This window comes from Musca vetustissima, unplaced genomic scaffold (genome assembly GCF_032173495.1).
Source record: "Musca vetustissima isolate MV318-11 ecotype Yass unplaced genomic scaffold, APGP_CSIRO_Mvet_v1 utg11468, whole genome shotgun sequence".
NCBI lineage: Eukaryota > Metazoa > Arthropoda > Insecta > Diptera > Muscidae > Musca > Musca vetustissima.
The window spans coordinates 50,253-122,341 of record NW_026878103.1 but is presented as its reverse complement, the minus strand read 5'-3'; the positions used below and the strand labels follow the sequence as shown (position 1 = coordinate 122,341).

At 36.4% G+C, this 72,089-nt stretch overlaps 3 protein-coding genes across 3 annotated transcripts; all 3 read left to right on the top strand.

Annotated features, from left to right (window-relative positions):
• The first annotated feature begins 34,100 nt into the window (after positions 1 to 34,100).
• LOC133322897 (high mobility group protein Z) lies at positions 34,101 to 36,640 on the top strand. Its single transcript, XM_061531851.1, has 2 exons — positions 34,101 to 34,290; positions 36,453 to 36,640. The coding sequence occupies exons 1-2, from the start codon at positions 34,138 to 34,140 to the stop codon at positions 36,636 to 36,638; spliced, it is 339 nt and encodes a 112-aa protein (XP_061387835.1). The 5' UTR covers positions 34,101 to 34,137; the 3' UTR covers positions 36,639 to 36,640.
• A 4,466-nt stretch (positions 36,641 to 41,106) lies between these two features.
• On the top strand, positions 41,107 to 55,695 carry LOC133322895 (endoribonuclease Dcr-2). Its single transcript, XM_061531849.1, has 10 exons — positions 41,107 to 41,142; positions 41,254 to 41,390; positions 45,439 to 45,616; positions 45,689 to 45,993; positions 47,110 to 48,355; positions 50,435 to 50,609; positions 50,698 to 51,755; positions 52,904 to 54,152; positions 54,917 to 55,211; positions 55,305 to 55,695. The coding sequence occupies exons 1-10, from the start codon at positions 41,107 to 41,109 to the stop codon at positions 55,693 to 55,695; spliced, it is 5,070 nt and encodes a 1,689-aa protein (XP_061387833.1).
• Positions 55,696 to 67,314: 11,619 nt separating this feature from the next.
• LOC133322899 (high mobility group protein D-like) lies at positions 67,315 to 67,731 on the top strand. Its single transcript, XM_061531852.1, has 2 exons — positions 67,315 to 67,467; positions 67,540 to 67,731. Exons 1-2 carry the CDS (start codon positions 67,318 to 67,320, stop codon positions 67,729 to 67,731), a joined length of 342 nt encoding a protein of 113 aa, XP_061387836.1. The 5' UTR covers positions 67,315 to 67,317.
• Positions 67,732 to 72,089: the final 4,358 nt, after the last annotated feature.

Here is a 72,089-nt window from a genome sequence, read left to right as displayed (position 1 = left end):
GCGCAAGCAGATGAGGCAGCTCTTGGAGTGTTTGAGAGAAAAATTCTCCGAAAGATCTACGGGCCGATCTGCGTCGACGGTGAATATCGGCGTCGAATGAACCACGAGCTTTACAATTTATACGCGGACATCGACATAATCAGTCGTATTGAGCTGCAGCCACTACGGTGGCTAGGCCATGTTGTGCGGATGAATAAGAATGCCCCAGCTCAAAAGGCATATAAAAACGAGCCTACTGATGGTTCCCGTAGAAGGGGAAGACCACGAATTAGAAGGAAAGACCAAGTAGAAAACAACATCTTGGAACGTGATCTTCCAAATTGGTGGACTTGCGCACAAGACCGACGCGCTTGGAAATCTTTTTTAAGCTCGGCTTATGGAACAACCGTTCTAAGTAAGTAACTTTGTGAAAATATTACCAAATATGTAAAAGAGATCTTCTATATACAACAGATCATCTAAAAGAAATTATAAGGCAGATAAACTGGAGACCAGAAGGACTTGTATACCTTTATTTAGACGATATTGTACCTTGCAGATATTCGAAAAAAATAGGCTCAGATTCAAAAGTAAATGTCTCAGGATCATATGCTTAGAAACCTATGACCGGCCGTGCGATAGAACAGTGTTGGTAGCGCTTGACCTATCAAAAGCCTTTGATACTGTCAACCATGCCACGCTGTTTGAGGACATAGAGAACACTTCCCTCCGGCCGAGTTTGAAACGTTGGATAATCAACTATATGTGTGGACGCCAGTCGTACGTGGAGTTCCGGAACAAGAAGTCCAAACCCCGTAGAGTTAAACAGGGAGTTCCCCAGGGTGGAGTGATTTCTCCGGAACTGTTTAACCTCTACCTTTCCGGTATTCCACGCCCTCCGGACGGCATTGAAATCGTTACGTATGCAGATGATTGTACGATTATGGCGTCGGGTCCCATTGTTGAAGACATATGTGTGAGGTTGAACGCCTATCTCATCGATTTGGCAGCCCTCTTCAAAGCGAGGAATATGAAAATATCCGCCTCGAAGTCGTCAGCCACACTATTCACCACATGGACTGCGGAGATGAGAATGCCGTTGAATGTGCAGGTCGAGGGGCATACAATTCCGACCACCAACTACCCCAAAATACTCGGGGTCACATTCGACAGCATGTTCAAATCGTCCGCGCAAACCACAGCTATCTGCGATAAGCTGAAAAGTAGGAACAAGGTCCTCAAGTCGCTTGCCGGCAGCACTTGGGGCGCAGAAAAGGAAACCTTGTTGACCTTCTTACAAAGCGATAGGTCGGTTTGTGGCTAGCTATGCGGTTCCAGTGTGGTCTGCGAATTCTAGTGATACGCAATGGAGAAATATCCAGACCTGTCAGAATGCCGCCCTGAGGACAGCGACAGGGTGCCTCCTCATGACACCAGTGGACCATCTTCATGAGAAGACGAAGATCCTTCCCGTACGTCAGCATAGCAATATGCTTTCGTTGCAGTACCTGCTCGGGTGTTTCAGGGACGATCATCCCAACCATCATATGGTGGATAGGACTCCCCACCCAGGCGTGTCAGGAAGGATCTGCATGATCTAGAGAGAGAGGTCCAACGATACAAAAGGGAGCCTCTAGATCAAGTTGCCTATCGAGCAGGTCTGAATGGCATTCATACAGATGCAGTAGCCGCAGCGCTGAACGGTTACAAAGTGAATGCCGTCCTCGGAGCTCACCCCCCACCCATAGCAGCTGAAGAACGTCAGCTGCCTAGACAAACCAGAGTAGTTTTGGCTCAGTTACGTTCTGGATGGTGCAATCGGCTCAATTCGTATTGGGCACGGATTGATGACCAGGTGCAGGATGTCTGCCCAGCATGTGGTACAGGCCCTCATACCACACTGCACTTGTTCAATTGCCCAGCCAAACCTACTCACCTCACTCCGGAAGATCTGTGGTTACAGCCAGTGGAGGTAGCTGCATTTCTGAATCTGGAGACAGAACTGGAGGAAACATAACAGAAAACATGCAATTCATATAAACTGCTACAGCAACAACATGAGTCTATTACCAGACGTTATATACTCTAAGTTCTCAGTTTCAATACTCATCGCCTATATACTTAAAATTTATATTTCCTTCAGCCAATAACTTCAACAGGACTTCTTTGCCTCGAAAACCTGCTATTTAACGTCTTACATTCTATACGAACGTAAAATCATTCACCTTTTGTTCTTCCTACCAAAGATCCGGATTTTTGCTAAGCGATAGCAACATGTTCATTCATATGTGAGTGTGTGTATGTGTGCGCCCATTCATAAAACCGCTTCGTATGATTCATTCTGGGGTATGGTGTCTGGCAAAATTCTTCAGTACGGAATAGCTTTCAATGAAAATGCCCATTTACACTACCGCAAGGCGATGCGAGAATGTTAACTGTAATTTTCGGCGTTGTTTAACTTCAGGTAGGATAGTGTCAAGTATGCTCGAAGTAGAAGAATGAGATTTTTAAAGAAGGATATAGTCTTATTCAAAGGTTTGGGAGGTTAAGCTATTAACTTTTAAAGAAAAATCTAAAATGAAAGATCCCATCTTTGGTTCCGGTATTTAAGAACGATGTATACCTAAAAACTTTTGCGGTATTTGGGATGCTGAGAAAGGTTCAGTTTGTTTAGATTGATTTCTACTGAAAACCTGTAAATCGGCACATATACATGCATCTGTAGATAATTTCTAGATCACTCGCTAATTTTGGACAATTATGGATTCATATATTTTACAGCTATTCAAAAGGAAATGTCTCAGGATCATATGGCGAATGTTATGAGCCAAAATCGTAATCAGAAAAAAACTCTCGAAGATGGAGAATATCGGTTCACTCCTTCTGGTACCTCTCCCACAAATGTCCAAAATTTCGCAGAAAATTTATTTTAAAATATGTGATCGGACTATCCGATTCGAATCAAACTTTGTACAACCTATTATCATTATCAAGCCTAGATCAAGTCCAAAGATAGGACCCATTGGTCCACTCCTTCTGGTACCTCCTCCACAAGGAGTCAATTGTTTCAATGTATATAAGTTCAATATTAGGCGAATTGAATGGCCGATTTGAAATAAACTTTGCACAACATATTATCTTTACCAAGCCTAGATCAAGTTCGAAGATGGGACCACTCCTTCTGGTACCTCCTCACAAATGGTCAAAATTTTCAATAATTATAAATCCAATATTAGGCGAAGGGAATGTCCGATTTAAACCATACTTTGCAGAACCTCTTATCATTGCCTAGCATAGATCAATTCCGAAGATAGAATCTATTTGTCCAGTCCGTCTGGTACCTTCCCCACAAATTGTAAAAATTTCCAATATTTATAATCCAATATTAGTCGAATGGAATGTCCGACTTGAACCTAACATTGCCCAACCTATGACCTTTAACAAACCTGGATCAAGTCCGAAGGTGGGACCCTTCGACCCTCTTATTCTCGTATCACCCCCACAAAGATTCAATATTACATAGGTCAATAATCTCAAGTCCAACATTGTGCAGCAGTCTCTACAGGTATTTTAAATTTGACTTCATGTTCGATTTTTTGTAACAGGGAAGACAGATATCATCCGCATATTCTAGGAATTCGATTTATCATTTTTTGGGTAACATAACAACGATGCCTTTCTTCCACATTGGATGCAGTCTCTCTTCTCTAGAGTTGGGCAATCTAGTTCACTTAGCGGATCGATCTTTGTCGTTCCTTTTTTAAAAAGGAACTAGTTCCTTAATGTAGTTCCTTTGCTCCATATAGTTCCTTTGCTCCATACAGTTCCTTTGCTGCAAATAGTTCTTTTGTTCCATATAGTTCCGACTCCTGTGTAGTCCCTTTGAATCTCTCTCTTTCATCGTTCTTCTTTTCGTTTTTTGTTTTTTCTATATATAGTTCCTTTGCTCCATATAGTTCCTTTACTCCATATAGTTCCTTTGCTCTTTATAGTTCCTTTGTTCCATATAGCTCCTTTGCTCTTTGTAGTTCCTTTGCTCCATATAGTACCTTTACTCCATACAGTTCCTTTGCTCTTTGTAGTTCCTTTGCTCCATATAGTTCCTTTACTTCATACAGTTCCTTTGTTCTTTATAGTTCCTTTGCTCCATATAGTTCCTTTACTCCATACAGTTCCTTTGCTCTTTATAGTTCCTTTGCTTCATATAGTTCCTTTTATCCATATAGTTCCTTTGCTCCATATAGTTCCTTTACTCCATATAGTTCCTTTGCTCTGGAGCTGGAACTAGTTCCGATCGTTCCTTTCTCAGAATAGTTCCAATGAACTAGTTCGTTCCGGAACTACCCAACTCTACTCTTCTCCCAAACTGATATGATGTGAGGCAGAAGTAATCCAGCTGCGATTCTGTTAAAATGGACCACCAACTCTCTAACTTTCTGTAGCTCTATAACCTCCTCTCGATTTTCATCACTCTAGGAGGGTTACACGATATATATTCTGCGTATTTTCCATTGGACTGCTATTGTAGTATTACTGGTTTCTTCGAAATGTTCTTACATCATTGAACTTGTTTATCATTAGCTGTTAGTACCCTACCATTACAATTATTATTGCTTGGCTCCAGGTACACCTTCTATTTGTGAGACTAACAATTGTCCGATTGTAGCTTTCTCGTGTCTTTTGGCGTAGCTGCTGCTGGTTTTGTCAGATTTTCTAGGATCTTTATTTTGTCTTTTCTTGCAGCTTTCTTCACATGGTTTGCCAGTCCTTGATACGGCCCTCTTGCTATATGTTGCTTGTTATTCCGCTCCATCTTAACTGTCCCTCTTTGAGATATTGGGTTCTAAGTGTCATCTGGTATCCATTTTTTTTCTATTTGTGAGACTATCAATTGTCCGATGATGTAGCTTTCTCATGTATTTCGGGATAGCTACTTCTTCGGGTGGTTTTGTCAGATTTTATAGGAACTTCTTCTTGTCTTTTCTTGTAGATTTCCAAACTTGTTTTGCGAGTCCTTGGTACTGCCCTCTTGTTATATGTTGCTTGCGGTTCCGCTCCATCTTAACTGTCCCTCTTTGAGATATTGGGTTCTAAGTGTCATCTGGTATCCATTTTTTTTTCGATTTGTGAGACTATCAATTGTCCGATGTTGTTGCTTTCTCATGTATTTCGGGATAGCTACTTCTTCGGGTGTTTTTGTCAGATTATATAGGAACTTCCTTTTTGTCTTTTCTTGCAGATTTCCAAACTTGTTTTGCGAGTCCTTGATACTGTTCCTCTTGTGATATGCTGCTTGTTGTTCCGCTCCATCTTAACTGTCCCTCTTTGAGATATTGGGTTCCAAGTGTCATCTGGTATCCATTTTTTTTCTATTTGTGAGACTATCAATTGTCCGATGTTGTTGCTTTCTCATGTATTTCGGGATAGCTACTTCTTCGGGTGGTTTTGTCAGATTTTATAGGAACTTCTTCTTGTCTTTTCTTGCAGATTTCCAAACTTGTTTTGCGAGTCCTTGATACTGCCCTCTTGTTATATGTTGCTTGTGGTTCCGCTCCATCTTAACTGTCCCTCTTTGAGAAATTCGGTTCCAAGTGTCATCGGATGTCCAAATTTTTTTCTATTTGTGGGACTATCAATTGTCCGATGTTGTTGCTTTCTCATGTATTTCGGGATAGCTGCTTCTTCGGGTGGTTTTGTCAGATTTTATAGGAACTTCCTTTTGTCATTTCTTGCAGCTTTCTTCACATGGTTTGCCAGTCCTTGATACGGCCCTCTTGCTATATGTTGCTTGTTGTTCCGCTCCATCTTAACTGTCCCTCTTTGAGAAATTCGGTTCCAAGTGTCATCGGATGTCCAAATTTTTTTCTATTTGTGGGACTATCAATTGTCCGATGTTGTTGCTTTCTCATGTATTTCGGGATAGCTACTTCTTCGGGTGGTTTTGTCAGATTTTATAGGAACTTCCTTTCGTCTTTTATGCAGATTTCCAAACTTGTTTTGCGAGTCCTTGATACTGCCCTCTTGTTATATGTTGCTTGTGGTTCCGCTCCATCTTAAGTGGCCCTCTTTGAGAAATTGGGTTCCGCTCCATCTTAACTGTCCCTCTTTGAGAAATTGGGTTCCAAGTGTCATCTGATATCCAAATTTTTTCTCTATATTTGGACTATGTCCAATGATTCTTTGTAAAATGTCTTCCCAAAATTTGTAATAACTATGTTTATTATTTTTTATACCCTCCACCATAGTATGGAGGGTATATTAATTTTGTCATTCCGTTTGTAACTCCTCGAAATATTCATTTCCGACCCTATAAAGTATATATATTCATGATCAGGGTAAAATTCTAAGACGATCTAGCCATGTCCGTCCGTCCGTCTGTTGTAATCACGCTATCTTCTGAAGGAATTAAGATAGGGTGCTGAAATTTTGCATAGGGTTGTCTTTTGTCTGCAGGCAGGTCAAGTTCGAAGATGGGATATATCGGTCCACGTTTAGGCATAGCTCCCATATAAGGGTACCCGGCAAATTTCGGTATTTTAGGGTTCTTGAGCGCGGTTTTCAACCAAATTCGCTGAAATTTGGTACTTTGAGCTCTTGTTGGGAAGCAAATCTCCCTACTAAAAATTATAAATATAGGTCAATTTTTTCTGGTACCCCCCATATAACGGAACCTCCTAATTTTCAGTATTTTGGGGGTTTTGGTCGTATTTTTCCGCCGAATTGGCTGTAATTTAGTGTTTTGAGTTCTTAATAGGTACCAAACCTCTCTAAAAAAATTATGTATATAGGTCAATTTTTTCGGGTAGCCCCCATAAAAGGGTACCCCCCAATTTTCGGTATTTTGGGGTTCTTGAGCGCGTTTTTCAACCGAATACGCTGAAATTTAATACATTGGGTTCTTAATAGGTACAAAATCTCTCCACAAAAAATTATAAATATAGGTCAATTTTTTCGGATAGCCCCCATATAAGGGTACCCCCAATTTTCGGTATTTTGGGGTTCTTGAGCGCGTTTTTCAACCGAATTTGCTGCAATTTGGTATTTTGTAGTCGTATATGGTAACAAATCGTTCTACCAAAAATTATTAATATTTGGGGTAGTCCCCATATAACCCCTTTTTTATATTAAAATATTTATCTGATTTGTTGCGCGTTTTGGGTTTGGTTCTAAGACCCTTTTGTAATCATTTCAACTGCGGAGGATAGAGAGATAAAAAATTAGAACGTTAGGTTCGGTAGTGAACTATAGCCGCATTTAGACCTAGCCCCTGATTGGAGGTTCCAAAGGAGTGGACCGATATTCCCCATCTTCGAATTTGAACTAAGTTTGGAAGAAATAATAAGATGGGCAAAGTTCGGATGAAATCTAAATTTTCTGAAACGGATTTGGTCCAAAGAAACATGGGGTCTGCAATATTTCGATGAGGCACATTTTCACCGTGTGAAAGTGTATACACACTAATTAGCCATAAGGCTGAGGGTATAATTATCCTTTAAAATTTTCTAAAATTTTTATTATGTTTTACATAATCGGTTTTTAGAAATGTCGGTATAGGTCCACTTTTTGGTATGTTTCCTTTATTTTCATTTCTAGTACCTGTCAGTATATCTATGGTTTTTCACTTGTTTATATTAATATAGTTATCTGATATGTTCCGCGTTTTGAGTTTGGTTCTAAGACTCTAGTGTAATCATTTCACCTGCAGAGGATAGCGAGGTAAAAAATTAGAACGTAAGGTTCGATAATGAACTATAGTCGCATTTAGACCTAGCCCCTGTGTGGGGGTTCCAGAAGGAGTGGATCGATATTCCCCATCTTCGAATTTGAATTATCAATTAAAAATTTCTGAAATTTGTATTATGGTTTACATAATCCGATTTTAGGTCCACTTTTTGGTATGTTTCCTTTATTTTCATTTCTAGTACCTGTCAGTATATCTATGGTGGAGGGTATACAAAGTTCGGCCCGGCCGAACTTAACGCTTTTTCACTTGTTTAACTTTAATTTTTCCATTTTTTGTTTTTATTTTTTTTTTGCTTTTCAATTTTTTTTTTTTGAAAAAATAAAATTGTGTTTAACCCTCCTATGTCAACTAATATGTGTAAATTAATTGTAAATTATACTCCCATTTATAGCTCTTTAAATTTCCTATCGATTGCCATCAAAAAAAATCCCGAAAGTCCTTCAAATAACCTTGAAAATGTCATTTAACCATTTTGCAGTGTCCCTATTCCTATGACCACGACTGTACTGCGTCATATTCTCATAGAAAATTCAACATTTGTTCAACAAGCCCAGCCATTGCTTGCATGCGCCACACCAAGCAATTAACAATTGCGGTCAACAACATAAGGACGCTTTTAAAAATTAAAATTTTGCCTCTTTTTCAAGAAATTCTTTTACTTTTCGATGTTCTATTAATTTCATTTTCCATTCGGAATTGTTTTTCCTCATTTCCCTCAAAGAAAATTATGGATTTTCCCGATTTTTCCCACCAGCGTACTTGCTGCAGAAAATTCGACTGTACTCTCTAGTACATTTGCTGAGAACTGAGTACTTGGCTTGCCATTGATTTTCAGTACATAACCGTTACAGTGGCGGCTGCCAATCGGGACAGCGGAATTTTATTGTTCCCAAAGACTTTTGGAGAATTTTTCAATAGATTCCCTTAAAGAGAGACCTTATTAAAGGTTTCCCATTTGAATTTAGAAAAAATTCCATCAATTTCTTAACGATTTTCGTATTTTTCCAAAATTCTCAACTGTCATTTTGTTGGGAAACGACTGTCTCACAAAAAAAATTTCATATGACTGTGCTGTACTACTCTACTGCTGCCTCTATACATTGCTTTGGCTTTGGTTCGTTCGTTCTTTCGGTTATTTCGTTTGCACAACAACGACGACATCAGCCAGCCAGCCAGCCAAGCAACGAGTGGGGTAGTCGTGCCTGTGTTTGTGTGTGTCCTCTTATACAGTCGTTTTGGGTTCATACACAGTTTGCATTTTATAGGCACTGTTCGATGGCTGGCTGGCTGGTTGAGTGGTCGAAGGCTCGGTATGTGAGGAGAGTTGGTTGTTTGATTTCGTTCTCGTTAAACCAGCAGCACAACAATGTACGAACGAACGTACGATGCAAGCACACCACACACCAACCAGTCAGCCAGCCATCCACATTCACCATCAGATAGATAGCAGGGAGTTACACACAGTTGGACAAACAAACAAACGGCGAGGCGAGGAGATACACCAAAATGCTGCTGCTGCCGTTGACTGCCTTTTACTGCGTGCAAACGGATGGACGGATGGACGGACGTTCGTACGTACCTAAAGTAGATACGCTTTCAGAATGCGATGGCTGGCTCTTATGGTTGTTGGTGTTGTTGTTGTTTGTGCGAAATTGTATGTTGTGTGTATTTTATCCGCCTATACGACTGACTACTGCTGAGGCAAACACACACACACACACCGTCTCTACGTTGCTCGACCAACCGACCCCCTCTTTACTGCACTGCTTTAATGCCATAATCGTCTGTCGTCCCTTGGTCGCATTAACACACACACACACACACACTGCACAGCATATCCTCGTTCGTTGATTTCGTTCGTTCATTCGTTCATTGTGAGTACATTGTTGACTTGCTTTGCGCCAGTGTTTTGCTGTGAACAGAACATTTTTTACTTTAGTACAGCCATCAACAAGCCGTTACGGTTAAAATACACTGAACGAAATAATTATAGGAATGTGAAATATGAGGGAATTTTTAAAGAAAGGATTATGGGTTTTTTATAGGGAAAGAGGGGATTTTTTACAATGGGAGAATATGAAGAACATAATTAAATGGTCATAGAAGATATATTCCCCGACAATCTTATGACCTAAAGACATAGAATTCGGTTAATACACTGAAAAAAAAAATAAAGAATATTAAGGGAACCCCACCCATTCTCGATTTTTATTTTTCAAAATTTTCAATGGGCTGGTAAATCAATACCAATGCTTGTTAAGGTTTGTAACTTTGCACATATATATTTGAAGATTTAAAAGAGAAGAACAATAATTTACAAAAAAAAAAAATTTATTGTTTTGTTGTTTTTTTTTTTTTTTTTTTTTTTGTAATTAAAGAAAAGTCCTTATTTTTGATGGCGGGCATGATAACTCCTCACTACAACATCGGAATCCGAAAATTCCAACGGTGTTAGAAAGAGTACATGTCTGGCTCTCGTATGAACTAGGATTATTGACTTCGCTCTAAAATTAACAAAATGGCGGACCTTTGAAAAAATATTTTTGGAAAATCGCCGATTTTTGACCACAAACTAAGTTAAACAAGTGAAAAAGCGTTAAGTTCGGCCGGGCCGAACTTTGGATACCCTCCACCATAGATATACTGACAGGTACTAGAAATGAAAATATAGGGAACATACCAAAAAGTGGACCTATACCGACATGTCTAAAAACGGATTATGTAAACCATAAAGTAAACCATAATAAAAATTTCAAAAATTTTTATTGATAATTCAAATTCGAAGATGGGAATAGGTCTAACTGTGGCTATAGTTCATTATCGACCCTTACGTTCTAATTTTTTATCTCGCTATCCTCCGCTGGTGAAATGATTACCATAGAGTCTTAGAACCAAACTCAAAACGCGGAACATATCAGATAACTATATTAATATAAAAAAGGGGGTTATATGGGGACTAACCCAAATATTAATAATTTTTGGTAGAACGATTTGTTACCATATACGACTACAAAATACCAAATTGCAGCAAATTCGGTTGAAACCGTGCTCAAGAACCCCAAAATACCGAAAATTTAGGGTACCCTTATATGGATGCTATTCGAAAAAATGGACCTATATTCATAATTTTTTGTGGAGAGATTAACAACTCAAAATACTAAATTACAGCTAATTCGCCGGAAAAATACGATCAAAACCTCCAAAATACTGAAAATTGGAAGGTACCATTATATGGGGGCTACCAGAAAAAGTGGACCTATATTTATAATTTTTAGTGGGTAAATTTGGTACCCACTAAGAACCCTATATACCAAATTTCAGCGAATTCGGTTGAAAACCGTGCTCAAGATTCCGAAAATTGGGGGTACCGTTATATGGGGGGTACCAGAAAAAATTGACCTATATTTATAATTTTTAGTAGGGAGATTTGCTTCCCAACAAGAGCTCAAAGTACCAAATTTCAGCGAATTTGGTTGAAAACCGCGCTCAAGAACCTTAAAATACCGAAAATTGGGGGTACCGTTATATGGGGGGTACCAGAAAAAATTGACCTATATTTATAATTTTTAGTAGGGAGATTTGCTTCCCAATAAGAGCTCAAAGTACCAAATTTCAGCGAATTCGGTTGAAAAACACGCTCAGGAACCTCAAAATACCGAAATTTGGGGGGTACCCTTATATGGGAGCTATGCCTAAACGTGGACCGATATATCCCATCTTCGAACTTGACCTGCCTGCAGACAAAAGACAACTTTGTGCAAAATTTCAGCACCCTATCTCAATTCCTTCAGAAGATAGCGTGATTACAACAGACGGACGGACAGACATGGCTAGATCGTCTTAGAATTTTACCCTGATCAAGAATATATATACTTTATAGGGTCGGAAATGAATATTTCGATGTGTTACAAACGGAATGACAAAATTAATATACCCTCCATACTATGGTGGAGGGTATAAAAATAAGGAAGATCTTCACCGATTGGCTTTATCCTAGTTCATACGATAGCTATACACTCACAGAGAAACCTGTACAAATTTGGAATCCGAAAATTCCAACGGTGTTAGAAAGAGTACATGTCTGCCTCTCTAAAATTAACAAAATGGCGGACCTTTGAAAAAATATTTTTGGAAAATCGCCGATTTTTGACCAAAAACCAAGTTAAAAAATAAGGAAGATCTTCACCGATTGGCTTTATCCTAGTTCATACGATAGCTATACACTCACAGAGAAACGTGTAAAGATTTGGAATCGATTGGATTATTAGTTTTTGTGTTATCGTGCCCGCCATTCGCAAAAGAGAAAAACGCGTTTAAAGTTTGAGAAGCCCTTTAGCCATCACTTGATGCTGACACAATAAATCGGCAATATTTTCAAGAGTTCTTGAGATTTTCACTTGAAATTTTGTAGGGACATTCTTGAATTAGTGTAGAATCGAATTAAATCAAAAAAATTTTTGACCCCGAGAATGGGCCGGTCCCCTTAAATCAACTCAACTTTTGCACATTTGCACACATTTGCAGAAAACTAATATTTTTATTACTTATATCGTAGTTTTATATTTTTATTGCGTAATTTGGCATACGCGTCCGTCTAAATTATTAGGGGCTGATTGGTACTGTCCCACCTCTCTCTTTACGATTGGTTTCAAATTATCCTTCGGATTGATGTCGAAACTTCGTGCTGACCACTGTGTTAATTTAAAATTTTGCTCACGAAGATATTCAATCAAGATTTTGGACGAGGGTCTTTGATCACCATCTTGTTCATAATTATTTATCCTACAGGATAGGCTTTCCTCTCTACCAAGACCGGTTGATATGGTACAATGCTCTCAATGGACTTCTTTCAATATTATATTGTCGATTTTTTTTACATCGATCCAGGACCCATACCATGGCAATTCCTCAACCGTGCTTCACATTTGATTGAAAACGGTTGAATTTGAATTCATCGGACCCGATCACACGTTTTCAGTCGACCACAGTTTAACTTTTGGACTAGTTGAAAAGTCTTTACCCTGATTTTTTCAGTTTTTTTTCCTATAATACAGGTTTTTGGTTTTTTTACAGCTGTATAGCCTATTAATCGTCGTTCACCGAATAGGTTTGTCGAGTACTAACGAAGCATATTTTGGTATTAAAACTTATTAATTCACTTTTTCCGTGGGCCCACACAACTTAGAAGCGGTGTACAAACTCTAATTTGAGGTTTGGGAACAACGGAACATTGTGTTCGTACCCATATAACCACTAATTGGGACAGTTTAAGTTTCTTTGCCATTTCCAGGATAGAACAGTTTTTTCACTCAGGACCCGCATGGCTTCATCAGTGGTAGCCATGGGTCTATCTCGATTATTTTTGCATGTTACAAACATATGCACAAAAACATAATACCCTGTACCAGAAAAAAGAATTTGGTTCAAGAACCTCAAAACCTGGGGGCTACCAGAAAAAATTGACCAATATTTATAATTTATAGTGGAGAGATGTGCTACCTAATAAGAACTCGACGTACTAAATTACAGTCAATTTGGTCGAAAAATCCGATCAGAACCCCCAAAATACCAAACATTTTGGGGTACCGTTACATGGGTACTACCAGAAAAACTGGACCTATATTTATAATTTTTAGTGGAGTAATTTGGTACCCAATAAGAACCCAATGTACAAAATTTCAGCGAATTCAGTTACAAAACGAGCCCAAAAACCCGAAAATACCGAAAATTGGGGGTGCCCTTATATGGGGGCTTTCCGAAAAAAATGGACCTTTATTTATAATGTTTGGTAGGGAGATTTGCTACCCAATAAGAACACAAAGTACCAAATTTCAGTGAATTCGGTCGAAAAATGCGATCAAAACCCCCAAAATACCGAAAATTGGGGGTAATCTTATATGGGGGCTATCCGAAAAAATGGACCTTTATTTATAATTTTTGGTAGGGAGATTTGCTACCCAATAAGAACTCAATGTACAAAATTTCAGCGAATTCAGTTAAAAAACGAGTTCAAGAACCTCATAATACCGAAAATTTGGGGGTACCCTTATATGGGGGCTATGCGAAAAAATGGACCGTTATTTATAATTTTTGGTAGGGAGATTTGCTACCCAATAAGAACACAAAGTACCAAATTTCAGCGAATTCGGTCGGAAAATGCGATCAAAACCCCCAAAATACCGAAAATTGGGGGTAATCTTATATGGGGGCTATCCGAAAAAATGGACCTTTATTTATAATTTTTGGTAGAGCGATTTGCTACCCAATAAGAACTCAAAGTACCAAATTTCAGCGAATTCAGTTAAAAAACGCGCTCAAGAACCTCAAAATACCGAAAATTTTGGGGTACCCTTATATGGGAGCTATGCCTAAACGTGGACCGATTTTCTCCAATTTCAATAGGGTTCGTCCTTGGGCCAATTAAGTGACCTGTGCCAAATTTCATCCAAATCGGATCATAAATGCGACCTGTACTTTGTTAACAAAAATACATGGACGGACGGACATGCATAAATCGACTCAGAAAGTGATTCTATGCATATTCTCAAAAGGAACCATGGGTCTATCTCGATTATTTTTGCCTGTTACAAACATATGCACAAAGACATAATACCCTGTACCACAGTGTGGTACATGTTTTTTCCATTGCGTTATTTGACATATTTGTGTAGTGTGAAAATAAATCCTCCTCATATTTTGAATCTTATGGAGTATTTTTTACACAGGGAAAGCATGCTTCGGAAAAGATGACGCACAAAACACTTGGACCTCTAATCGGCCAGGATTGTGTAAATATTGCGAAATATTACCCAGGCTCGGAATATAGATTCGAAGAGCTCTGTGGTAGTTGTGTAGGGCATTATATGGTCGGACCCGTCTGATTATCTTACAGCCTTGCCCAACTCCAGATTGAACTAGAAACGATTACCATGAGCTTCCGTTTATGACCTGTACTATAATTTGGTGCTATATTTTGAGGTGGATTGTTTCAATTCGCTCGTTCATAACTCAAGACCTGAATCTCTGACGATCTTTCCAAAGTCCTGGTTGATCTTGCTTCATTTCTCGTTCTACACTGTACAAAACTAAAAACATCTACACTGCAAACCAGTAAGGAAAGTAGTAAAGTCGGACGGGGCCGACTATATGATACCCTTCACCACTATGGATATATTAAACAGGACTATTAACATGAAATTGGATGAAATAAAATATGTGATATTTATCTAAATGTGAATCTACCTATATATCCATAAGTTATATAAATCGACTTCAATCAAATATAAATAGGTTATCTGTTGGGCTATGTCTGTACTTCTAGAAAACGCAACTACGTAATTCTATGCTCAATTTTGTACGTTGTGCAAAATTTGATGTCAACCTGACTAGCATGAAGAGTTTGATGTCCAATTTACTTAAAATCGGGCGAAAATATATATGGAAGCTCTATCCAAATATATCGAAGGATATATAGGGACTTTGGTGCACCATTTACATGAAATCGGACGAAACTATATCTGAATCTGGGCCGATTTTCTCGAAACTGGGCAGACATCATTCTAGGCTCAATTCAGTACGTTATGCCAAATTTCCTGCAAATCGAAAGATATATAAGGACTTTGGTACACCATTTACCTTAAATCGGAGGAAGATATATACGGGAGCTATATCTAAATCTGAACCGATTTTCACGAAACTTTGCACACATCATTCTAGCCTCAATTCAGTACGTTATGCCAAATTTCCTGCAAATCGAAAGATATATAAGGACTTTGGTACACCATTTACCTTAAATCGGAGGAAGATATAAACGGGAGCTATATCTAAATCTGAACCGATTTTCACGAAACTTTGCACACATCATTCTAGACTTAATTCAGTGCGCTATGCCAAATTTCGTGCAAATCGAAAGATATATAGGGACTTTGGTACGCCATTTACCAAAAATCGGCCGAAACTATATATGGGAGCTATATCTAAATCTGAACCAATTTTCACGAAACTTGGCACACATCTTTCGTGGCTCAATTCAGTACGCTATGCCAAATTTCGTGCAAATCGAAAGATATATAGGGACTTTGGTACGCCATTTACCAAAAATCGGCCGAAACTATATATGGGAGCTATATCTAAATCTGAACCGATTTTCACGAAACTTGGCACACATCTTCAGAAAGTGATTCTATGCATATTCTCAAAAGGAACCATGGGTCTATCTCGATTATTTTTGCCTGTTACAAACATATGCACAAAGACATAATACCCTGTACCACAGTGTGGTGAAGGGTATAAAAAGTAATCATGGCCTGTTCAGTTGGCTTTGTATGAAATGTCAATTTATAAAGGAAAATCAAAGTCAAGCTTGATTTCCGACGCCGTTCTCCTTTATTCTTTTACAATATAGGAAGCCAACTTAATACGCCAACCCTCTGAAATCCTCTTATGTGTTTTTCCTTTAGAGCCTAAAAAGTAATCAATTTTTGACACCACACACAATTTCTTTCAGTGCATATTTTATGTAGAGACGACACAACCATATTACAATGAATGCAAAAAACACCGACAACAACAACAACAAGAAAAGCATAAACATTTGGCTATGCTATGCCAAATCTCTTCTTCTGGTTGCTCGGAATATGAGATTTCGTTTTACATACGAACATGTAGCAAACACACTCGGCGGCTTACAACGTGCGGTGCGAGCGTGTGTGTGTGTGCAACGATGACGGTGATGATGATGATTTTGGTGTTGCTGTCGTCTCTGCAATAAAACGCACACACACACACTCACGTACACTGAGTGTCACCCACAGTACGTTGTTTGACTGTGGAGAATGGGATAGAAAAAATCATTGCGAGTTGAGTGGCTGTCCGTCCGTCCGTACGCCCGTCCAATATGTTGAGTGTTGCTGGGAATTTGTTGTTGTTGTTGTTTTTGCATTTTGTTACTTTATTGATGACGATGATGATACATGCTTTGTTTGGTTTTTCACTGTTCGGTTTGTTGTGTTTGTTTGGTTCTTTTATGTTTCGTTTCAATGAGAGATATGGAGAGGTGAGAGTTTTACACTTTGTTATGTTGAGTTTACACTGCATTGTGTTGTGTTGGGTGGGTGGTTATGGGTGGGTGGGTTGTTGGCGATGTTACAAACGTAGAATTTTACAACCCACCAAACAATTTTTGGTTGAGCAGCAGCATAACCCTCAAAAAGCCAAATCCCAGCAATAACAACAACAACGAGAGCATATTACAATCGTCATTGTTGTTGACGACAACAACAACAACAAGAACAACACAAACAACAACAATATTATAACCATCATCATCATCGTCAACAGTTCAATGTAGAAGAAGAGCCACCAAAGTTAGGCATTAAAAGATACGACCATATGAACCCCTCTGTATGCCCCTGAAGGCTCTTTTCCCCTCCCTCTCCCCTATCACCTTCATGCCTTTTCAAGCAATATTGTATGACTGAACAAGAAGAAGCGTGCTCTGCTGCTTGTTATGATGGCTCGCATACAAAGCTACTACTACTAGCAGTAGTAGCTATGTATCGCATTGATGGGCCACAGAGGAAGGCTGGCAGGCAGGCAGGCAGGCAGTCGGGCAGCCGTGTACAGGGCAATACAAATTTTGCCTCACACAAAAATATTCGTTTGGTTTCGTTCTTTCTTTCCCCTCATATAAAGACCATTTTTGTTCGTATGAACGACGGCGACTACTACAACGACGATGATGTTGTTGATGGCTGGCTGGCTGGCTGCTTGCTTTGCTTTGAATACTCTTGCTTGCTGGCTGGCTGGCTGCTTTGGCTTGTCTGCCTGCCTGCCTGCCTGCCTGCCTGCTTGCTTGCATTGGTTTTTCGCCCCGTACACTTCGCCTTGTCCCTCCCTTGTATCTACATCGTCATACATTTCATTCGTTGATTCGTTCATACACGTACGTACGTGTACGAGCTGGCACACACACCCGTACATGTTCGGCGTGGCGTAGAGGCGAACCAACTGAGCACTTTGTAGAGGTATCATTCGTAGTATCACCAACCATAGCTGTGCCGTGCTGTGTCGTTGAGTTGTTCTGTGTTCTGTTCAGTTCACTTCAGTTCAGTTGATTTCGATTCTGTTCTGTTCGTTCATAGCCAACCAGCCAGCCAGCCACAGTTCAGTATACAGTTGAAATTTCTTCTTGTTAACCAGCAGCAGTACCAGTAGTACTACTATCGCTTCTATACTAGCAGTTTGGCCTGGCCTGGTCTGTTCTGTTGTTCTTCTTCTTGAACGGTGTGTGTGTTATAATATTCAGAGACATTGTCATCATCATAGGAGGATAGAGTGTTGTGCTGTATTTTCTTTCAATACGTTTGTCTGGTTGCCTGCCTGTTCGGTTCGTCGTTCTTGGTGCTTGTATCACAAAATTTTGTAGATTTCAGTGCAGTTTTGTGTAAAATAAAGACAAATATTTTTCTGTTCCACATATAATATTGTGTGTGACCCAACGACGACGAAGTGTTAATAAACGACGACGATTTTTATAATTCTTCGGGGAGCCCCATTAAAAAATTTTGCCAGAGAAGGCCCGAAGTCCAAACATATTGTTGGAAAAAACAATCCAAAAAAATGTAAGTAAAAAAAAAAATTTATTTTTATAAAAAAATAAGCAAACAAAAAATTTAGAAATTCAAAATTAATTTTGAAAATTAAAAAGAAAAAAAAAAAAAAAATTTAAAAATAAAAAAAAAATAAATATAAATTCAAAATTAATTTTGAAAATTAAAAAAAAAATATTTAAAAAATTTAAAAATAAAAAAAAAATAAATATAAATTAAAAATTTGGAAATTCCACATTTAAAATGAAAATATTTTTAAAAAATATGAAATTAATTTAAAAAACTCAAAATTATTTAAAAAAAATCAAAATTGGAAAATAAAGAAATTTCATATTTTAAATAAAAAAATTCGCATATATAGAGAATAAAGAAATTAATAAATAAATACAAATAAAAAATAGTTAAAAATTCAAATATTAAAAAATAGAAATAAACAAAAATAAAATTAAAAAAATTGTAATTTTTTTTTTTAATACTACAAGTTTGAAAAATAAAAAATTCATAAAAATTAAAGAATATAAAAAATATTTTTTAATTAAATATATTAAAAAAAATTCTTAAAATAAATATGAAAAATAAGTACGGAAAAAAATCAGAAATTAAAAAAAAAGTATTTTTTTTATAATTTAATAAAAATAAGAAACTATAAAAATATACATAAATATTTCTATATTCCCCCCATAAGAGGGGGTATATATCTAACCTATATATTTTCTAAATTAAATAATTTTAATTTATTTTTTTTTATCATTGAAAAATATATTGAAAACAATAAAACAATTTGTTATTGACTTTTCAAAATTTTCAAATTATGGCGCTAAACAACGAACGTCGTTTGCCCATTATTGTTTGTTATCGAATGTGTTATAGAGACACACCGAAGCACACACGACGAACACTTGACGAACCGAGGCAATTTAACTTCGTGCCATTAATGGCTTAGCAAACAACAATCAGTTCGGAACTTATCGAATATAACGAAAAACAATTAGCTAACATTATTAGGGGGAATTTTCAATAATTAAATAATATTTTTTCTAATAATAAATTTCATTTTGTAAAAAATAATAATTAATTTCATTAAATAAAAACAACAAAAAATTAACTCTGTACTCCTCGGTTATCAAACAAATGGAGACATATTTAAATTCTAAGAGTAAAAGTGTATCTGTGTATGTGTGAAAGAGCAAGAGTACCAATTTGATATAGAGCAATTAGTCAAAAAGAGTCAACGAAAGATTGATAAATTTAACGGTAATTTTTCAGCTATTTAAGGTTCGTTTTTAAGTTCGAAGAATGTCAGTGATGTCAATGTGTAAAAATTATTTAGCGTTTTTTGCATTATATTTGAAAGAAAAGAAAAAACATGTGTATACCATGGAAGCAATTGTAGGTGTATGGATTAATTATCCATCGCTACAACAAAAATCTGCTTGGAAAAAGACTGTTTCTAGAATGAAGACAAATGTCGAACCTTAACAAATTTGAATTTAATTCGCATATGCAAGTTTCGCATCAGGGCGAAATAAATATAAGTTATCACCATACGACCATTGTAAAGCCACATAGCCCAATATGCCGTATAATGGTGGCTACGTAGGTTCTTCTCCTGGCTTTCCTTTTCATTGCAAAACTCGACTCGAAACAGTATCAATAACTCACTTAAGGGGAACACCCCCCCCCCCCCCCCTCGGGGTCAACAAATTTTTTGATTTAATTCAAATCTACACTAATTCAAGAATGTCCCTACAAAATTCCAATTGAAAATCTCAAGAACTCTTGAAGATATAACCGATTTATTCTGTCAGCATCAAGTGACGGCTAAAGGGCTTCTCACACTGTAAACGCGTTTTTCTCTTTTGCGAATGGCGGGTACGATAACTCAAAAACTAATAACCCAATCGATTCCAAATTTGTACACGTTTCTCTGTGAGTGTATAACTATCGTAGGAACTAGGATAAAGCCAATCGGTGATGATCTTCCTTATTTTTAACTTAGTTTGGGGTCAAAAATCGGCGATTTTCCAAAAATATTTTTTTTTCAAAGGTCCGCCATTTTCTTAAAGAAAATGAAAATAATTTCGGTATTTGTATAACAATATCATCAGAAGAGACACTGGAGATAATACAATATGTGTTATTGAACCCAAGTGTATACAAAAACTTTGAATTTCCATGTTAAAAACAATTCTTTTTATACCCTCCACCATAGTATGGAGGGTATATTAATTTTGTCATTCCGTTTGTAACACATCGAAATATTCATTTCCGACCCTATAAAGTATATATATTCTTGATCAGGGTAAAATTCTAAGACGATCTAGCCATGTCCGTCCGTCTGTCCGTCCGTCCGTCTGTTGTAATCACGCTATCTTCTGAAGGAATTGAGATAGGGTGCTGAAATTTTGCACAAAGTTGTCTTTTGTCTGCAGGCAGGTCAAGTTCGAAGATGGGATATATCGGTCCACGTTTAGGCATAGCTCCCATATTAGGGTACCCCCCAATTTTCGGTATTTTGAGGTTCCTGAGCGTGTTTTTCAACCGAATTCGCTGAAATTTGGTACTTTGAGCTCTTATTGGGAAGCAAATCTCCCTACTAAAAATTATAAATATAGGTCAATTTTTTCTGGTACCTCCCATATAACGGTACCCCCAATTTTCGGAATTTTAAGGTTCTTGAGCGCGGTTTTCAACCGAATTCGCTGAAATTTGGCACATTGGGTTCTTAATAGGTTCCAAATCTCTCCACCAAAAATTATGAATATAGGTCAATTTTTTCGGATTGCCTTCATATAAGAATACCCCAATTTTCGGTATTTGGGGGTTCTTGAGCGCATTTTTCAACCGAATTTGCTGCAATTTGGTAATTTGTAGTCGTATATGGTAACAAATCTCTCTACCAAAAATGTTTAATATTCGCTATATAACCCCCGATATAACCCCCTTTTTTATATTAAAATAGTTATCTGATATGTTCCGCGTTTTGAGTTTGGTTGTAAGACTCTTTTGTAATCATTTCACCTGCGAAGGATAGAGAGATAAACAATTAGAACGTAAGGTTCGATAATGAACTATAGCCGCATTTAGATCTAACCCCTATGTGGAGGTTTCAGAAGAAGTGGACCGATATTCTCCATCTTCGATTTTGAATTATCAATTAAAATTTTCTGAAATTTGTATTATGGTTTACATTATGGTATACATAATCCGTTTTTAGACATGTCGGTATAGGTCCACTTTTTGGTATGCTCCCTTTATTTTCATTTCTAGTACCTGTCAGTATATCCATGGTGGAGGGTATCCAAAGTTCGGCCCGGCCGAACTTAACGCTTTTTCACTTGTTATTCAAAATGCGTTTTGTATGTTTAAAAATTTTTAAAAGCAACAGACCAATTGCTGTTTTTTAAAAGAATTAAATATTTGATAATTATCGTAGTATTTAATATTGCAATATGATTATTATCTCGGTATATGCTACTTTATAATCTTTATTAGATTTTTGTGACATATACAATTTGTAATTCATATAAAAACATTTTTAATAATGATTTTAATTTTTTTTCCGACCACCAAAATGTACACACAATTTTTTTCGGTACTGTTCTGTTTTCTCTCACACATACTAACGCATTTTAATTTTGGACACCTATGATCTTAAAAGATCCAGGAACTTAGTTAACAATTTATTCCGAATTCGGAATGAAACTCTTCACAAAATGGGAGTTAACACCCTGCTGAAATATTTTTTTTCTTTTGTTTCTAAACGAACGACACACAATTAAATTTCCCTTCAAAGTATTTTCAGATTATTCGTAAAGTAATCGGAACAAAAAATACACTGATGGAAACACACCAAGGAAAAAAAAAAAATAAAAAACAGACTGTATGATGAATTAGGTGCCAAAATAAAAGAGTAGGACATCCCCATCTTTTATTTTCTACACACGAGCCACGGCTACCTATTTCTTTTTGAAATATTCAATGTACCACTAGCACTACTTCATAATTTATTTTATTATTTTCAATGTGCTAGATTTAAATCAATAAATAAATAAAAAAAATCCGTCATTATTGTCCAAAGAATGGAATTCCAAAATATGGATCCCGAATCATGGTATTCTTCATTTCTATGAACATTGTGAGGACTATAATGTTCCCATTTCGACACCACGAATTTATCAAAAAAAAAAATCTTACATTTCTTAATAAAGTATAACATAATAGGCACAAATTCCTATAAACATAGGTTAGGTTTGGGGATGTGCAGTCACATGTGTGACTGCAACACTCTGAGACCGGTTAGGTCCGTTGTGATCATCCACAAGAAAAGATACAGTGAAGAGAAGAGACCAAGAAGACAGATCTGTAGGGAAGAGAAGAGTAGTAAATTAAAGGGGGTGGAGAAAGATTGAAGGTCGATGGTCCTATGAGTCAGACAGAAAAAAGCATTACGTGCCAAGGTTATGTGCTCCTAACCATTTTATATTTCTAATTATGCTGTAGATTAGAGCAGGTTCGGTTGATGAGAAGAAACTGAGAGACGGAAGAGTATGAGCATCCATTAGTCTGTGTCGCCTGTAAGCCAACGCTGGGCAGTGACACAGGAGATGCTCAATTGTCTCCGTCTCCTCCTCGTCAACACAGAGTCTGCAGTAATCAGTTGCATCAAGATCCCATTTACTAGTAAGGGCCCTGATGTTGCAGTGACCAGTGATAATTCCCGTCATCACTCTAATTTCAGCTTTGTTCAGGTTCAATAGTGAGTGCGTTCTTTTAGTAGACAGAGTCGGCCAGATTGATCTTGACACGTTGCACCTAGGTTCGTTGTGCCAAAGTTCGCGGGCTGTTTCGTCAAAGAATGCCTCAAAGTTTCTATAGAAAAGACATATGGGTGGTTTAAGTGAGTCATCAGTTTCTAGATCGGTGGATTGAGATCCTCGTCTAGCCAGTTCGTCCGCTCTTTCATTACCCAAGATGTCACAATGTCGTGGTACCCAACACAACCGATAGCTATGGTTAAGTTCTTCCAGAGCTGTTCTACACTTGAGGACGGCTTCGGATTTGATGTAGCAAGATTTGATGGCTTTAAGAGCCGTTTGACTATCCACAAAGATAGTCACCGGTTCAACGACCTCAGCATCCAGGTTTTTTATCAATTCCGCTGCCTTCCAGATCGCGAAGATTTCAGCTTGGAAAACACTACAATTACTATCCAGCTTGTAGGTCAACTCAAGGCCTAGCCTTTCACAGTAGACGCCTGCCCCAGTCCTATACGCCTGTCCTATAAACATAACTCTAGCAGAAATCTCCAGGTCATTTATTTCATAATCTCCACATAGGATTCATAGTTCGTTTTTTTTTATTAATTTCTCACATTTTTGTGGACCTTTCTTTAGGGGACAAAAATGTCTATAGAATCTTGAGAATATATTTTATATTTTCTTAAAGAATAAACAGCTGTTCCGTAATATACGCCAAAATCATAAAAATCCAACGTTTAGTGATTCCATAAAATATCTACAGTTGACATCACTGAAATATAACCTTAAAACATTGCTGTTGTTACTATTGTTATCTGCTGTCTGTCACATGAAATCATATGGTAAAAGCAACACTGCAAATTCATTTCCTATATACACATACATACTCAAATCACCGACAACAACAACAACACGAACCAAATTATTTACCACTCTGACGCCGAGATCAAGAGGCAATCTTAGTCAAATTTGAACAACAAACTAAACAAAGTGGCTGGCAAATTCTGATGCCAAAATATTCATTCAGTGGTGGAGGTAACGATATATAGATGTTGATGCGTACGTACGTATGCAACAATTAGAATCCGACTGATGATGATGGTGATGATGCACCACACATTCCTTGGGATCGAAGAACACAGGCACGCACAGGTACACATTTATAGAACATTGTGTTTATATGGCGGGATATACATCGTAGTGTAGCCAAGTGGTTAGTCTACGAAAATGTATTTTCTTCGTGTATTGTGGCCTGTGTGATGGATGACCGTTAGAGTGGCAACGTTTAATACAATGTATCAATGCATTGTTGAGGCATTAATACCTTGTTGCATCATTTTGATAAGAAAATTGGTAGAGGTTAATTGACCGTTTTAACCAAAGATATTATTTTTTCAACAAAAGAAGGGACAGTTTAGCAATAAAAGTGTTTTTATGGTAGCTCTGATGCCACCTTTTAAAAAAGATGCAAATATTACATATAAGTGAAATTGAAAACTACACATATGTATATGAACGTCTACGGATCTTCGCAATACATACACGAATCTCGAGAGAACCCCTCATTGCCACTGCGGACCTCTAAATAAATACCCGGTATTTATACGCACGTTTCAAAAGCTTCAAATTGCCTCTATGGGCCTCTTTTAAACTCCTCTCGATCTATAGGAATATCTATAATGCTCCTCTAGACCTAAAGGAACATATATGAAACACCTCATTGCCTCTACGGACCTCTATATTGCTACTCGAGACCAATAGAAACCTCTATAGACATATAGGCACCTCTATAAAACCTCTATGACATATAGGAGATCAATAGAGATTCCCAACAACTTTACGGACCTCTATAAAGCTCCTCACCACTTATCCGGACCTCTACAGAGCTCCACACCGCCAATGCGGAGGACTATAGAGCTAATCATCACCTTTATGGACCTCTGCAAAGCTCTACATCACCTATATCGACATCAATATAGATCCTTGCCACGTTTACGAACGTTTATAGATCCACTAATGTCATTTGCGAGCCTTTACAGAACACCTCGCCACCTATAGGGACCTCTATATAGCCTCTATAGAGCTCATCACCACCTATACGGACTTCTATAGAGCTTACATCCACCTATACAAACCTCTTTTGAGTTCCTTACAACTATACCAGCCTCATTACAGCTTCCATCCACCTATGCGGACCTTTATAGAGTTTCTCACCACCTTTGCGAACCTCTATAGAGCTCCTGGCCTCCTATACGGACCTCTATAGAGCTTCCATCCACCTATATGAGTTCCTTACAACTATACGAGCCTCATTAGAGCTTCCATCCACCTATGCGGACCTTTATAGAGTTTCTCACCACCTTCGCGAACCTCTATAGAGCTCTTGGCCACCTATACGGACCTCTATATAGCTCCTCACTTTTATAGAGCTCATCACCACCCATAAGACCTCTATATAGCTTCCATCCAACTATACGAACCTCTTTTGAGTTCCTCACTACCTATGCAAACAAGTCATTGCCTCTACGGACCTCTATAGAGCTGATTATTACTTATAGAACGTTTAAACGGCTCATATCCAACCTTCGGCAACTAACGGACATTTATAGAGTTCTTCATCTCCTTTTTGGGCCTCTATGAAACTCCTTACTGCTTCTTCGGACCTCTATAGAGTTCATCACCACCTATTTGGACTTCTATGGGATTCCTCATTGCCTCTTGGGACCTCCATGGAGCTTCTACAACCTATACGGACCTCTGTAGAGCTAACTAACCACCTATACGAACCTCTATAGGGCTCCTCAACGCCTATATGAACCTCTATAAAGCCCCTCACAAGGTATACGGATCTGTATAGAGCTCCTCACCACCTATACGGACCTCTATAGGACTCTTCATTACCTATACAGACTTCTAATGAACTCCTCACCACTTTTACGGACCTCTATAGAGCTCTACACCAGCCATATGGCCCTTTATGAAGCTCCTCACCACCTATACAAACCTCCATGGAGCTTCTACAACCTATACGGACCTCTGTAGAGCTCCTAACCACCTATACGAACCACTATATGGCTCCTCAACACCTATATGAACCTCTATAAAGCCCCTCACTAGGTATACGGATCTGTTTAGAGCTCCTCACCACCTATACGGACCGCTATAGGAATTCTCATTACCTATACAGACTTCTAATGAACTCCTCACCACTTTTACGGACCTCTATATAGCTCTCCACCAGCCATATGGCCCTTTATGAAGCTCCTCACCACCTATACGGACCTCTATAGAGCTCCTCATCACCTATGCGGACCTCTATAGAGTTCATCATTACCTATACGGACCTCTATAGAGCTCAATATTACCTATACGGACCTCTATAAAGCTCCTCGCCACATACACAAACCTCTATAGAGCTCCTTACCACCTATAGAGAAGTCTATTAAGCTCCACACTACCTATACGGACCTTTATAGGGCTCTTCACCACCTTACAGACCTCTGTAGAGCTCCTCACCACCTGTACGGACTTCTACATGTGCTCGTAGTATTCTTGCCGCCCAACTTATCTCCGCTATTTTTTGATCCAATCCCTTCGAATGTTAAATGTAAATAAAAACAAAATGCAATTTATTTTCCAAAAAAACCTATTGCAAATAATGACGGCAATAAATAAAATGGGGATTCTCTTTCACTCTCTCCCACATCCATGGAGAGATCAATAAGACAATGCAAATATGGCTATCATTGTTTCTCTCTTAATGTACCTCTCTCTCTCTTAGTGAATGGCTCCCACTCAACATCATATACCGGTATTTGTTATTGCTGCTGTTGTTGTCGTTTGGCGTAACATTAGCAACTAAATAATAGAATAGCGTGAACAACAAAACTCGATACTATTTGCGCCATAATTAAATTGAACACAACAACCGGTGCTTATTAATGTCGACACTTCGGCACACACTCACACCAAGTCATTGAAAGTGAGCGCCAAAAAAACGGTCAGTGCTATCTGTCATCGTCGTTGTTGTTCACAAATACACCGCTGACGACCGCATTCAATCGGTAGTTGTTGTTGTTGTTATTTAGTCACTATTTAGTGAGGCTTTTGATATCACACCGCTAGAATCTCAAAACAGTTCACACTTCACTTCATGAAATTTAGAAACAAAAATTTTTTTTTTGTTTATTTGCTTTTCAAAGAAAAAGATAATCACCAAAACAATAAATAAAAACCAATACAAAATAAAAATCCGATTCTTAAAGAGAGTACCTCTCCCGCTCTCTTAGACCTTCCATATCAATTGAATAGAATTGTTGTCCAAGTTTAAGTGGCATGATTAAATCATATTGTTGTTTTGTATGTGAATAACAATTATCGATTATTCGGTCGCTCGTGCTCTCAATCGCGCTCTTATCTCTCTTTTTTGAATTCTAAATGCCTGAGTAATACAACTCGTGCTAATAAATTAAATAGTCAGTCGATTGTATTTCTTATTTTTATCTCTCTAACCTATTTACGTTTGTGTATATGTTGCTAATCACAAAATAGGTTTGTTTTATCATATTTGGGTTAATTTAATTAATAATAAAAAAAACAAATATTAGGGTGTGTCGAAAATAATGAGAAACAAATTTTAATTGTCGGCGAGTGCATGATAATTCAACTCGTCTACAACTCGCTTCTAGGGAACGCTTCATAGCCTCTACGATCCTCTATGGAACTGATTATTGCTTCTACGGACCTCTTTCAACCTATACGGGCCTCTATAATGATTCTCTTGACCTCTATATAGTTCCTCATCACCTATACAGTCTTCTATAGAGTTTCCAACAACATATAGGGACCTCTTTATAGCCTTTTTCGGACCTCGAAAAGCCTCACCCCCTATACGGACCATTATAACTGATTATTGCTTCTTTCATTGCCTCCTCTATGGAACTGATTATTGCTTCTACGGAACACTTTGGACCTATACGGGCCTCATTAATGATTCTCCTGACCTCTAAGGACCTCTATATAGTTTCTCATCACCTATGCAGACTTCTATACAGTTTCCAACAACATATAGGGACCTCTATAGAGCTCCTCACCACCTCTGCGGACCTCTAAAAAGCTCCTCACCCCCTATACGGACCATTATAAAGTTCCTACCCATTAATACGGTGCCTCTAGGGAACGTTTCATTGCCTCTACGATCCTCTATGGAACTGATTATTGCTTCTACGGAACACTTTGGACCTATACGGGCCTCATTAATGATTCTCCTGACCTCTAAGGACCTCTATATAGTTCCTCATCACCTATACAGTCTTCTACAGAGTTTCCAACAACATATAGGGACCTCTTTAGAGCTCCTCACCACATTTTCGGACCTCTAAAAAGCTCCTCACCCCCTATACGGACCATTATAAAGTTCCTACCCATTAATACGGTGCCTCTAGGGAACGTTTCATTGCCTCTACGATCCTCTATGGAACTGATTATTGCTTCTACGGACCTCTTTCGACCTATACGGGCCTCATTAATGATTCTCCTGACCTCTAAGGACCTCTATATAGTTTCTCATCACCTAGAGGCCTTTTCGGACCTCTAAAAAGCTCCTCACACCCTATACGGACCATTATAAAGTTCCTATCAATACGGAGCCTCTAGGGAACGTTTCATTGCCTCTACGATCCTCTATGGAACTGATTATTGCTTCTACGGACCTCTTTCGACCTATACGGGCCTCATTAATGATTCTCTTGACCTCTAAGGACCTCTATATAGTTTCTCATCACCTATGCCGACTTCTATACAGTTTCCATAAACATATAGGGACCTCTATAGAGCTCCTCACCACCTTTTCGGACCTCTAAAAAGCTCCTCACACCCTATACGGACCATTATAGAGCTCCTCACCACCTCTGCGGACCTCTAAAGAGCTCCTCACCACCTATACGTACCTTTATAGAGTTTCTATCCATCAATACGGACCTCTATAAATGTCCTTACTACCTGTAGGGACCTCCATAGAGTTTCTCACTACCAAAACCGGCCTTTATCAAGGTTCTCTCCACCTATAAGAATCACCAAAAGGGTCCCCGTCAACTACGTTGACTTCTATGGAGCTCCCGACCACCTATACCGACCTCTAAAGAGCTCCTAACTACGTATACGAGCTCCTACACATCTGTACGGACCTATATAAAACACCTTACTATACAGACCATTATGGAGCTCCTCTCCACATATACGAACCTTCATAGGGCTCCTCTTCAACTATATGGAATTCTATGAAGCTTCTATTCATCTATATTGACCTCATGTTTACGGATCTGTATGAATCTGTTTGGAGCTCGTTACCTCATATACAAACCTCCACAGAACTTCATTCCTATGCGGAGCTGTATAGATATCCTCTCCAACTATATATATGACCTCTTCAGTTCAACGAACCTATATAGAATTCATCTCGACTTATACGGACTTCTAAAGATTTACCCACCACCTATAAGAACATCTATAGAGCTTCTCGACACCTATTCGGACCTGTGTAGAGCCACTCACACATATAATGCCCCTTGATAAAGCTCCCCCTACATATACACCTTTTTAACGTGTTGTACGGAACTCTAATATCATCTTCACTACATATCGGGACATCTGTAGAGATCCTAATCACCAGTACGAACATATATAAAGCTCCTCATGACCTATGAATATCCTCTCCACCTATATAAACCTCTATGGAGCTCTTTTCCACCTTTACTAACCTCTATGGAGCTCCTCCACACCTATACAGACCTCTATAGAGCTAATTTTCACCTATACGGACCTCTATATATCTCCTATACCCATTCGTACCTCTACACCTACACGTACCTCTATGGAGTTCCTCTACACCTATATGTACCTCTATAGAGCTATTCTTTACCTATAAGGACCTCAATATAGATCTTCTACATCTATACTAACCTCTATAGAGCTTCCCTTTACCTATATGGACCTCTATAGAGCTCCTCTTCACCTATACGTACCTCTATGGAGTTCCTCTACACGTATATGTACCTCCATAGAGCTCTTCTTTACTTATAAGGACCTCAATATAGATCCTCTACACGTATACTAACCTCTATAGAGCTTTCCTTTACCTAAACGTACCTCTAAAGAGCTCCTCTCCACCTATACGGACCTCTATAGAGCTCCTCTCCACCTATACGGACCTCTATAGAGCTCATCTCCACCTATACGGACCTCTATAGAGCTCCTCTCCACCTATACCGACCTCTATAGAGCTCCTCTCCACCTATACGGACCTCTATAGAGCTCCTCACCACCTATACGGACCTCTATAGAGCTCCTCACCACCTATACGGACCCCTATAAAAAACGACTTAGTCATGTTTTACATGTAACGAAGAAATTTATTTTACAAAAAACTAAAAACCATTGCCTACTTTTGGTATACATACTAAGTGAATTATTAAAATGTTACTTTTTCCCTTTTTCTTATTCTGTTCCCCCACTTCACCTTTTTGTTTTTAATTTTAAATATATATTTTCCCCCATTATTTTTATGGACCCCTAAAAACTAAAAAACTCCTTCAGAATAGACAAAAAGTTATGCAATTTTTATATCTTTACTCGTTGGTTTTTTCTCATCTCGTCTTTTTTCCCTCTTTGTACGGCCGCAATTGACGTTATTTGATTATTCTCGGTATAAGTTTGAGTGTCTGTGTGTGTGTGAGTGTATTTGTGTGGTGCTGTGCTGTGTTGTTGACTGTCGTCTATTCATAGAAAGTTCTTCATAATATATTTTCCACTGCGCAAATTCCTATAAAAGTATGTATTCACAAACCCTCTTACGGCGCACAAGCTCAAACTTTTTCCCCCAATGGCACACAGACACACACACAGATAGATGGCCAGCCATAGACACTCACTCGCATGACGACGACGACGACAACAAATAACGAGCAAAAACCAACGAAAAAACCCCAATAGCAGCAACAATAATGACAAAAGTTTATTGCTGCTGCACACACAGAGAAACAGCAGACCCCAATCATGCACACCGACCCAATGGACACACACACAAGTTCTCATATATAATCACACAAGTGGCAGAGCAGCAACTGCAGAATAACTGCAAAAATTAGCAACAGCGCCAACGGTACGTAACGCTAAACACACACAGACGCTGACAGCAGCAGAGCAGCACAGCAACCACCCACTCTTCACTCTCACTCTCCCCACACTAAAACAAATCCTTGTATGTGAAACCGTTATACTCACACACAAAAAAAGCCAATACTACTGCTGAGTGAGAGACAGAGAGAGATAATTGTGGTTAACTCTTCACTGCAGCATTGCTTTTATTGCGGCGTATGTGTTATACAAAAAATAATAATACAGACCTCCCCAATTATTTGTTTTTCTATGTGTCATATCAATTTTGTCCTTCACTGTTTAAGAGAAATTTAATTCTATGGGGAGAAAAACAAAAGAGAAATTATCTTTGCAAATAAATTGGAAAGTCATGATGAAAACGAATGTAGTTCGGAATGGGGAAATAAATGTTTCGAAGTAAATTTTAAATATATTTTTTCAAAGTGTTTTATAATTTTTAGATGTCCGATTAGGTGGGGTGGAGCTCTACAGAGAGCCGTATATATTGCGAAAAACTCTATAGAGGTCCGAATAGGTGAAGAGACTGCCTATAGAGGTTTTTAAAGGATAAGAGCAGCTCTATTGAGCTCCGTGTAGTTGTTGAGCAGCTCTGTAGAGGCTCGTATAAGAGTGGTGCAGCTATATAGAGATGGTAAGGATATATATATATAAAGGTCCATGTTGGTCGTTAGGAGCTCTATAGAGGTCCGTAAAGGTGTTGAGGAGCACAGAAGAGGTTCGTATAGGCGTTGAGGAGGAGTGGTGAGGAGCTGTATAGAGGTCTGTATAGGTCTTAAGTACCACTATAGAGGCCCGTATATGTCTTAAGGAGCTCCATAGAATCCGTATCAGGTAGTGCAGTTCTCTATAGAGATCCATATAGATGGTGAATAGCTCTTTTAGAGGTTCTTGTATGTTGTGATGAGCATAAGAGAGGTTCGTATAGGCTGTAAGGACCTCTATAGAGACCCGTATAGGTGATGAGCAGCTCCATAGGTGATGAAGAACATTATTGTTGGCAGTGTAGGTGGTTAGGGGCTCTATAGAGGTCAGTATAGGTGGTGAGAAGCTCTACAGAGGCTCGTATAGAAGGTCGGAAGCTCTATTGAAGGTCCATATAGATGCTGAGGAGCTCTATAGAGGTCCGTATAGGTAGTGAGGAACTCTATAGAGGTTCGTATAGGTACTGAGGAGCTCTATAGGGTTTCGTATAGGTACTGAGGAGCTCAATATAGGTCCTTTTAGGTACTGAGGAGCTCAATAGAGGTCCTTATAGGTAGTGAGGAGCTCTATAGGGGTCCGTATAGGTAGTTAGGAGCTCTATAGAGGTCTGCATATGTGGTGAGGAATACTAAAAATATCCCCATAAGTAATGAGGTGTCCTATGGTGGTTGGGAGCTCTATTGGATTGCGGATTGTTGGTAAGAAGCTCTAAAGAGGGCCATATTGGTGGTGAGGAGCTTCGTAGATGTCCGTATAGGTGGTGAAGAGCTCTTTAGTGGAGCTTAATAGAGGTCCGGTTAAGAGGAGATGAGCTCTTTAGAGGTCCGTATAGGTTATAAGGTACACATATAGGTTATAAGGGGTCATTATAGGTGACGAAGAACATCATCGAAATCCGTTGAGGAACTCTATAAAGGCCGTATAGATGGTGAGTAGTTATCTAGAGGTCCGGTTAAGTGGTAATGAGCTCTATGGAAGTGAGTATATAAGATGAGAACATCTATAGAGTTCCGTATAGGTGTTAAAGAGCTCAATAAATGTCCGTATAGGTTGTGAGGAACTCTGTAAAGGTCTGTATATGTTATGAGGAGCTATATAGAGTTTTGCTTAAGAGGAGATTACCTCTTTACAGGTTCGTATCGGTGGTTAGGAGCTCTATAGTATTGCGGATTGTTGGTAAGAAGTTCTATAGAGGTCTATATTGGTGGAGGGGAGCTGTTTAGAAATCCGGATAGGTGGAGGGCAGCTTCATAGAGGTCCGCATAGAGATCCGTATTGGAGGTGTGCAGCCCTATAGACGTTCGGTTAAGAGGAGATGAGCTCTTTGGAGGTCCGTATAGGTTATAAGGAACACTTATAGGTTATAAGGGGTCCTTATAGGTGGTCAAGAACACCATCGAAGTCCGCATAGGTGGTGACGAGCTCTATAGAGGTCCGTATAGGTAGTGACGAGCTCCATAGAGGTCCGTATAGGTAGTGATGAGCCCTATTGAGGTCCGTATAGGTGGTGAGAAACTCTATAGAGGTGCGGTTAAGAGGAGATGAGCTCTTTAGAGGTCCTTATAGGTGGTGAAGAACACCATCGAAGTCCGTATAGGTGTTGACGAGCTCTATAGAGGTGTGTACTGGTTTTGAAAAGCTTCATTTGGATTCAATTTAATTAAAAAATATTTTCTCTCAAATAGTTTGCAAGTTGTAACGTTGCTATCAGATTGAAATTAAGCTGCTCAAAATGAATATCCTTGGATTGTTTTCAACATGTCAAATTGACATTAACATGTCATATTTACATATGTATTGACATATGGAGGGTCATTGACATATTACGCTATATATATTCAGTGTATGAATGTATGCGAGGCAATTAAAGAGATGCGTAGGATATATATGTTTACATACACATACATACAAATATGAATATGTGTGTATATGTAGCAATAAACGAAATATGCATTTAAATATTAAATAAACATCAATATGATGACTGGTGGAAATGCAAAAGAGCATAAAAGCATGGTATTAAAAAAAATGTTCCAAATATCTTCTAACATCTTTTTAAGTTCTGCTTTTTTTATAAATTCTTATTAATTATTTTTTTTAACTTTCTTCCATTTTTAGCTAAAACCTTTACTTAAGTAAAAACAAAAAAAAAAACTCCCAAGAAAAAATGGCTGGTGAACGTCCAAAACGCCCCTTGTCCGGCTATATGCTGTGGCTCAACGAACATCGTGAACAAATCAAAAAGGAAAATCCCGGCAGCAAAGTTACCGAAATTGCCAAACGAGGCGGTGAAATGTGGCGGGCAATTAAGGACAAGAGTGTAAGTAGATAAAAAAATCGAGGGTTGTGTTAATAACAGAATATTTAAAAAAATCAGGAAAATGTTAGGCAATCAACAAACTACAAAAATCCAGGCATATTTTTGATGCCTCAAGAAATATTTTTTAAAAAAAATCCTTGACTATTTTTGGTTAAGATGAGATGAGCTATTTAGTAGAGGTCCGTATAGGTGGTGAGAAACACCATGGATGTCATTATAGGTGATGAGGAGCCCTATAGAGGTCCATATTGGTCGTGAGGAGCGCTGTAGAGGTCGAAATAGGTAATAAGGAGCTCTATAGAGGTGTGTATATAGGGTCTTTGGAGGTCCGTACAAGTGTTGAGGAGCTATTTAGATGCTCGTATAGGAGGTAAGGAGCTCTATAGAGGTCCGTATAGGTGGTGAGGACTTTATAGAGGTTCGTATAGATGGTGTGGAGCTCTATAGAGGTGGTGAACTGCTGTTTAGGTCCGTATAGGTGGAGAGGAGCTCTTTAGAGGTCTGTATAGGTGCTGAGCGGCTCTGTGGTGAGAGGTGGTGAACTGCTGTTTAGGTCCGTATAGGTGGAGAGGAGCTCTTTAGAGGTCTGTATAGGTGCTGAGCGGCTCTGTAAATTTTCATATAGGTGGCGAAGAGCTCTATAGAGGCAGTATAGGTGGTGTGAAGCTCTATAGAGGTCTGTATAGGTGGTGAGGAGCTCTGTAAATGTTTATTTAGGTGGTAAAGAGCTCTATAGAGGCAGTATAGGTGGCATATATTTGATGCTTCAAGAATTTTTTTTTTTTAATCCATGCCTATTCTTAGTTAAGATGACATGACCTATTTAGAGGTCCGTATAGATGGTTATGAACACCATGGAGGTCATTATAAGTGATGAGGAGCCCTATAGAGGTCCATATTGGTCGTGAGGAGCGCTGAAGTGGTCGATATAGGTGGTAAGGAACTCTATAGAGATCCGTATAGGTGGTGAGAAACTTTATAGCGGTTCGTATAGATGGCGTGGAGCTCTATAGAGATGGCGAGCAGCTGTTTAGAGATCCCTACAAGTGGTGATGAGCTACATAGAGGTCCGTATAGGTGGAGTGGAGCTTTTTAGAGGTCTGCATAGGTTGTGAGCGGCTCTGTAAATGTGCATATAGGTGGTGAAGAGCTCTATAGAGGCCGTATAGGTGGTGTACAAGTGGTGAGGAGCTATTTAGAGGTTCGAATAGGTGGTAAGGAGCTCTGTAAAGTTTCAATAGGTGTTGAAGATCTCTATAGAGGCCGTATAGAGTTGGTTAGCAGCTCTTTAGAGGTACGTTAAAGTGTTGATGAGCTACTTAGAGGTCCGTATAGGTGGTGAGAAGCTCTTTAGATGTCTGGTTAGGTGGCGAGGAGCTCTGTAAATGTTCATATAGGTGGTGAAGAGCTCAATAGAGGCCGTATAGGTGGTGTGGACCTCTATAGAGTTGCTGAGCAGCTCTTTACCGTTCCGTACAAGTAGTGATGAGCTACATAGAGGTCCGTATAGGTGGAGTGGAGCTTTTTAGAGGTCTGCATAGGTTGTGAGCGGCTCTGTAAATGTGCATATAGGTGGTGAAGAGCTCTATAAAGGCCGTATAGGTGGTGTACAAGTGGTGAGGAGCTATTTAGAGGTTCGAATAGGTGGTGAGGAGCTCTGTAAAGTTTCAATAGGTGTTGAAGATCTCTATAGAGGCCGTATAGAGTTGGTTTGCAGCTCTTTAGAGGTACGTTAAAGTGTTGATGAGCTACGTAGAGGTCCGTATAGGTGGAGAGGAGCTCTTTAGACGTATGTATAGGTGGTGAGCGTCTCTGTAAAGGTTCATATATGTGGTGAAGAGCTCTATAGAGGCCGTATAGGTGGTGTGGAGCTCTATAGAGTTGGTGAACAGCTCTTTAGAGGTCCATACAAATGGTGAGGAATTACTTAGGGGTCCGTATAGGTGGTAAGGAGCTCTGTAAAGGTGTTGAAAAAATCCACGTCTATTTTTGGTGATTCAAAAAATATTTTAAAAATAAACCGCGCCTATATTTTTAAAATATCCACGCCTATTTGTAGTCCCTTAAAAATATTTAAAAAAAAACTACTTCCACATTTTATTTCTTTAATTTTTCTTCTCATTTCATTTATACTAATGCTGTGTTTTTCTTTTTTCTTCCAGGAATGGGAACAAAAAGCCCTCAAAATGAAGGAGGAATACAACAAGGCCGTTAAGGAATACGAGGCCAATGGTGGCACCGATACCGGTGCCCCCAAAAAACGCAAGAGCAAGGCTAACAAGGCCCCAGTCAAGAAGGCCAAGAAGAAAGATACCTCCGAGGAGGAAGAAGAAGAAGAGAGCGAGTAAATTAGAATAAAAATTGTGAATGGAAATGGAGAACCTGCAATTCGTTTTAATAACAACAACAACAAAAAAAACAAACAAACAAACATAAATATTACAAACAAAAACAAAAATTTAAAATATGTTTAACTTACAAATATAAGTTTTAAACATTTTATAAATGTAAGCTTAAGGTGGCATATATATATATATATATCTACATAAATATATATATTTACAATGAAAATATTACAAACAAACACATTTTTCAGTATATATGTAAAACAACCTACATATATATTTACTTACATATATAAATTGCAAATAAGTATAGAAAATTAAAAGAAAAAAAAGAAATTTCCAAAAAATATTTCTTTTTCTTTTCGCCCAAAATGACCGGGGTCATAAATTCTCAATTTATATATTTCTTTTTTGTATTTGTATTCTTTCCTAATTAATTAAATTATACTATTTAAGATTAGTTTATGTGTATGTTTTTGTTTTCATTTTTAATTTTTCTTTTCTATGTGTAAATTTGAGAATAATTATTTATAAAACAAAAATAATTCTAAGTTTTACACGAATTTTTCCATTTGTTAAAAAAAATAAAAGCAACAACAAATATAATAATCATTTGTATGTATGTATGTGTTGTGTATATTACATCAATACATATATGCATATTAAATTTTGTTCATTTTTGAAATCACAAGGATTTAATCCCCCCAGTAGAGAAAACAAAATATTAAATGAATTATTTTTAGTTGCTATGGCTGTGAAATTTTGAAATCATTGCCATTGCAATTTCTTTATGAAACTTTTTTTGAAACTAAAACAAAAAATAAAATACATACATACAAATTTTTAATAATAAAAACAAAAAACAAAACCCTAACTTTAAATGTACATGTAATTGTAGATTGAATATTAATGAAAAAAAAACCACATAAAAAATCCAACAAAAACAATTAAAAAAAAATTACAAACAAAAAAATCCAAACATTTAATTATGTCAAACAAAAAAAAATAAACAAAAACTAAAATAACAAAAAAAAAAACAAAATTGATGTTATTATTAAAGTGATTAAAGGGTCATATTTTCATATTTCTGAGGGCTACAAACCGATTTTCAGGTTCATCATCATTCATCATTCTAGATCTTACTTAGTACGCCATGCAAATTTCGTGAAATCGAAAGATATATAGGGGCTTTGGTACTCCATTTACATTAAATCGGACGAAAATATATATTTGGGAACTATATCTAAATCCGAACCGATTTTCTCGAAACTTAACACACATCATCGTAGAACTAATTTAGTACGCCATGCCAAAATTCGAGCAAATCGAAGAATATATAGGGACTTTGGTGCACCATTTACATAAAATCGGAAGAAACTATATATGGGAGCTATATCTAAATCTGGACCGATTTTCACGAAACTTAATATATGTAATTCTAGACTCAATTCAGTGCACTATAGCAAATTTCGTGCAAATCGAAAGATATATAGGGACTTTGGTGCACCATTTACATAAAATCGGACGAAAATATATATGGGAACTATATCTAAATCCAAACCGATTTTCTCGAAACTTAACACACATCATTCTAGGCGTAATTCAGTACTCTATGCCAAATTTCGTGCAAATCGAATGATATATAGGGACTTTGGTGCCCTACTTACCTTAATCGGACGAAAAATATATATGTGAGCTATATCTAAATCTAGACCGATTTTCTCGAAACTTAACACTCATCATTCTAGGCGTAATTCAGTACTCTATGCCAAATTTCGTGCAAATCGAAGAATATATAGGGACTTTGGTGTCCCACTTACCTTAATCGGACGAAAATATATATGGGAACTATATCTAAATCCAAACCGATTTTCTCGAAACTTAACACACATCATTCTAGGCGTAATTCAGTACTCTATGCCAAATTTCGTGCAAATCGAAAGATATATAGGGACTTTGGTGCCCCACTTACCTTAATCGGACGAAAAATATATATGTGAGCTATATCTAAATCTAGACCGATTTTCTCGAAACTTAACACTCATCATTCTAGGCGTAATTCAGTACTCTATGCCAAATTTCGTGCAATCCGATCATAAATGCGACCTGTACTTTGTTTACAATTTAACATCTACAGACGGACGGACATACATAAATCGACTCATAAAGTGATTATATGCATATTCTCAAAAGGAACCATGTGTCTATCTCGTTTCCTTTTGCCTGTTACAAAAATATGCACAATGACATAATACCCTGTACCTGTGGTAGGGTGGTGTGGTGAAAGGTATAAAAAGATTTCAAGGCGCGTCGGTCTTTTCAACAGTTTTTCCAGTTTGAAACATCATATTTGGCAATGTCGTCCTCCACTTGATCTTTCCATCTTATTCGTGACCTTCCCCTTCTGCGTGAACCATCAGCCTGTTCGCTTTTATATACCTTTTGGGCTGGGCCATCCATTCATCGATTCTCACAACATGACCTAGCCAACGTAGTCGTTGCAGCTCAATACGTCTAACAATGTCGATGTCCGAGAATAGCTGGTACAGCTCATGGTTTATTCGACGGCAATATTCACCGTCAACGCACATCGGCCCATAGATCTTTCGGATAATTTTTCTCTCAAACACTCCAAGTGCTGCCTCATCTGTTTGCGTAAGTACACATGCTTCAGATCCATATAATAGCACGGGTACTATCAGCGTCTTGTAGAGTGTGTGTCCCGCTAGACCAAAATCACACTCTACAAGACGCTGATTTTCTTCTAATTTTTTGAGGGGGCTATAAATAGGCGTGGAATTTAAAAAAATAATCTTTTTTAAAAATATTGACCTCTAAAAATTGTTTATACCCTACACAACTATGTTGTCAGGGTATTATAGCTTTGTGCAGCCCCAAATATTTGTAACGCCGCGAAATATTGGTCCTAAACCCACCTTTAAGTATACCGATCGTCATATATCGATTAGCTGAGTCGATCCAGACGTGTGTGTCCGTCCATTATAATTTGTAAACACGATACAGGTCACAGTTATGGACCAATCTTTACGAAATTTTGCATGTAGGCTGGGTTCTGGCCAATGAAGACCCCTATTGTTTTTGGTAAAGATCGGTTAATATCTAGAGGATGAAATGGACCAAAAACTTTAATTTTGTCGGGTTTTCTGGTCGCTTCAGAGGCGAATTTTTACATAGAGAAGGGGATCGGGCCAATGAGTAAGCATGTCTGTTTTGATAAGGATCGGTCAATATTTAGCAGGTCAAATGGACCCTGACTTTTATGTGAAAAAATACAAAATTTGTATTCTATAGCGTATAGATTTACTCCTGAAGGACATAGACCCGAATAGTTGTTCGTATATCCAAGGGCAGTGGTTGACCTTTCAATTGATACCAATTATATCGTCGTATGTTCTCGGAGGTGGGAGTTACATTTAAATATTTACAGGTGCTTATGTCGGAAATATAGTGCTGATCGCTTTGAAATGCCCCATGATGTTCCAGTTATGGTCAAGTAGAATAAGCCGGACATCACAACATAACCCACGGTGAAGGGGATCTGGGTAAGTAATTAAAAGAGTTGTACTGAACATTAGTAATATTCGGAAAATATGTCAGTGTATGGAAGAGGTGCTATTGACCTCTAATCGGGCAAGAGGGTGCAACTATCACGAAATATTACCGGAATAAAAATCTGCGGAATGATAGAGTTCTGTGGTAGTTGTGTAGGGTATCATATGGTCGGCCCCGTCCCACTATACTGCTCCGCTCACTGGTTTGATTTACCAATGAGAGAGAAAAAAAAACAACTCTCATGACCAATACCAATCACCAACAGTGTAAAACCCCGCTTAGTCGATTGTGTTAACATTTCAAACATATGATCGCCATTTCCTTACTTACAGAACCCTATACACCAGTGATGGATATCTTTCGAAATGTAAACAATACATTGAAATTGTTGTTAAAATAATTAAAAAAAATTATATTTATTACAAAAAAAAATTATATGGTAAATATTTTTGTTTTATAATTTTGAAAATAATTTCAATAGAAATTTTGAATTAAATATTTCATTATTATTAACAAATAGCCCAAAATAAGGATGGTACCAATTTGGATGGATGGTACTAATTTCCCAATCACTCTGCCATGTCTGACACCTGATGCCTGCCATATGATTGCTGCCGGTGTACTCGTCGCATTGGTGGTCCCTAAAAGTTCGGGCGGCCAAAAGAAAAAAAAAAGACCAACCATTTTTTGTTTGGTTTATTTGGTATTTCCCCGGTTTTGCCAGTCATCGATGAACACGTATCCCCTCGTCCTCAGCCGTATAAATATCAGCGGGCGCTGATATTGCAATTTCATCAGACGCATTTGAAGCTGCTGTATGGACGATTGTGAATTTCGTGTTCGGAACAATTGTTGAAAAAGAAAAATAATTTATAAGAAGTTGGAAACAAAAGAAAACATGGTGGAAATTACCGAAGAAAATTGCAAGGAAATTGTAGGTTTTTTTTCAATATTTTTTGTTGTTGTTGCAATTATAATTAAATTTTATTTTGTTTATTTCTCTGTGTGTGACTGTGTGTTTGCTAAACAACCAACTGCATTGCAGATAAAACCTCGCCCATACCAATTGGACTTGGTGCAATATGTGATGGAAAGGAATGGCATCATTTATTTACCAACTGGAGCTGGCAAGACTTTTGTGGCAATTTTGGCATTGAAAAAATTCGCCCATACTTTGCAAAAGTGAGTCGGCTTTTTATTATGTTCTACCTATGTATGTATGTTCGTGTGTATGTAAGCGACCTGCAGTTTCACAAGTGTAGTGGCTGAGGCAACTCATTCATCGACTACATCGTCGATGAATTTTCATCGACTACATCCACGGTTATGATCAGTGGTAATTTGTCCAGTAGTTTCTCGAACCTACAAAATTTAATAGACAAATTTTCAACTACATGATTGCGGGAACTAAGTCATAATTTTTTTTTTTTTTTGATTTTTTGTTAATTCTACTTTTTATGTTTTTTTGCTTTTTAACTTAAAATTGGTTAAGGGCCCCATACACTATAAATCATGCCGTCATGCCGATGAACCCCTTTTTGTATATGTGAGATTGACTAGTGTATGGCAAACTCTTCAATCACTATTCCAAAATATCGATTTTTGTCCCAAAAATTTCATTTTGAGTCGTAAATTCCGTTGTTTTTTATTCCGTCACAATTTTATTATTTTTGTACACAAAATTTTTTATTGACAACTTTCAAAATGAATATTATTCACCAGATTGATAGGGTTTCATTTTCAAAATCAAAACTATTTTGATTTTCTTCATGCATTGTGTGTGTCACACATACATAAATAATCTTTCAAAAAATAACACATACTATGATAAATGCTGTACGGCATGATGTATAGTGTATGGGGCCCTTTAAATATGAATATAAGCAAGTGAAAAAAGCATTAAGTTCGGCATGTATGTTCGTGTGTGTGTGTAAGCACCCTGCAGTTTCACAAGTGTAGTGGCTGGCAACTCATTCATCGACTACCTCATCGATGAATTTTCATCGACTACATCTACGCGGTTATATTAAAATGATCAGTGGTAATTTGTCCAGTAGTTTCTCTAACCTTCAAAATTTAATAGTCAAATTTTCAACTACATGATTGCGGGAACTAAGTCATAATTTTTTTTTTTTGATATTTTTTTTTTCAATTCTACTTTTTACGTTTTACGGACCTATATTAATAATTTTTGTGGAGAGATTTGGTACATATTAAGAACTCAAAATACTAAATTCGGTGGAAAAATACTGAAAATTAGGAGGTACCGTTCGAATGGGGGCTACCAGAAAAAGTGGACCTATATTTATAATTTTTTTGTGGAAACATTTAGTACCTAATAGGAACCCAATGTACCAAATGTCAGCGAATTCGGATGAAAAAAATCGCTCAAGAACAGCAAAATATCGAAAATTGGGGGGTACCCTTATATGGGGGCTCTCCAAAAAAATGGACCTATATTAATAATTTTTTTTGTGGAGAGATTTGGAATATATTAAGAACTCAAAATACTAAATTCGGTGGAAAAATACGATCAAAATCCCCTAAAATACTGAAAATTAGGAGGTGCGGTTATATGGGGGCTATCAGAAAAAGTGGGCCTATATTTATAATTTTTTGTGGAGACATTTAGTACCCAATAGGAACCCAATGTACCAAATTTCAGCGAATTTGGCTCATTTCAGCTCAAGAACAGCAAAATATGGAAAATTGGGGGGTACCGTCATATGAGAGCTATGCCTAAACGTGGACCGATATATCCCATATTTTAACTTAACCTGCCTGCAGACAACAAAGACAAACCTATGCAAAATTTCAGCACCCTATCTCAATTCCTTCAGAAGATAGCGTGATTACAACAAACGGGCAGACGGACGGACATGGCTAGATCGTCTTAGAATTTTACCCTGATCAAGAATATATATACCGTATGGGGTCGGAAAGGAATATTTCGATGAGTTACAAATGAAATGACAAAATTAATATACCCTCCATACTATAGTGGAGGGTATAAAAAGATGTTTTTTACTTAGATTTGTGGTAGTCGAGGAATTCCTCCATCGAAAAATAAAACAACGACAACAACAAAAAGTAGCCTGCAAAGTAATTTCTTTGTTTATGTTTATACAGAATGTGTAGATTATAAGCAGAACGACGATTGATTGCAAGTGTGTGTGTGTGTTTTAGATTTTTTTCGCTTGCAAAGCAAAAGGGGGAAAAAAATATTGAGAAAAAACTTGATTTGCTGATAATGACGATTTTTTGATTTTTTTAATGCCTTTCGTAGATATAAATGAAACGAAATTTCTAGAACTTAGATTTAGCCACATCCATACATCTCTACGTCTGTTGTAATCAGTCGATCTTCTTAAAATGTTTGCGTTAAGGTGCTGAGATTTGGTATACCAAAATATTTTATCAGCTGTAAAATCATATTTGGTATTTAGGATGTTGGTCCACGTTTCGGGTTGGACCTCATATAAAGATTTTCAATATTTTAAGAATTTGGGGTACGTTTTCGACAGAATGTGTTCATATTTGGTATTTAATATGGCAATTAGGTAAAAAATCACCCTACCAAAAATTTAGCAATATAGGTCCACGTTTCGGGTTAGCCCCTATATAAAAATGTTAAATTTTTAAAGGTTTTAGTCACTTTTTTCAAACCAAATTGTTTCTAAGTGGATATTTTGGATTGTTAGGGGATACAAAATCTTCCGACCAAAAATTATCTACATTGGTCCAAGTTTCCGAGTAGGCTCCATTTAAAGATTTTCGATATTTAAGGGTTTTGGGCACCTTCTTCAAATCGAATTGCTGGTAATTTAATATTTTGGGGTGTCATTGGGTCACTAATCTTTCTACCAAATTTTATCGATATTGGTCCACGTTTCGGGTTAGACCCCTCATAAGAACTTCCGATATTTAAGAATTTTGAACGCCTAATTCAAACCGAATTTATTTTAGTTTGATATTTTTGGTTGTCATTGCGTGTAATTTGATATTTTGTATTGTCAGGGCATATACAATCTTCCGACCATAAATTATCTATATTGGTCAACATTTTGGATTAGATCCCACATAAGGATTTTCGATATTTAAGGGTCTGGGACACCGTTTTGAACCGAATTGGTCGTAATTTGATATTTTGGATTATCATTGTGTCACAAATCTTCCGACCAAAAATTATCCACATTGGTCCACGTTTCCGGGAAGGCCCCATATAAAGATTTTCGATATTTTAAGATTTTGGACGTCTAATTCAACCCGAATTGATTTTAGTTTGATATTTTGGATTGTCATTGGGTCTGAAATCTTCCAGCCAAAAATTATTAACATTGGTCCACGTTTCGGGTTTGACCCCATATAACGATTTTCGAAATTTTAAGAGTTTCGGAAATTTTTTCCAATTGAATGGGCTTTTATTTGGTAATTATAATAGCCATTTGGTAGCAAATCTTCGTACAAAAATTTGTCAACACTGGTCCACGTTTCGGGTTAGACCCCATATAAAGATTTTCTATATTTAAGGGTTTTGGACAACTTTTCAAAACAAATTGCTGGTAATTTAATATTTAGTATTGTCAGAGGATAACAAATCTTCCTACCAAAATTTATCTATATTGGTCCACGTTTCGGGTTTGGCCCCATATAACGATTTTCGATATTTTAGGATTTTGAACACCTAATTCAAACCGACTTGAATTTAGTTTGATATTTTCGATTGCAATTGGGTCACAAATCCTATCCTATCAAAATTTATCAATATTGGTCCACATTTCCGGGTAGGCCCCATACAGATTTTCGATATTTATGGGGTTTTGGACAATTTTTTTCTAACCGAATGGAATGTTATATGATTTTTACGATTCACATTGGCTAAAAAATCTTCCGACCAAAAATTATCGATATTGGTCCACGTTTTGGGTTAGGTTCCATATGAAGATTTTCGATATTTTAGGATTTTGAATCACTTTTTCTAATCGTATTGGTCGAAATTTGATATTTTGAGTTGTCGTAGGGTCGCAAATCTTCGTATCAAAATTTATAAATATAGGTCCATGTTAAGGTCTAACACCCTCATAGGGATTTTTGGTATCTTGAGAATTTCGACCATTTTTTTCAGCAAAATTGCTTTTAATTTGATATTGATGGTTCAGCAAATATTCATACCAAAAATGATCAAATTCGGTCCACGTTTTGAACTATTTTCTTTTCTCCCCCCAAACAGGACCATTAAAAATGGCGGCAAACGTGCCATATTTATGTGTAATACCGTAGAATTGGCCCGCCAACAGGCTGAGGAAATTCGAAAAACAACAAATCTTAAAACCGGTATATATATTGGAGATCGTGATGTTGACAATTGGCAACGTCGAAAATGGGAAACTGAAATCGAAGAAAATCAGGTAAATATTTTGTTATTTGAAATAAAAAAATCGCATTTTTTAAATTCTCTTGTTTTTTTGCTTTCTCTTCAGGTTCTCGTTGGTACGGCTCAAATTTTTGTCGATATTGTATCGCAGAATTTAATCAAAGTTAACGATCTAAGTGTCGTTGTCATCGATGAGTGCCATCACGCCACCGGTGGCCATCCAATGAAAACATTTTTAAGTATGTTCCCGCTACAGCCAACCGAGGGCCCCCGCGTCATAGGCTTGACCGGTGTCCTAATTAAGGGCAATAAATTGGGCAATGTCATTAGCGATCTGCGAACATTGGAATCAACAATGCGTGGCAATATTATTACTGTGCGTTCGGCAGAGGAGATGCAAAATGTTATGGTGTAAGTTATAATTCTAACGAAAAAATAAAAAAACAATTTCGGTTTAGCTTCCTTGAAAGATTTCGCCAAATAGAAGCGGTATTTAAAATTGTTGTCATCATTTTCCAAGCGATTTTGCTATAATTTGGTATTATTGTTTCTCAGGGAGTAGAGCAGCTCGTTGCCAAAAATTATCTAAATCGGACATTATTTCGTTATAGCTTCCTTTAAAGGTTCTGCCAAATAGAATCGATTTTTAAGATTTTAGCCAAATTTCTCAAGCGATTTTGTTGTTGTTTGGAATTTTTGTTTCTCAGGGAGTAGTGCAGCTCTATGCCAAAAATTATCTAAATCGGACTTCATTTCGATATAGCTCCTTTTAAAAATTCCTCCAAATAGAACCTATTTTTAAGATTTAAGGCGTATTTCTGGATCGATTTTGTTGTAATTTGGTATTATTGTTTCCCATAGAGTTTAACAACTCCATGCCAAACATTATCTAAATCGGACTTCATTTCGATATAGCTGTCTTTAAAGGTTCTGCCAAATAGAACCGATTTTTATGATTTTAGCTACATTTCTCAAGCGATTTTGTTGTAATTTTCTATTTTAGTTACCCATAGCATTGTACAGTTACATGCCAAAAATTATCTAAATCGGACTTCATTTCGTTATAGCTCCCTTTACAAATTCGGCCAAATAGAACCGATTTTTAAGATTTTAGCCACATTTCTCAAGCGATTTTGTTGTGGTTTGGTATTATTGTTTCTCAGGGTGAAGTGCAGCTCCATGCCAAAAATTATCTAAATCGGACTTCATTTCGATATAGCTCCCTTTACAAATTCCCCCAAATAGAACCGATTTTTAAGATTTTAGCCACATTTCTCAAGCGATTTTGTTGTGGTTTCGTATTTTTATTCCTCAGGAAGTAGTGCAGCCCCATGCCAAAAATTATCTAAATCGGAATTCATTTCGATATAGCTTCCTTGGAAGATTCCGCCAAATAGAACCGATTTTTAGATTTTAACCACATTTCTCAAGTGATTTGGGGTAGTATAGCATTTTGCCAACTTCTTATATTCAAATTAGATACCAAAAATAATATATTTATAAACCTAATATTTTGTTTCGCCTTAGGTTCTCCACCAAGCCATTTGAGGAATTGGTTTCCTACACATCAAATCGCCATACCTTTCAAGTGGAAACCAAAATAAAACAATTGGTTGAGGAATGTAAAGCCTTCATTGACAATTGGAGCATTGGCGCTGTGGCCTTAAAAATGACTAAAGGCCTGCAAGGATTTCGTGAACCGAACAAAAAGAATTCGGCCAAAAATCTCCTGAACGATTTCATTTATCAAATGGACGATTTGGGTCTATATTCGGCCTCCATTGCCATTATGTCGCTGATTATCGAATTCGAAGTGAAAAAACGTCAATCCGATACAATAGCTTTGCGCGACATGTATCGTCGTATTCTACAAGACTGCGAACGTATACGACACATTATTTGCCACGAACTGAAGGAGATGTTGGACGTCGATGATGAGATGCCAATCAACGACAAGGATATTCACACCTTGAATATTATACTCAATTATTCGACGCCCAAATTGAGAGCTCTGCTGAGCAACATTCGTGACAAATTCAAGAACAAACAGGCCAAAGATATTGCCTGTCTGATATTTGTTGATCGGCGTTACACGGCCAAATGTCTATATCATGTCGTGTTGCGTTATGTCGAGCTGTGTCCAGACTTGCGTGATATCATTCGGCCACAATTTATGGTTGGCCGTCAAAATATTCTGTGTTCGATTGAAAGTGTCCTCGATGCTAAATGGCAAAAATCGGCCATAAAAGAATTCCGTGATCACGAGTGCAATATGATTATATGTTCGAATGTTCTCGAGGAGGGTATCGATGTACAGGCGTGTAACTATGTCTTCACATTCGATCCATTGAAAACGTTCAATTCGTATATACAAACCAAAGGGCGGGCACGTAGTAAAAACTCATTTTATACGATATTTGCACCGGAGGCGGATAAGATGAAGATGGTCGAACAAATACGAAAATATCGTCAAATACATGAAGAAATCAAAACGTTTTTAATAACCCGTTGTTTGGAACGTGACGATCCAAGTGAAAGTGAAATAGCGGAACAATTTGTTGATTTAATTCCGCCCTATGTGATACCAAGTGGTGCCAAGTTGTTGGCTGCCTCGGCGCTGGCTCTATTGAATCGTTATTGTGTCAGTTTGCCGTGGGATTCGTTTGGACAAGAATTGCCATGGTATATGAAATTGCCACCGCGAGAAAAAGATGGAAAAATAGCTGTCAGTGTGACATTGCCGCTACAATCAACCGTTCGAGAAACCATTACGGTAAGTTTATTTTTAATAAAAAAATATTGAAAGGGAGCCCTTTTTAGATAATTTTTTTGCATGGAGTTGCACTACTCCTTGAGAAACAATAATAAATTATAGTAAAATCGCTTCAGAAATGTGACCAAAAATTTTAAAATTTGCTTATATTAGGGGACCTTTGAAAGGGACCTCTACCGAAATGGAGTCCCATTCACATAATTTGTGGCATGTAGCTGCACTACCTCATGAAGAACTAAAATACGAAATTATAAGAAAATCGCTTCATAACTATGGCTATAATCTTAAAATTTGGTTATATTCGGCGGACCCTTTAAAGGGACCTCTACCGAAATGGAGTCCCATTCACATAATTTTTGGCATGTAGCTGCACTACCCCGTGAGTAATGAATATACCATATTTCAACATAATCGCTTGAGAAATACGACTATAATCTTAAAGAATAGTTATGTTTGGGGGACCCATTAAGGGGACCTATACCAAAATGGAGTCCCATTCACATAATTTTTTGCAGGTAGCTGCACTACCCTATGAGAAACTAAAATACGAAATTATAAGAAAATCGTTTCATAACTGTGGCTAAAATCTTAAAATTTGGTTATATTCGGCGGACCCTTTAAAGGGAGCTATACCGAAATGAAGTCCAATTTACATAATTTTCGGCATGTGGCTGCACTACCCCATGAGAAACTAAAATATGAAATTATAACAAAATCGCTTGAGAAATACGGCTATATTCTTATGCTTATATTCGGGGGACCCTTTAAAGGGACCTATAGCGAAATGGAGTCCCATTCACATAATTTTTGGCATGAAGCTGCACTACCCCTTGATAAACTAAAATACCAAATTACAACAAAATCGCTTAAGAAATACGACTATAATCTTAAAATTTGGTTATATTCGGCGGACCCTTTAAAGGGAGCTATACCGAAATGAAGTCCAATTTAGATAATTTTTGGCATGTAGCTGCACTACCCCATGAGAAACTAAAATATGAAATTATAACAAAATCGCTTGAGAAATACGGCTATATTCTTATGCTTATATTCGGGGGACCCTTTTAAGGGACCTATAGCGAAATGGAGTCCCATTCACATAATTTTTGGCATGAAGCTGCACTACCCCTTGATAAACTAAAATACCAAATTACAACAAAATCGCTTAAGAAATACGACTATAATCTTAAAATTTGGTTATATTCGGCGGACCCTTTAAAGGGAGCTATACCGAAATGAAGTCCAATTTAGATAATTTTTGGCATGTAGCTGCACTACCCCATGAGAAACTAAATTATGAAATTATAACAAAATCGCTTCATAACTACGGCTAAAATTTTAAAATTTGGTTATATTCGGTGGATCCTTTAAAGGGAGCTATACCGAAATGAAGTCAAATTTACATAATTTTTGACATTTAGCTGCACTACCCCATGAGAAACTAAAATATGAAATTATAACAAAATCACTTCATAACTACGGCTAAAATCTTAAAATTTGGTTATATTCGGTGGATCCTTTAAAGGGAGCTATAGCGAAATATGGATCAATCAATATAATTTTTAGCAGGTGGCTGCACCACCCATTGAGAAACTAAAACACGAAATTATAACAAAATCGATTCATAACTATACCTTAAATGCCTTAAAATTTGGTTATATTCGGCGGACCCTTTAAAGGCAACTATACCGAAATGAAGTCCAATTTAGATAATTTTTGGCATGTAGCTGCACTACCCCAAAGGAAACAAAAATACCAAACCACAACAAAATCGATCGAGAAATATTGCTAAAATCTTAAAAATCGGTTCTATTTCGGAGAATCTCTCAAGGATGCTATATCGAAATGAAGTCCTATATAAATAATTTTTGGCATATAGCTGCACTACCATATGAGATACTAATATACCAAATTACAACAAAATCGCTTTATAACTATGGCTTAAATCTTAAAATTTGGGTATATTCGGTCCACTTTTTAAAGGAAACTATACCGAAATTGGTTTATTTTTAGGTATATTTATATTTTTTTAAATAACTCGCTTTAATATAATTTATTTTTTTTATTATTTCATTTCAGAGTGATTATATGGCCACAGCTAAGGAGGCCAAAATCTCCGCTGCCTTCAAGGCCTGTGTTAGGCTTTATGAAAACGGTGAACTAAATAATTTCCTGCTGCCCATAACAAAGAAGGAATGCATTGCTAAGGTTTCAAATGATCTCTTCAAACATTGGGAAAAATTCGATGACAATGGTGAGTGGGATTTTTTTCAAAAAATTTTTTTTTATTTTAAAATTTTTTTTTTAATGAAATGATTTTTTTCTCCCCCTCCCCGCCGCAGTTTGCAGTAAAACAGTTGGTAAACAACAAGCACGCATTTATAAACGTAAATGTCCGGAAGAGCTCTACAATGCTTTGCCCCGCTTGGGTGTAACATCATATGCCTACAGCATCGAATACGCTACGGATTTTCCATTGAATTCGTATAACGAACATATCGATAAATATTTCAAACAACCGGCAACCTATGCAATTCTGTCGAGTAAAAAATTACCCAAATTAGCGGAGATGCCCTTGTTTATGTCCCAGGGAAAGATACGCATTAAAATCAATGAAGTACCCATAGCCGTTACCCTGCACAATGAACAACAACTAAAACAGCTGCAACAATTCCATACGATGGTGTTTAAAGACATCCTCAAATTGTGGCGGCATTTTTTGGTTATGGATCAACGTAACAAGGACTACTCGTTTTTAATTGTCCCTCTGAATGGGGAGAAACAAATCGATTGGCCGTTGGTGGCGAATTTCCCCAACATGCCCCCTAAACGTGTCCTCACACCCAACGAAAGACGTAATGCTCAGCATTACAATCCCGACGATTATCTCGACAGAGTTGTTACGAAATGGTACAGCGATCGAGACCATGAGAATTTCCTGGTAACACAAATACACACCGATCTAACACCCTATAGTCCGTTCGATGGTCAGACACATGCCAACTATGCGGAATTCTATAAATCACGTTATAATCTAGAGATCTACAATGGCCAGCAGTTTCTGTTGGAAGTCAAGCCACTGACACATCGACGTAATTTCTTCAACAATGCCCACAACAAGAGTATCGAAAAGAAAAAGGAAACAAGTCGGGTAATTTTGATACCCGAATTGTGTCACAACTATCAGTATCCGGCCAATTTGTGGTTGAAGGCATTATTGTTGCCCAGTATATTACATCGTATTGTCTATATGCTGCATGCTGAACAATTGCGTCAACGTATAAATGCATACTTGGGTTTGGAACGCTATTTTGCGGACTACGAACCGCAACCGTTGATAATAGATGTGTCACTGAAACGTGTCCTGGATGATGATGATAATTTGATCCAGGAAAAGGAGGTGGGTACATCGTCATTTATTAAACTAATTAAATCTGAGCCGCACTACGCCATGAGTACCAGTAATACCAAATTATAGCAAAATCCCTTGTGACTACAAATGGTTATATTTTGGGGACCCCTTAAAGGGAGTTATAATAAAATAAGGTCCTATTAGTAAAATTTTTGGCATGGAGCTGCTCCACTCCATGAGAACCAATAATACCAAATCATAGGAAAATCGCTTGGAAATTTTGGCTAAAATCTTAAAAATTGGTTTTATTCGGTGGACCTCGTAAGGGGAGCTATAACGAAATGTAGTGATAATTCCATGATTTTTGGCATGGAGCTGCACCACTCCATGAGAAACAATAATACCAAATTATAGTAAAATCGTTTCAGAAATGTGTCTACAATCATAAAAATTGATACTATTTGGGGGACCTCTCAAAGGGAGCTATAACGAAATGTTGTCCTATTTCGATAATTTTTGGCATGGAGCTGCACTACTCATTGAGAAACAATAATACCAAATTCTAGCTAAATAGCGTCAGAAATGTGGCTACAATCTTAAAAATTGGTTATAGAAACTACTACCAAATTATAGCAAAATCGCTTCAGAAATGTGACTACAATCTTAAAAATTTATATTTGGGGGACCTCTCAAAGGGAGCTATAACGAAATGTGGTCCTCTTTCGATAATTTTTGGTATACAGCTGCACTACTCATTGTGAAACAATACTACCAAATTAAAACAAAATCGCTTCAGAAATGTGACTACATTCATAAAAATTGGTTATATTTTGGAGAACCTCTAAAGGGGGAGGTATGCCGAAATGTGGGCCTTTCTACACAATTTTTGGTACAGAGGTTCCCTAACATTTAATAATCTAAATATCAAATTATGGCGCAATCGCCTAAAAGAATACGACAAAAAGCTTCAAATTTAATTTTATTCAGATTAAATCGGAAAAAAATTCAAAGGGAGCCATATCAAAATTTGATCCGATCTATATAATTTTTTTTTTTTTTTGTATGGAGCATCTCCATCGAATATAATGTCGAACAAATTAAAACTCAATCTTTATTTTTTTTTTAATTTGATTTGATTTCTTAAATTCTTATTGCTCTCCATTTGTTTTTTTTTATTTTTTTGTTCTCTTTTTCAGTACACCAAATCGATTTGTTCCATACCAGCAAAAGAAAATGCAACAACGAACGATTATCAAGTTACCTCATTGGATGATGCATCCAGCTGGAAATCATATTTGGAACCCGTGGATTTAAATCGTAGACTTAATTCATCCTATCCCGTCGAAATTGATTACTATTATAAATTCATATCGGATTTGCTAGTCGAATTGGAGAATATGAGAGTGAATGAAGAAGAAGAATGGACCAAATGTCAATTAAATGCTCATGTACCAAAACAAATTGTCGGACCTGGCTCACCTTCAAGTTCGACGGGTGTACAACGATTATCAATACTGGATACTCCGCCCTCCTCCTTAGCTGTGCAAGATAAGACCCAAATTAATATCTTAAAATTGAATTTTATACCCGACAGCAAACTCAAATCAGCTGAACAATATGAATTCTTGGCCGCCCTGACCACGGCCGGTGTCAATGATGTCTTCGATATGGAACGCTACGAACTGTTGGGTGATGCCTTTCTCAAATTTTCCGCCTCGCTGTATTTAACAAATAAGTACACAACCTGGAATGAGGGTTATCTTTCGATTATTAAAAGTCGCATGGTATCCAATCGCAATTTGCTGTATTGCCTCTTAGATTCGGATATTTCACAACGCATTTGCAGTTCACCCTTCAAACCCAATACCACATGGCTACCACCCTTATGTAGTTTACCCTCAAATCTATTGGATGTTATTGAAAAATATCCTGCCGAAGCCGGGTCAATGTTGGAACCTCAAGATTTCTATAATTTGCAATTAACCGAACCGGAGTTGGCGTCGGGAAAATGTTCTGCCGAAAAACTGGAACGTTTTACGCAAGCATGTACCCGAAATACGGAACTATTAGAGGGTAACATAACCGTATCGCCGGAAAATGAAATCAATATGTATATTTATCAATATGTACTGCGTGATAAAATCGTTGCCGATACCTTGGAGGCATTGCTGGGTGTGTGTGTTAAAAATTACGGTATACATCGTTCATTTCGTATGTTGGAATTCTTTGGTATATGTAAATCGGAAAGAGACAAGCCGCTGACAAATCTGCTGGATTTAAAATTGAGCGGCACACACTTGCGTACCAATGTCAGCAGAGCCGAGGTGAATGCATTCCTGTTGAACATCGATTATTTGGAAAAGAATTTGGGTTATCAATTTAAGGATCGTGCCTATTTGTTGCAGGCCCTAACACATCCATCATATCCAACGAATAGAATAACGGGTAAGTTATACCGTGAACTAAAATTCAGATGCTAAATTATGGGACAAATCGCTTAGAAATTGGGGCTATATATTTTAAAAAAATGGGGACCCCTTAAAGGGAGCTATACCAGAATGAAGTCCCATTTAGATAATTTTTGATATAGAGCTGCTGTACTCTGTGAGTAACAATAATACCAACTTATAGAAAAATCGCTTCAGAAGTGTGCCTACAACCATAAAAATTGATTTTATTCGGATAACCCCTTAAAGGGAGCTAAACCAAAATGTGGTCATATTCCCTTGATTTTTGGCATAGAGCTGCACTACCCCATGAGTAACAATAATACCAAATTATAGAAAAATCTCTTCAAAAATGTGCCTAGAATGTTAAAAATTGATTTTATTCGGATAACCCCTTACAGGGAGCTATACCAAAATGTGGACATATTCCCATGATTTTTGGCATGGAGCTGCCCTACTCCATGAGAACAACTAATACCAATTTATAGAAAAATCGCTTGGAAATTGTGGCTAAAATCTTAAAAATTGGTTTTATTCGGCGGACCTCTTAAAGGGAGCTATAACGAAATGTGGATATATTTCAATAATTTTTGGCATAGAGCTGCACGACTCCATGAGAACCAATAATACCAAATTATAGGAAAATCGCTTGCAAAATGTGGCTAAATTCTTTAAAATTGGTTTTATTCGGATGACCCCTTAAAGGGACCAAAATTTGATCATAATTTAAGTTTTTCTATGTTTCTTCATCTTTTTTTGCAGGATGCTATCAAGAATTGGAATTTATTGGTGATGCCATACTCGATATGTTAATGACCTGTTACATTTTCGAACGCTATGAAACTATGGATCCGGGCAAAATGACCGATTTACGCTCGGCCTTGGTCAATAATATAACATTGGCATGTATTTGTGTGCGTTATCGTTTCCATTTGTTTTTGTTATATGAAAATAGCCGCCTATCGGAGGCTATAAAAACCTTTGCCGATTTTCAAGAAACCCAAGATCATCGTGTCACGAATCAAGTTCGAATCCTTATGGAAGAATCATCAAATGAATTAGATCCGTATAATGTTACGAGTACAAGTGATGATGATGACGATTATGGAACTGAGGGCAGAGGAGGAGATGATGTGGCAATGGATGGAACAGGAACAACAAAATCTAAATATAATATGTCGGAGAAAATCGATGTACCGAAGGCATTGGGCGATATTGTTGAGGCCATTATTGGTGCCATATATTTGGATTGTCGTGATCTGGAGAAGACATGGCAGGTGATTTACAAACTGTTTGAAAATGAATTGCAAGAATTCTCACACGAAGTGCCTATCGATCCCGTTCGACAATTGGGTGAAATCAAACAGGCCAATCCGATCTACTACAAGCCCATAGTCGATCGTGAAACGGTAATGGTGAAATGTGTCTTCAATTGTTTGGATCGTTCGGTGACCACCAACGGTTTTGGCAGCAATGCTATTCTGGCCAAGAAGGCAGCTGCCAAACAGGCCTTACAGATATTGGCCAAGAATGGGAACTGAAGAACTCCGTATTTTGGATTTTTTAAAGAATATATTTTTAAATATATGTTTATGTAGTTATTTAATTGTGCCTATTATATAATTTATTTAATTTGTTTAATTCTGCCGAGAAGGTGTAACCTTCTCTAGCCTTGTAGTTAGTTGTAGTACGAATATTTATCATCTATATATGAAAATATTTTAAAATTTTATAATTATGTTATACTAATTAAAAATATATATTCCATTAATTATGAATACAAAAATTCTTCAATAAAAAGCGCTCTGGAACCCCAGAAAAAAAACGACGAGAATTTTTTTAAGTGAACATAAAAATTATGATCGTTGCCCTGGTTAGGATATTTTAATGCAAAAAACCGACAACGGCATGAGGTTGATTGACTTCGCGGCAGCAAAAAAAAAAACAGATTCAAGTATCTCGATATACACAAGGTATAACATGCTCAATCATCAAATTGAGCATGTTGTGATAGACGGAAGGCATTCATCCAGTGTTTTAAAAGTCCGATCGATCCGGGGAGCGAATATCGATTCGGATCATTACCTTGTGGGAAAATCGCTTGGAAATTGTGGCTAAAATCTTAAAAATTGGTTTTATGCGGATGACCCCTTAAAGGGAGCTATAACAAAATGTGGACATATTCCTATGATTTTTGGCATAGTGCTGCACGACTCCAATAATACCAAATTATAGGAAAATCGCTTCAGAAATGTGCCTACAATCTTAAAAATTGGTTTTATTAGGTGGACCCTCTAAAGTGGGCTATAACGAAATTTGGCCATATTCCTATGATTTTTGGCACAGAGCTGCCCTGCCCCATGAGTAACAATAATACAAAATTATAGGAAAATCGCTTCAGAAATGTGCCTACAATCTTAAAAATTGGTTTTAATGGGGGGACCTCTTAAAGGGAGTTATACCAAAATGTGGGCATATTCCTATGATTTTTGGCACAGAGCTGCCCTGCCCCATGAGTAACAATAATACAAAATTATAGGAAAATCGCTTCAGAAATGTGCCTACAATCTTAAAAATTGGTTTTAATGGGGGGACCTCTTAAAGGGAGTTATACCAAAATGTGGGCATATTCCTATGATTTTTGGCACAGAGCTGCACTACCCCATAAGTAACAATAATACCAAATTATAGGAAAATCGCTTCAGAAATTTTGGCTAAAATCATAAAAATTGGTTTTATTCGGATGACCCCTTAAAGGGAGCTATACCAAAATGTGGACATATTTCGATAATTTTTGGAACAGACCTGCAAGACTCCATGAGAACCAATAATACAAAATTATAGGAAAATCGCTTGAGAAATGTGCCTACAATCTTCAAAATTGGTTTTAATCGGATGACCCCTTAAAGGGAACTATACCAAAATGTGGACATATTCCTATGATTTTTGGCACAGAGCTGCACTACCCCATGAGTAACAATAATACCAAATTATAGGAAAATCGCTTCAGGAATGTGCCTATAATCTTAAAAATTGGTTTTATTCGGATGACCCCTTAAAAAGAGCTATACCAAAATGTGGACATATCCTATGATTTTTGGCACAGAGCTGTACTACCCCATGAGTAACAATAATACCGAATTATAGGAAAATCGCTTCAGTACTACGCCTAAAATTTTAAAAATTGGTTTTATTCGGTGGACCCTCTAAAGTGGGCTATAACGAAATGTGGCCATATTTCGACAATTTTTGGCACACAGCGAATATCGATTCGTACCATTACCTTGTGCCAGCCAAGGTACGCATCCGTCTTAATGTAGCTGCAAAGGTGCGATCTAATGTAACACGGAAATTTGACGTCGAAAAGCTGCAAACACAACAGGTGGCAGAGGCCTACTCCGCTCAACTTACCCAACTGCTTGACGAAAGAACTTCTTGTCCCGATAGTAGTATAGACGGGTAAAACACCAAACCGAAGGCTTTGGTGCAGGCACATCCTCCTGTAGAGATAAAGAAGGAAACCCGGTGACAGATACAGAAGGAAGGAGCATTTTGAAAAACTTCTGGTATCAAAAAGTAGCGGCGAAGAGGATACCCCAGACCCGTGCACAAAAAAGGAGACAAGACGATATGAGCCAACTATAGAGTAATAAGCCTCCTTCCCCTCGCATATAAAGTGCTACCCAGTGTGCTGTGTGAACGATTGAAGCCAATGGTCAACGACATTCAACGGCTTCAGACCTGACAAATCCACCAGATTGACCAGATTTTCAATCTGCGCCAAATCTTGGAAAACCCCACGAAAAAAACATCGACACATTCCATATATTCGTCGGCTATAAAGCCGCATTCGACAAGCCGCGTTTGGCATTTCTGCAAAATTAATACGGCTATGAAGGATAACTTTAACCTGGCACAATATCAACAGCTAAAGTCGAAAAGAACCTCTCGGAGCCCTTTAATACCGAACGAGGATTCAGACAAGGTGATTGTCGTGTGACCTACGAGAGGCAAAGGTGAACTGAAATGGCACTCTGTACACCAAACAACACATGTTACTCGCCTATGCCGATGAGATCGATATAATGGGTCGAACATTGCGTGCGGTAACAACCACCTTTGAACAAATTGAGAAGGAGTCTGCCAAAGTGGGTCTGGCAGTAAACGGCGAAAAGAGCAAGATGATGGTATCAACGCGCAAGACGTCCATTAGACTGGGACTCGAACTGTGGAACTTGAGAACTACAGCTTCGAGGTTATATACCTTGGTACCGCCATAAACAAAAACGAATGACATCAGTTTTGAAATTCGGAGAAGGATTGTGATGGCCAACAGATGCTATTATGGTCTGAACAAACAACTCAAAGCAAGGCCACCTCCCGCCAGACCAAACTCACACTCTACAAGACCCGTGCTATTATATGGATCTGAAGCATGGGTACTTACGCAAGCAAATGAGTCAGCTCTTGGAGTGTTTGAGAAAAAATCATTCTGCGAAAGATTTATGGGCCGATCTGCGTTGACCAAGTGGAGGACGACAATATCAGCTTTTTACTTCTTGAGTACGTCCGCCAAAGCGAACACTGCGCCTGTTCTGTACAACGTGCGCACATTCCAAGTGCAGATTCGCGTCCTTTATACGTTTGCGGGGGTCGTCAACATTGGGCGTGTTTGGTTTTCTTGTTCTTTCCTTTTTCATAGTAGGTTGGGTTTTCCGAGAGTGGGCAACTAACCCGAAGCCTCAACCCATTTTTTTATAGTTCTTATGGGTGAGCTCCCGGCACATATTAGCTCACTTTTTCATCGGGTGATGCAAATTAATTCAATTCTATAAAAATTTTCAACTTTTAATTTTTTTTTTTTTTCAAAATCAAATCAAAAATTTTCCCAAAATGCATGACTTTCCGCTTGCAAATTCCATGCAAAAATACAACTCTGTCCGAACGATAACAATTATCGATTGGCAATTGGATTTACTATCGATTATTATTATGATGATGTTTTTCGAACAGGTGGCAACATACAACAAGTGTAGCTGCTGCTTGGCTTGGTGCAAATATTTCCCATAGAGGTACAGTCAGAGTGTCTGCAGAATACTTTGAAGGTGATTCGATTTGTTTGGTGTGTTTTTAGCCATCGCGGTTTTGCAATAAAGTTGTGTTTTTTTGTGTGTAGCAAAAGGATTTGAAATTTGTGTGGAAAATAAAAGGACATTTGTTGTGTTTACCTACCACCTGCAAGTTTGGGAATTAGACGACGAGCAACGTTTGCTGCTGTGTGCTAGAAAAAGTAGAAATTCAGGTAAGACAATTTTGCAAATCATTTCTCGATTAGTTTTTAGTTGCTGGGCACGCGTTTCTTATGGGGCAGCCAAGTGAAAATCGGCAAATGAATTTCAGTAATTCCAATTGGAATTTTATGGATAATTAAATTAAAATGATGATTTCATAAATTTCTAAAGTTTTTGAGATTTTTTTTTGCAAAAGTTTCTGATTTTTATTTGCATTGAAATGTCATTTACCCCCAATTATTTTTTTTTATTCGCTGTCGTTGTCGTCGCCGGAAAAAAAATGCCAGCCATATTGATTTTCGTTTCATTTTTGTTTAACCTAACCGGTTTACTTATGAGAAATACACACATTTATCTCATTTTTGTTTGCAATATAATAAAGAAAGATTTAAAATCTTATTTTTCTATTTCTTTAAATTATTTTTTTAATATAACATTTCTTTGAAATGGAAAGAAAGAAAAAACACCGGCTGTATTCATCCTATTCATTCTCGTTCGTTCTTGTTTTTCCCAATTAGCCTAAAAAGCATTTTTTGTTTCTTTCAACGGTTTTTAATGTTTCTCCTATTTGAAAGAGAGAGAGAGAGAGAGTGCGAGCGAGCATGAGGCCGCTTGTCATCATTCCTCTTTAATTGTGGTTTCTTCATAGAAATTTTGGCGCCATTTTCCCCCCTTTGTTTATTTGCCACAATGCTTTTTGGCATATTAAGAGCAGCATATTGTGTTTGTCACATGAAAAGAGTAACGGCTTTGTTTTTGTTTCTCGAAAAGAAAAGAGAGAGCAAAAACACCGTTTGAGCTGCTTGGCTGTCTCACAAATAAAAACACAGAGGTGGAAGTTCTTAATTATTGAAAGGAGGGAAATATGAAAAAGATGAAAGGTTAGGACAAATAAAAATGAATTATAGTAAATAAAACATTATAGAAAAATATAAATTAAAAAAAAAAAATAACAACACATATAAAATATAATAACAAAAAAATCATAAATAAATATTATGAAAATTGAAAAAAAATAATAAATGATAAAAATAAAATAAATAAATATTATGAACATCAAAAATTTAAAAAAAATAATAATAATAAAAAGATGATAAAAATAATATATACTGAATAAAAATTATAATAGAAAAATAATAAATAAAAATAGAAAAATAATAAATAAAAATAGAAAAATAATAAAAAATAGAAATAGAAAAATAGAAAAATAATAAAAAAAATAGAAAAATAATAAAAAATAAAAATAGAAAAATAATAAAAAATAAAAATAGAAAAATAATAAAAAATAAAAATAGAAAAATAATAAAAAATAAAAATAGAAAAATAATAAAAAATAAAAATAGAAAAATAATAAAAAATAGAAAAATAATAAAAAATAAAAATAGAAAAATAATAAAAAAAAAAAAAAATAGAAAAATAATAAAAAATAAAAATAGAAAAATAATAAAAAATAAAAATAGAAAAATAATAAAAAATAAAAATAGAAAAACAATAAAAAATAAAAATAGAAAAATAATAATAAATTATACGATTACTTCAACCTCAATTCATCTTAAATTCATGGGTTTTGTTTATTTGTTTGTGTTTTTATTGCATAACTGATTTCAACATTTAAATAAATATAACTATAATAAATTATATATTTTATATTGATAATTGTGATATAATAATAAGATATTTAAACCTGTAAATTGTAATTAGTGGTTGAGAGTAGATATAATATTGAAGTCCCTTGCCCTATGTGATAGGTCGCTACATCAAATAATGGAATAATAATAGTAATAATAAATGTTTTTGAAGTACAGTGGTTCTGAACCCCTCCAACTGAATAGACGTTAAGATATCATTAAGTTTTTTTTTTTGTTGTTTTGTGAATCGCTCTTGGCCCTTTGGGCTAGATTCTCGTTTATGAAATAAATTGAAATTGAAAATAAAAATAGAACATTGAAAATAAAAATAGAAAAATAATAAAAAATAAAAATAGAAAAATAATAAATAAATATTGAAAAATATAATAAATAAATATTGAAAAATATAATAAATAAATATTGAAAAATATAATAAATATAAAAATATAATAAATATTGAAAAATATAATAAATAAATATTGAAAAATATAATAAATAAATATTGAAAAATATAATAAATAAATAAATATTGAAAAAATAATAAATAAATATTGAAAAATATAATAAATAAAAATAGAAAAATAAGAAAACAGTAAGGAAACAGTAAGGAAAGTTGTAAAGTCGGACTGGGCCGACTATATGATACCCTTCACCACTTTAAGCATATATGGTACATATGTACCCTAACAATTGCATGTCAATGTTCACTCGAAGGAATATACTCATGCCTTTCTGCAACCTAGGATAAATTTAATTTCATTCGGGCTGGGGACAAATTTATGGAAAATTATGTAAAGCAAAATTGATACACAATATTCGGTACGTCGCACTATTCAAAATTTAATCTCAATCAGACAACATATGAAAGCTATGGCTACATCTGCACCATTTTCAACAAAACGCAATAACGTCATTGACAAACAATAGGAGAGTTTTGTGCAACATTTACAGAAAATCGGGCGAAAATATATATGGGAGCTATATCTAAATCTGAACCGATTTTCACGAAATTTAACACATCTCGTTCTAGACTCAATTCAGAACGCTATACCAAATTTCGTGCAAATCGAAGGATATATAGGGACTTTGGTACACCATTTAGATTAAATCGGACGAAAAAATATATATGGGAGCTATATCTAAATCTGAACCGATTTTTCCCAATTTCAATAGGGTTCGTCCTTGGGCCAAAATGAGCTGTGCCAAATTTCATTCAATTTGAATCAAAAATGCGACCTGTACTTTATTTACAATTTAACATGGACAGACGGACGGACGGACATGCATAAATCGACTTAAAAAGTGATTCTATGCATATTCTCAAAAGTAACCACGGGTCTATCTCGTTTCCTTTTGCCTGTTACAAACATATGCACAATGACAATACCCTGTACCACATATAAAAATAAATTAAAAAATACAAAAAATTAAATAATAAATACAAATTATAAAAAATAAAAAATTTTAAAATTACAAAATCTTAAAAATAAAAAAATAACAGAAATAGATAAAAATAAAAAAAAATTAAATTAATAATTATATAATTAATATTATACAAAAATTATTAAAAATAAAATATAATTATAGAGAAATAAACAAATAAATAGAAATATTAAATAAAAATTATAAGAAAATTACAACAAATTATTATTAATAAGTATTACTTTCAGGTTAAATAATATCCCCCAATAATAATTAATCTTATCGATTTTACCAAATTCGTGTCGCCTAAACTTAAGGAGGAACTATTTCAAAAACAAAAATCTGTGTAAAAAAACTTGATTTCTTTAATAATTCAATAATTTTCAAAATATTTTTTTTTTTTTTACATTCTGGCTTGACAATTTTTTTTAAATAATATACATAAATATTTACATTCGAGCAACATGAACTTTTACCCATCATTCAGCTTTTTACATATACAATCAATCTCCCTAATCTCCCACATTTCCATTTTCACACACACACACTTCCATTATATTTTTTTTTCTTAATATTTTGCTTCCTTTTTTATGAAAAAAAAAATTGGATTTCTATGAAAAGTGTTAAAGTGTAGAGAGTAGTGAAATGAAGTCCAAATGTGTTATGAATGAAAAAAGCAGAGTGTAAAAAAATGATAATAAATGTAATTTAATTCTCAGGTAAGTTTCCTGGTTTCCCCCAATCTATATATTTATTCCATAATCTCCAACATCCGCATCATTATCACATTCCATGAAATGGTTCCTATAATTAAAATAAGTAAACAGATTGAACTTTTAATACATCACCCCCAACATTAGGCGGACTATGCCATGGTAAATTTTTAGGAAGGTAGGAAGATATGACAGCCAATCAGAACCACATACATCCAATTTAGTTATATGGAGATACCACCATAATGTGGACCGATATATCTCATTTTCTATTTCCTAGAAGTAGTAACAAAAAAAGATCTTTGGTCTCTATATAAACCAATTGGAGTCTATCCAACACCCTCATCATTATCACTCTCCATTATATGGTTCCTATAATTTAAATAAGTAAAAAGGACGATCTTTTTGTACACCCAACATGAGACGCGAACTATGTCATGGTCAATTTTTTTTTGGTAGGAAGATATGACAGCCCATCAGAACCACATTGCAGCCAATTCGCTAAAAAAAACGTGCCAAAAATCCTCAGCATATCCCATTTTTGTGGTATTGTTATATATGGGACTATACCATAATGTGGACCGATATATCTCATTTTCTATTTCCTAGGAGTAGTAACAAAAAAGAAGTTTGGTCTCTATATAGACCAATTGCATTCTTTACAAAGTCCTTTGGTTTTGTCTGTATAGATCAATTGGCCTGTGTAAATACCGACCATTGGTCTCTATACAAAACAATTGGGCTGCGTAAAGTCATTTGGTATCTTTAAAAACCTTTAGTCTCTCAGACCAATTGGCCTTTAATTTTAGTTTTTAAATTTAAAGGTTTCATTATCCTCCTAAATTTCTTGGGAAATTGTGTGTTAACATTTTTCTTTTGTTGTTGTTTTTGCATTGAAATCCCTTTTCTATTGTTTTTTGTTGTTGTAGCAGCCCAATGGCTTTTACACAATGGGCTGAGATGTGACAGACGTTGGCCGAGAAATACTCGGGTCGTTTCGGATCGTATACCTCTCTGTCATGGAAACGCTTTTCTATTGTTTGTTGTTGTTGGTGCAAAACCCAAAAACTCTGATTTCCATAAAACTCCTTGTTATGTTTTTGATACTGTTTTACCGAAGACAAGCAAGCAGCGGCTTTGTTTTCCTTCTTTATCCATTTTGTTGTGATCCATAAATTCTTTACAAACCATCAACCTCTTTCCTCCCTCCACCATCATGCATAGAAATTGTTTTTTTTTTTTTTTTGGAATCCCAATCCAATTTCCATTTCAAAATCAGCTGTTTCTTCTGCTTGCAAACAAAAGCCTTCTTTCCTAAAAAGAAGAAAGAGAACATTAGTAAACATTTTAAACGGAAATATATTAGATACATTTAGCAACAACAAACCCAGCCTGCATTGTCCGATGGCTGCGGCATATTTTCTTCTTCACAATATGCCTGCCATACCACAACCAAAATGTTTAAATAAAATTCCTTTAAGCTTTTTTTTTGGCGGGAAAATATTTTCTTCTGTTACACTGCCTGCTACTGCATCTTTTAAATTCGGGTTTTTGTTTGCCCATTTGCTGCATTTATTTTGTTCATTTTTTGTTTTGGTTTTTGGATGTTATTCTTTAGTGCTTTTTCTCTCCATATTCTTCTCTTATTGTTTTTTATTCAAATTTAGATAATTTTTTTTTATAAAAGGTCTTCTAAAGAATTTTATTCATTTTGCCAAGAATAAATGATAGACGCCATCCACTGCCGCCTTTTACTTAATCATATGGCAAATGTGCATGTTGACAGAGAAAGAGAAAAAGCAGTTTTAATACAGAGTCCCGGTAACACTTGTGTAACGCAGTTAACTCTTCAAAATGACAAGTGTTGGGGTCTTTCATTTGGCCCCCAGCCATATTCTTATTAAGAGAGCGCTCTTTGGTGCATCAGGCACCGTTTTGCAAAACAACTCCATTGTCTGCCTGTATTCTTCATTTATCAAGAGAGTGCCTTTTCTTTTTTGCATCATGCAAGCGCCCGCTCTTTTGGTTTTTGTGAGAAGTAGTTTTAATACACAGTCCCGGTAACACTTGTGTAACGCAGTTAACTCTTCAAAATGACAAGTGTTGGAGTCTTTCATTTGGCCCCCACATATTATTATTAAGAGAGCGCTCATTTTTGGATCAGGCACCGTTCTTCATTTATCAAGAGAGTGCATGTTCTTCATTTTATCATGCAAGCGCCCGCTCTTTCGGTTTTTGTTTGGTAATTTTGTTTTTTCGTGTTCATGATTTTGCTTGGGTGCTTGCTGTACTTTGTAAAACAACAACAAAAAAATTCCTCCTTTTCACATTATTTTGTGTCTGTACTAAGAGAGTAGTACACATAGCGGCGTATTCTTTGGCGGCTCTTTGTATATGTCTACCTAATAGAGGAGTAGTGTTGTTGGTTGGTTGGTGGCCTATCAAAATTGCTTGTGTTTGGTGTGTGATAATTGCGCCATTACAAATGGCTTTGTTCGGCGAGACTCTTGAAAATTTTGAATTCTTGTATAAAACAAAATTGCTACTTAGGGATATTGAAGGATAACAAAACACAAGCAACTAGGTAAATGGAGAGCCACTTTCCATTGCGGCATCTGCTGCTGCTGGGTTTCAAGGGGATTTTTTGTTCTGTGTGAATGTGACTGGCTGACGTGTGGTGCCTGCCTGATTGGTTTTGCTTTCTTCCTTGCCTTGTGCAACATTGTGTGTGAAATTGCTAGAAGGCAGACTGCTGGCCTGGCTTTGTTGTATGTATTTAATACCACGGCTGCCAACCTACCTAGGATTATTTATTCATCCTCTACAACAGGCAACTAAATTGTTTTCATATATTTGTGCATTATCCTATGAAACATGCTCATGTTTGTTTTTTTTTTTTTTTTGTTCTCTACAAGGTATTTTTGGCTTGGGCTGCTTGACAGCTAAACTCTCAGTTCAGACTCTAGCATGCAGTTGAAGTTGAGGATCTCAAGAAGACAGTTCTAATAATTATAATAACTTGGAATTATTTTGCCTAGCAAAAATTTTCAAAATAAAAAAATTGGAATTGTTTAAAAAAATAGTTATTTGAAATTGTTTGAAAGTTTGTGTTGAAAAAAGAAATTACAACGCCGCAATAACAACAACTTTGAAAAAGTAAGTTTAAAAAAAAATTAAATAAAAATAGAAAATTAAAAAAAAAGAAAATTAAAAAAATAGAAAATTTGAAAAAAAATAGAAAATTAAGAAACAAAAAAAATTAAAGTTAGGAAACCAAAAAATAGAAAATTAAAAAAATTAGGAAATTTAAAAAATATACCTTGTGTATATATTGATTGATGGCCTGGAGATCTGCTACCCTATGAGATCTCAAGGAACAAAATTTCAGCCAATTCTATTGGAAAACCTGTCAAATCTCCAGAAAATGCCGAATATTTGGAGTACCCATATAACTGGGGCTATCCTAAAAAGTAGACCTACATTGATAATTTTTGGTACGGAGATTTGTTATCCAGTGAGAAAATATTAAAGTACCAAAATACAGCCAATTCGTTTGAAAAACGTGCAAAAATACCGAAATTTAGTTGTTATCCTTATATGGTGTCTATCATAAAAAGTGGACCTATATCTATTATTTTTCGTACAGAGTTTTTGCTATCCAATCGGAACTCTTAGTACCATATTTCAGCCTATTCAATGGGAAAACGAGCCGAAAGTCCACAAAATATCGAAAAATGGGGGTGCCATTATATGACGGCTAACTCAAAAAGTAGTTAATATACATTATTTTTCAATACAAAATCATACTTGTACAGTAGTAGCAATGCATAGGCAAATTTTCAAAGCTTTATGGAACTATAAACATATATGATCAATCTTTAACCCATCATCATCCACATCCTCCATTCATTCTCTAACCACACCACACCATCTCCTCTATATTTCCTTTCCTTCTAGCTAATTTCAAAAGCAACAAAAAAAAAAAAACAAATTTCTTGGGATTCCTAAAACACAACAACAACATCTTTCTTCCAAGAAACACACTCCTTCCCTACTAAAAAAACACCCACACACACACACCCATCCACCCACCTTCATTTACCACAAAAATGAGTGAGAAACCAAAACGTCCTCTATCCGCCTATATGCTTTGGTTGAACTCAGCCCGTGAGCAAATCAAAAAAGAAAATCCCGGTATTAAAGTTACGGAAATTGCCAAAAAAGGTGGTGAATTATGGCGGGCCATGAAGGACAAATCGGTAAGTTTTGAAATTTTCCATTTTTATTGGACTTTATTTCTAAATTGTTTTTATTCTTATATATTTCTCCAGGAATGGGAAGCCAAAGCCGCCCAGGCCAAAGAAAATTACGAGGAAGCTGTTAAAGATTTTGAAGCAAATGGTGGCAGTACGGCAAATGGCGGCGGTTCGGCCAAGAAACGTGGCAAAGCTGGTAAAAAGCCAGCGAAAAAGAGCAAAAAAGCCGCCGAATCTGAAGATGAGGATGATGATGAGAGTGATTAAATTTTCTTCGATATAAGTTAAAATAATTTTCGTCCTACTATAAGAGTTTTAAGTTAAAAATGAAATGAAGATAAAAATCAATGGAAATTAGCAGAAAAATAAACAATGTGTCCCCACTATAGAGTGTGGTAGTTATTTGTTACCCAAAAATTATATATTAGAAGATAGATAACCAAACTCCCACGATACACCCGCACCAACCCACCATACTGCTCAAAATGTTGTGATGAAAAAAACCACACACTTCAACTGTAGTTAAAACCCAAAAAATACATAATTTGTTTTTGCTGTAATTAGCTGTTTGCTCCCTCCCCTCCACAAAGGGGCTCCAAATTGAAATTTTCGAAATTGCCAAAAACAAGTAAAGTTTTTTTGTATGAAAACAACATACCACCCTCACCTGCAACACACTGTAATGTACAAAACGTATCATAAAACTTTATATTTTTTAATTTATATGAAACAAAAGAAATAAAAAAATATTTAAACAAATTGTAATTCTTATCGTGTATTTTTTATTTGATTTAAAGTTTATATACTTTCCTATTGGTCTTTATAAAGACCTTTGGTCTCTACACACAGACCATTTCGTCTTTATATAAACCCCTGTAGTCTCTATACTGGCCAATTGGGCTATACAAAAGACCTGTGATCTCTATACCGACCTCTATAAAAACCTGTATTCTCAGAAAAAAATTATTTTAAAAATCCACGCCCTATGTTGGTCTCTTTATAAACCTCCCTGTAGTCTCTATACCGTCCAATTAGCCTCTTTGAAGTCCTGTGATCTCTATACCGGCCAATTAGCCACTATGATGTCCTGTGATCTCTATACCGACCTCTATATAGACCTGTGATCTATACCCCGACCTCTATAAAGACCTGTGATCTCTATACCGACCTCTATAAAAACCTGTGATCTATATATGGACCTCTATAAAAACCTGTGATCTCTATACCGACCTCTATAAAAACCTCTATTCTCAGTAAAAATTATTTTGAGAATCCACGTCTTATGTAGGTGCCAGAAAAAAATATTTTGAGAATCCACGCCTTAAGTAGGTCGAACTCCTCTATAAAGCAATTCGGTCTCTATAAAGAACCTGTGGTCTCTATACTGGCCAATTGGCCTCTGTAGAGACTACATGTATTATCTAAACAGACCAAGATAGAGCCTTAAAGCCACGTTTCCAAGACGAAGGTCTACGATCCGAGTCTTTCTCGGCCAACGTCTGTCACCTTAGCCTATTGTGTAAAAGCAATAGGGCTACAACAACAAGCAAAAATAATCGATACCGATCCACTTTTTATGATATATATATATTTTTTTTTTCACCTTTTTTCAACTGAAATGACTATGCTATGGTACATTGATAGCAAATCTCCCTACCAAAAATCGATCTTTTCCACGACAACCAAAAATCGATATCGGCTTGACTTTTTATGATAAATGTATTGGGTATTTTTGAGAATTTCCGTCAAGTTGTTAAAAAGGAATTGGCTGGGATTTTGGCGCATAGATCTCCATTAATAAGGTCCTACCCAACAATTGCTGTTATCTTAAATCAAGCTGTTGACTAATTCTAGTTTTCTAAAATTAAAGCGGTTATTTTAGTTCATTATCGAAAATTCCTTGAAAATTTGTTGTTGTGTATCTTATCTAATAGGTTGTTGTTTTACATAATCCAAAAACCGATTCAAATCTCCTTTCTTCGTTTTTTGATACAGTTTAACCAAAACACAACCCTATCGGCTTATTTGTTTTGATACCATTCTTCTCAAATAACATTTATCCATTTTGTTGTGATCCGGAAATTCTTTACAAAACAACCCCTCCATTCTTAGACAAAAAGAAAATACCTAACCGTGGTTAGAAAGTATTCCATTTTAAAATAAAATGCAGCACATCACTGGCAGGCAGGAGGCATCAGCTGCTCTCGCCTCCTCCCCTAAAAGAAAGAAAGAAGAAGCATGAGTAAAAATATTTAACGGAAACTTGGTACAAAATATTTTGCAACAAACCCTGGTTGCCTACCCGGCTGACATGTGTTGATAGTGTAGGTTTTCTATCAAACAATATGCCGCCGTACCAAGGCCTCTAAAGAATTCCCTTTAACAATTTGGCGGGAAAATATTTTCTTCTGCCGCCGCCACACTGCTGCTGTTGTGCATGTCCATTCAATGAAGTTTAAATTTGGTTTCTTGCAGCATTTGTTTTGTTCTTGGTATTTTGTTTTGATTTTTCAAATTCATTCTTGTGCCTTCTCTCCATATTCTTTCGTTTGAATTTTAAAACATTTTTTTTCTTTATAAAATTGGTCTTCTGCGCTGCAATGGATGGATTTTCTTTTCTTTGGCTAAATAACTGTCATTGTCGTCTGTACTAATCATATGGCAAATTTGCAATGAGTGAGAGAAAGAGGGAGAACTTGAAAGTTGATGCTTGTTCTCTTAGATATATATATGACACCTCTCATACAAAAGAAAGACTAGGCAGTACGCCTTTAAACGGCTGTTTTTTGTGATTGTGCAACAATTTGGGATATTTTCTAATAAATTCGTATTATCCCCTTTTGATATTTAATTTTAAAAGATCTTTTTTACTATTTTCTTCATTTTGTTTTACGTTTATGACAATAGTCATGTCTCTTCTCATGCTGTAATCTTTTGCGACCCCTTATCAATTGCATTGATGAGAGAGAGAGTGGAGACACTGTTGAGAGATCCATGTTTGTTGATTCTCTTGTAGTACCACACAAACAATGGGGCATTAATTTATTTAATAAATAATTAAATACATTATCAAACAATTTTAATAAATATTAAGATCTTAATTCTATGTGGTGTTTAATCTTGTTAGCACCTGTACTCTCTTTGACAATTGCATGTTTGTGTTTTTTGTTGTTATTGCTTTTGTTTTATGATGGTGATGACAAATTTCTTTGAATTATCACAAAACAGTGATGCCAATACTTTTGGGTTATTGTGTTTGAATTCAGCGGGAAGTGTTAAATGCACATTAATATATGCAAAATTACATAGGAATTAACTTAATATATGAAAATAATAATAGAAAAATGTTTATATTAACTTTAACGTCTGTAAAATATATAGAAATTTGTTCTCAAATTAATTTTTTATAACTGCAGAAAGAATAACAAATAAAAATACCTTTTTTCATGATAATTATTATTTTTTTTTATTGAACATCCAAAAACATCCAAACTATTAATAATAATTATTAATTATTATTAATATATCATTCGAAATATTCTAAATATGGTGCTGTTAAAATTTTGTTTTTTGACCCAGAATGTTACTAAAGAAATAATAAATTCGGCCGGGCCGAACCTTTTATACCCTCCACCACGTGATGTGCATTCAAAATTCCATTTATATAGGGACTATATGTTATTTCGTTAAATTTCAAAGTGTTACAAATTAAATGAATTTTTCTTTTTTTCACCAGGAATCCGATATGTCAAATTAATAGCCACATTTATATGAGAAAATTCCGTTAAAAAGTTATTAAATTGTCAATATGAGTAAATTTGCTACTCAATGAGAATCCAAAATATACAAACATGATCACCAAAATAACGAACTTTGAAATGTAGCGTCATAAGATGATCCATTTTTTAGGGAGTAGTAACCATTTTTAATGGCAATATTTGCTACCACACCACAATTTTGAATACCAAATTACAGCCAATTAGGCTGAAACTTTTGACCAAAAACCCGCAAAATACCGAATATTTGAGGTGTCTACCCTGAAACATGGGTGAATGTTGATAATTTTTCGTAGGCAGATCTAATATACCAAATGTGAATCCAAAATACTAAATGTTGGGGACTAATTCGAAACGAGGCAATATTGTTAATTTTTCTTAGGGAGATGTGTAAAACCCAATAAGGATCCAAAATACAACAAATTCGGTTGAAAAACATTCCAAAAATCCCTAACATACCGAATATTTGGGGTATAGTAGTTATATATAGGGGCTATACCATAATGTGCACCGATATATTCCATTTTCAATACCAAGCATTCTAGTGATAATAGTCGATTCTGTTAAAAACCGAGCATAAAAACCCCGGGTCAATATTGTTTGGGGATGTGAAACCCATTTTCAATACCAAACATCCCATCCTACTGATAATAACATAAATCGAAATAGAATTGTATTCCTTTTTTTACCACAAAAATCTTTTTCATAGGGAATTTCATTTAATCCTCAATTTTTCATGCTATTTTTAAAAAGTTGGCATCACTTTTAATTATCATTGCATTGACTGACAATTGCCCTCAGCTGTTATTCAAAGAGAGAGAAAGCGCGCGTTTTACACATACATTTTAA

Bases quoted from the DNA above. Each gene is read 5' to 3' on its own strand.
- LOC133322897 (XM_061531851.1), top strand. From the start codon at position 34,138: ATGGCTGGTGAACGTCCAAAACGCCCCTTGTCCGGCTATATGCTGTGG. The intron at 34,291-36,452 runs GTAAGTAGATAA...TTTTTCTTCCAG, and splicing joins GGGCAATTAAGGACAAGAGT to GAATGGGAACAAAAAGCCCT.
- LOC133322895 (XM_061531849.1), top strand. From the start codon at position 41,107: ATGGTGGAAATTACCGAAGAAAATTGCAAGGAAATT. The intron at 51,756-52,903 runs GTGGGTACATCG...TCTCTTTTTCAG, and splicing joins ATTTGATCCAGGAAAAGGAG to TACACCAAATCGATTTGTTC. The intron at 54,153-54,916 runs GTAAGTTATACC...CTTTTTTTGCAG, and splicing joins TCCAACGAATAGAATAACGG to GATGCTATCAAGAATTGGAA.
- LOC133322899 (XM_061531852.1), top strand. From the start codon at position 67,318: ATGAGTGAGAAACCAAAACGTCCTCTATCCGCCTATATGCTTTGGTTG. The intron at 67,468-67,539 runs GTAAGTTTTGAA...ATATTTCTCCAG, and splicing joins GGGCCATGAAGGACAAATCG to GAATGGGAAGCCAAAGCCGC.